Below are 72,089 nucleotides of genomic sequence, written 5' to 3' on the forward strand. Positions count from 1 at the left end.
AAGCTCAGTATCACTGATCACTAGAGAAATCCAAATCAAAACCACAGTAAGATACCACCTCACACCAGTCAGAATGGCCATTAATAAAAAGTCAAAAAATAACAGATGCTGGCAAGGTTATGGAGAAAAAAGAATGCTTATATACTATAGGTGGAAATGTAAATTAGTTCAACCATTGTGGAAATCAGTATGGTGATTCCTCAAAGAGCTGAAAAATAGAAATACCATTCAACACAGCAATCTCATTACTGGGTATAAACACAGAGGAATATAAATAATTCTACCATAAAGACACATGCACACAGATGTTTATTGCAGTGCTATTCCAAATAGTAAAGACATGGAATCAACCTAAATGCCCATCAATGACAGATTGGATAAATTGTGGTATATATATATATACACCATAGAATCCTATGCAGCCATAAAAAAGAATGAGACTATCTCTTTTGCAGGAACATGGATGGAGCTGGAGGCCATTATCCTTAGCAAACTAATGCAGGAACAGAAAACCAAATACATCATGTTCTCATAACTGCGAGCTAAATGATGAGAACTCATGACACAAAGAAGGGAACAACAGACATTCGGGTCTACTTGAGGGTGAAGGGTGGGAAGAAGGAGAGGAGCAGAAAAGATAACTATTGGGTACTGGGCTTAATACTTCAGTGATGAAATAATCTGTACAATAAACCCCCATGGCATGAGTTTACTTATGTAACAAACCTTCACATGTGCCCCTGAACCTAAAGTTAAAAAAAAAAACAAATTAACAAATTAACAAAAACTACAATTAAAATTAAAAAAGAAAACAATTGGTAAGTTTAATTTCATCAGAATTAAAGACTTTTTGCACTTCAAAGCACTGCTGAGAAAATGAAAAAAGACAAGCCACACAAAGTGAGAAAATATTTTCAAAACATATGTCTGATAAAAGGCTTTTTTCATTATGTATATGTGTGATATATATATATGCTTATATATATATGAGTATATGAGTATATATGTGTGTGTGTATATATATATATATATGCTCATATATATATGCGGAGGGAGCATGCTGGCTGGTGCACGGCCGTAGGGGCTCCCCCACTGGAGCTTGCCACCAGTCAGGCATGGTCAACTAGCTCAGAAGCTATGAGGCATACACCAGGGCACCTGAGACTGCTCTACAAGCAGGCACAGCCAGGCTGGGGCCTCAGGAGAGGCCAGACGATCGAGGGATGCTCAGGTCAAACCGGCCTCATCTAATGGGCAAGCCTGCCCTGCAGAGTTCAGGTCTGAAAGTTCCGCTAGGAATAACGTATCCTATGGGAGCCAGTCGAGCCTAGGCAGATAGCTGTCCCTGACGGTCCTCTGCTACAGACGCTCCCACACCAAATCCTCTGGTCTCCACATCAGCTGGCTTGCTGCCCCTACCACTTCTCTAGGCAGATCTCCCTGCCAACTTGAGTGCCTGTGGTGGTCAAGGGGTCTCTGCCTGCTGGGGTTCCAGAGGCCTGTGGCAAGAGTGGGTTGCTCCTTGCCACCCATTTCCCCAGAGCCGTTTGGGGTCAGGAACAAGTCACAGTGCACAGTAGCTCCATGTGGGGTTCCCAGCTTTCTCTCCTTTTGGTCCAGCTTCTGTGTCTTCCCTTTGTCCACTCTCAGTGCCTTCCCCTGAGGATCTATTAGGAGCACGCCAGTCATCTGGGTCAGTGGGAGCTGTTTCACCTGCCTGCATCTAGTTGGCCATCTTGCCCTCCCCAGACAAAAGTGGAACTTTTATATCTTTTTGGTAAAAATGCAAAATGGTACAGTCACTATGACAAGCACTTTGACAGTTTCTCACAAAGTAAAGCATGCACTTACCAATTCCACTCATAGATAGCGACCAAAAAGAAGTGAAAATATATATCCACATAAAAACTGAGAAATATGTAGTCAGTACATATCCACATATATGTACTTAAATGTTCATAGCAGCTTTATTCATAGTAGCCAGAAACAAAAACCAATACAAATGTCATCGGCTGGTTAAGAAAAATAACACATCCATAGATTGGAATATTACTCAGAAATAAGAAGGAAAAACTATTGATATACTCAACAACATCAATACATTTCTAAAGCGTTATGCTATGTTAAAGAAGTCATACACACAAGTGTACCTAAGGTTTAGGTCCATTTATGTAACATTGTGGAAAACGCAGAGCTATAAAGATAACAACTAAGTAGTTGCCAAGGATGGCAAGCCACCTAGGTGCAAAGGGGCCAAGGGAAATTTTCTGAGTGATGGGAATTTTCTATTTCATGGGGTGGTGGGTATAAAATGGTATACATTTTTCGAAACTCATCAAAGTCTACACTTAAATTTTTTTTTTTTTTTTTTTTTTTTTTTTTTTTTTTGAGACGGAGTCTCGGTCTGTCGCCCAGGCCGGACTGTGGACTGCAGTGGCACAATCTCGGCTCACTGCAAGCTCCGCTTCCCGGGTTCACGCCATTCTCCTGCCTCAGCCTCCCGAGTAGCTGGGACTACAGGCGCCCGCCACCGCGCCCGGCTAATTTTTTGTATTTTTAGTAGAGACGGGGTTTCACCTTGTTAGCCAGGATGGTCTCGATCTCCTGACCTCATGATCCACCCTCCTCGGCCTCCCAAAGTGCTGGGATTACAGGCGTGAGCCACCGCTCCCGGCCTTAAAATTTAATTGTATGTAGACTTTAACTCAATAAAGCTGATTTAAACATTAATCCAGGCTGAAATTCTATAAAATTATAAATCTAAACCAAAGCACTATTTATGCATAACAATTTCCATGAGTGTTCACCTTTTATGTATTTGGTGTGGTCCTCTTCAAGTAAAGATTATGTAAATGATTTCAATTAAAAGTGATTGACATTAAACATTTGCTTTATGAGAAAACATAGGCAGTTTCTAGTCCTCCATTATTTTTCACTTCTATAGGTATCCAAATAATGACAATTTTTTTTTCATGTTTTCAAACCAATTGGAACTCCTTTACAGATATGTGAGTAGAATCTAAGTAGAATCTTAGGTTCATTTGGTTTTTGAACTACAAGAAATCTTGGTCACCAACTAGTCCAAAGTTTTCCCTTTGTAGAAACTTAAAATCCAGAGAGGTTAAGGGTCATGTTCAGAGTAATATTGCTAATTACTCAAATAGCTCAGTCTAAAACCCAGTTCTGCGTGCTCCCTAGTTGACAATTTTTCATTGTAATCTTTCATAAAATATGACTATTTTTTGTCAATAACTTTAGTGGACTCCCCCTGCCCTCTGCTCATACATATGTTTTTAATTCAAGTGAAATCACATAACATAAAATTAACCATTTTTAAATGAGTGGACTCTTAAATCATTTTCATTTAGAAAAACTCTACCAGTAGTGAGTTTGTTTTGATCTTTTCTGCTCATGGTGCAGTGGCACAGTGAGTGAAGATTGTCTTATTCTTCCACAGATACCTAGTAAACATTTGCTTTTGTGGATGTGTCCTCCTAGTCTGGGACTTTCAGAACAAAATTACATTGTCCAGAATAGTGCTCTGTGCCTATTGCTCCTTCTGAGTAGTCTTTTGGGGTTAATATTCCATGTGGTGACCTTCCCTCACACCCTAGAATTTGGAATTATCTCATCTCCTTCTTGCAAAATATCTGCTTATTACCTCTGCTTCACATCAGTAAAGTTATAGATAACCAACCTATACCATGGTAAAGATATGGGAATAGCTAGAACACTTGGTTCCTGACTCTGCTCCCCTTAATCCCTCGCTTAATCTAAAGCTGTAAGCACCTTCTACCAGTGGTAAGAGATTTAAGATCTGTAGGTCTAGGCTAACTCTGAAAGATTGTTTAATGCTATGCACTCAGAAGGTCGTGCCTATGTGCAGGCTGAACATGTTACCTGCTCAATCTTTTTTATGTTCCCTGGATTTAGAAATAAGACTGCAATAGTTTACTCCTGGGATCTTCCTTTACAATCTCCAGAATTGAACGTGCTTGTTCTCTTTCATAGGAGTTGAAATGTTGATTTGGAGGTATGGGTGAATGCTTGCCATTTGACTATGCCCTCAAGCTGAATTGGAGGATCTTAGGAGATGAACATGTGACCTGTTGAACTGCTGGCAGTGGAAAACTAAAGTTATTCTTTCTCAGGAATAAAGGTCAGGAAGAGTCCTTACTCATTAATCCAACAAAAATCTGGAATTCACTTTAGGAAATTTAGAAAATTAGCCAAATGAAAAAAAAAGTGTGTATTTCTAATCTTTACATCCATGTAACTCTCATTTGTTCTAACTCACATTGAGCTATCAAATTTTGTGGCAGGCTATAAACTTGTTGAGTCATTAGCCTGTCTGGTTAATGGAGGAAAACTAAATTCCTGTTCCTGCATAATGACACTTATTCACTGTAGACATTTGCATCACTGGCAAACAATAAAACCTCATCCTTCATAATGAAGTTCTGGGCTGACAAAAAGGAAAATATAGTGTTGTGGGACAACTATGAATATAAAACAAGCTTAATAAAGAAATGGTGACAAATTATATTATGCAAAATGTAATGCAATAGAAAACGTTACTAATTCATTGGAAATGTCATAAATAAACGAAATAGTTTTTGACTGTCAAGGACTTGAAAAATATATTCCCTTAAAAATGAGGTGCAGAAGAGATGTCAATTTAATTGCCATCAAATTTTGACACGCTTGGAGATTCCTATATTCAGCTTATTTGCTAAATTTAGATACTTGCTCATGATGAAATGAAGAGAGGAGCACAATTAACCAGTTTGCTATTTTATTGTTGATCTGGCAGGAAAGCTGTTAGCATACTTAGGCTACAGGATTGCTGTTTTTGTTTTAGATCAATATTTGCATTATGTTATAATCAGTTTAGACAATTGTGCCTTTACGAAGTAGGCAAAATTTTAGATTTTGTATGTGAACATTGAAAAAAGACATTTGTCAAATCTATAATATTACTAACCCTAAGTTGTAGCTTCTGGAAAAACTGTAGCCAGCTCTTCTTAATCAGTTTGACTGAGACTCTGGCTTAGAGTTGAAGGGCTCACATGCTAGAAGGCAATTATTTTTCTTCTTCTCATAGTGTATTTGCCACAGAATTGTCTACTGTTGTCACCAGTTGATACCTTACAAGTTTCTTTATTCTGATTTTACTCAGAGAGCATGCTCTCTCTCAGACATGCAGCCATCTTGCATAGATTTTTTTTCCTTTTGCATTTTTGTCTTTGTTCTGAAGACTCTTATCTGGGGCCTGGAGGAGCAGCTCAAAAGTAGAGAGATGACTTCAACATCTATGACATTTTGAAAAGCATTTCTGTTTTACTACTGGATCATCAGGAAAGAAAATATTATTTAGCCCAGCCCTGAGCCTTGCACAGATTCTTGCTCATATCTGCCAAGTATGGGGCCCCTACCCAACCAGAGCAAGAGTAACCATTAAGTCTGTCTTTTTATACTGATCATCATGCAGAACTTAAAGAAGAAAGGACTCACCATTCAGCTTATGGTGCAATGCCTTTCTTCTCCCATGAAATCTCTATTTTAGTATGCTTTGTAATTAAACATGTGACTTATCCAGGATCTGTTCCTTACTGGGCTATGGTTGAGGGTTGAGATTGAATGCTCTGAGCATTCTACAGCAAAGATTCCACTGCTCATCAATCACAGCTTCCTTTCTTTCCTGTGGAGGCTTCTCAACATTGCCATAGATGCAGCTCCACCAATCCATTGGCATTGGCATGTAAGAGGCCACAAATTTGTCACTTGGCCCTAGAGAATAGGTTGTGGTTCTGTCATATATAATTTTTAATTCCCTGTGAAACCCTGGGTTGTCATTGATGTCTCTCATGTATATCATATATAGATAGATAGTATGTATGATATATATGAGATAAATATATGTATATATCATATTCATATATATGAATCATATGATATATGATATAATGATATATATGATCTAATGAAATATATATAATCCCATTTTGACTTTTCAAAAGTTGATACATATTTCCCAAAAAACAATTTAGAGTTTTTTTGTTGAATTTCCCACATTTGTTTTTAGCGCTTCTGAACATGTTTCTAAATTTATTCTTCACATTTCCATGTAATTTTCCTGTACCATTTGTTAGCGGTAGCTCAATCTTTATGCTGTTTTCCTTATAAAATCTCAGAAATGATTCTGGGTGAATTCATTATTAAAAATAATCGGTACATCAAGCTTTCCTGATTCTTTAATTATTATTTCAGCTATATATTTAATGCAAATAGTTAAAATGAAAACTTGTTTGGTAAAAGACACTATTAAGAGAATGAAGAGACAAACTACAGACTAAGAGAAAAATATTTGCAAAACACATAACTAATAAAGGGTTTTTATATCCAAAACATACAAAGTAGTCTTAAAACTTAACAATAAGGAAACAAAAAATTCTATTTAAAAAATGGGCAAAAGAGCTGAACAGACATCTAATTGTAGAAGATAGCAAATACACATCTGAAAATATGCTGAACATAATTATTCATTAGAGAAATGTAAATTAAAAGAACAAGGTACCACAGCACACCTATTAGAATGGCCAAAATCCAAAACACTTATAATATCAAATATGGGCAGGATGTAGAGCAACAGAAACTCTCATTCATTGCTGGTGGGAATGCAAAATGGTACAGCCACTTTGGAAGGCAGTTGGACGGTTTAGCTTCTCTTCCAAAGCTAAACATGATGGGTAGCATATGATTCAGCCGTTGCATTCCCAGGTATTTACCCAAATATGTTGAAAATTTATGTCCTCCCATATATCTGCACACAAATATTTATAGTAGTTTTAGTCACAATTACCAGAATGTGGAAGCAATCAAGATGCCCTTCATAGGTGATCAGAGAAACAAACCATGGTAAATCCATACAGTGGATTCTTATTCAGTGCTTAAAAGAACTAAATTATCAAACCCTAAAAAGGCATAGAGAAACTTTTAATGCGCATTACTGAGTGAAATAAGCCAATCTGAACATTCCATATACCACAAGATTTTAGCAAAATAATATTCTGGAAAAGGCAAAACTGCAGCAACAGTAAAAGAATCAATGGTTGCCAAGGTTTTTGGAAGAGGAAGAGAGGATTAAAGCAATGGAACACAGGGGACTTTTTAATGAAGTTAAAATGTTCCATATAAGAAAATTTGTAGGTAGACATTAAGATGAAGCTGGCAGAAATTTCTTTCATCTATAGGCTCTTATAGGTCCTTAGAAGTAAACAGCCCTGAAAAGTAAAAGAAGCTTTCTAGCTGAATGGTTCATTATGTATTGCGTTCTTTCACTGAATAGAAAATGTTAGCAGAAAAAAGAGTTTGTAAGCAGACAAACAATAATGGTAGTTATTTATAATGGTAGATACATGAAGTTATACATTTGTCAAAACCTATAGAACTGTAAAAAACAGAGAACTTATAAGTGATTAACTTTAGTTAATAATTACGGCTCACCAATTATAACAAGTGTCCCATACTAATACAAGATGTTAATAAAATGGAAACTGTGCATAGGTGAGTGGCGAGAGGTGGTGTACAAGAACTCTGTGTGCTTTCTGCTCAATTTTTCTGTAAACCTAAAACTCCTCTAAAAAAGCCTATTAAAAATGATGATAACCCGAAATAATTATTATATTAATTTCTCTTGATTCTGTGATTATTATTCCAGCTATTTCTCTCCGGTGTTCTCTTTTATTTTTATTTACCTAGTACATTTTGACTTATTTTTAAGCTGTAAATTTGTATTCACAAAACCATATATTTTTAGTGTTCCTAAATATTGTGTGGATATCCTGTATTCTAGGCTCTAAGAACTTTCATCCTAATTACTTGTAGTTTCACATATGCAGTACACAACTGTGACAATATGACTTAGATACATAAAATATTTATAAAGGATATGGAATCAGAACATATCAAGCAACTGTAATTGACTTCACCCTTTAGTTTCATATCAGATTGCGAATTGTCCTAAGAGATTGAAGCAAAGTGATGTGTAATCATGAGTGATTGATTGGAAATCATTAAGTATGGAATGGCATGCTAGGGAGCTGCCATCCCAACAAAACTAGTCTGTGAGTTGAGCTGATGGCAATGGTTAGCTCTGTTTCTAGTGTACAAAGTCTGACCCTCAAAGAGCTCATGAAAATTATGATTCCACATACTGTGAAGTAAGTGGCATAATCATTGCCTGTTGGATAACCATAGCTAACATTTGAGTACTTACACATCAGGCGCTGACAGAGGGCACAGCATGGATCAATCATTTAATCTTCACAATAGTCCTATGAGGCAGATGCTCATATTCCCACTTTACAGAAGACAAATCTGAGTCATGCAGATTAAGTTATTTGCCCAAACTTTCAGAACTAAATAAAGGGTAGAACACCAATTTGAATTTGGGCAGACTGACTCTGATGTGCGTGCTCTTCTCTACTGCTCTTCCAAATAATAGAAAGTATGGCCCCAGAGGGTTAAGCTTTAGATGCCTAAATTACATAGCCTAGTTTGTCTTTTAACTTTGGACTTTTAATCTTCAAAGCACTTCGTTTAATGTTTCTATGTTTCTCCATAAAAGGCCCAATTTAAGAGGAGCACTTACATGACTGTACTCCTGAAAGAAAAGCAAGATCACAAGATACTGCTGAGAAAAGCCAGCAAGATTGTGGGGTAGCTAAACAAACACGTGGGAATCATGACTATAAAAAAAACACCAAAAAAACTACTTATTTATTGGTCAAAGCTACTGTTTTGGTTAATACTTCAAAAATGATTTCTGGTGAATTTTAGTTTTTCAAATGTATTCTTTGCAAACTGCTATATATTCTGAAGTTTTACTAGATTCCTAGTTATATATCAGACAAATATATCTGGCAGAAACCTTTTCATAAGACGGAAGAGATTGAAATTCTTTTTCATGATAAATTGAAAGAACTGAAAAACAACCTGGAACAAATACTGCAACTTTTTTTTTATTGTTTAAAGTTCACAGAATTCTAAATGTAATCAATCTTCTTACCACTCTTGCAGCATACAAAACACACACTGAAATGTGGAGGTGGCCATTCTAAAAAAGGCTGGAAGATCCTATGAAATAAATGAATAGCACAGTCTTTGTGCAGTTATTTTCACTTTCTTGTCTTAAAATGTGTAACGGGGGTAAAGTTATATGTATCAACTCCCTGCAATTTACTTGAGTTGAGTTATAAGTATTTTAAATGGCAAGAGAGATGCAAAACTGTAAAGATACCAAGCCATTTTACAGAAGATGGCCATTACCATAAATTTTAAAACTTATGAACACATACTCTTAAGAATGATTTTGGAACTAAAAATGACAAGAATTTTTCTCCTCTTTTGTGAGTGAATGGATAAGAACATTTTGAATATTAAAGAAAAGAAGTGTTTAGAAGGCTAAATGAGAGGGAAGTGAGATTATAGCAAGTTGGTGATTAGAGAATAGACAGCCTACTCTAAGGCTTTTTCTCCACCTACCACAAAAGATCTATTCTAGACTTATGTTGGCTATAATTTTTTATTAAGTTAATCATCCTTGGTGTTCATAGTACAAGACACTATATTAATGCACCTAATATAATGTGCACTCATAATGAATGCTCTGTAAATTTATCTGGGGAGAAACTGAAAAGTTGCTTTGGGGATGAAAGCATATAGAAGGCTTATTAGAAAGAAGAAGAAGAAGGCTTATTATTTGTCTCCTAATTATATGTTGTTTGGAACAATAAGACAGTATTTTTAAAAACTGCATATTCAGAAAAAAACTAGGCTGCTAAAAAAGTGTAGAGTTTGACCCAGATGACTCATTAGTTATAAAGCTGAATCCATAATGGGTAGCAAGTTTAGACAGATTTAAAGTGGTTTAATCCTGAGGGTAAATTGGAAAAGAAAACCAAGAAAATAGAGGCTGCACAAAATAAGTCAAACTGGGCCGGGCATGGTGGCTCACGCCTGTAATCCCAGCAATTTAGGAGGCCGAGGCAGGCGGATCACCTGAGGTCAGGAGTTTGAGACCAGCTTGGTCAACATGGTGAAACCCCATCTCTACTAAAAATACAAAAAATTAGCTGGACATGGTGGCATGCACCTGTAATCCCAGCTGCTTGGTAGGCTGAGGCAGGAGAATCGCTTGAACCCAGGAGGCAGTGGTTGCAGTGAGCCGAGATCGTGCCATTACACTCCGGCCTGGGAGGCAGAGCGAGATTTGGTCTCAAAAAAAAATAAAATAAAATAAGTAAAACTGCTCCCAAAATATAATATTTTAAAATATCTGTTTGCTGTTACTAAAATTAAATGAGTATGCTGAAAAAACACATTTCGTATTGTTATTACCTATAAAATTATACAGCATTATATATAACATTTATTGTGTATATATGGTTAAATTTTCAGTGGACTCATGAATGAAATTAAAGACAGATGTGTACACAAGTTAAAGTATGGAAAAATGGTACCTGGAAAAATGTTAAACACAATTATAGCTCAGTTATGTTAAGCCTATACTGTATTTGCACAATATCTATATTTCGATTACTCCAAAGTGCTTTTTAACTGAATAGCATGATCCACTTTACTCATGCATAACTGGAAACTGGAACACCTGTGACTTGGCCCAATTTACATGGAAAGTGATTGAAATTTTCCTGGTCGAATGAATTGTTATAGTCAAAATTTACTTCTGGCAGCTGCTTGTTCTCTCTCCCTGGGGGTATAGGAGTCACAAGAAAGATTTCTGAGCCATTGCTAAGCCTCCCACAACTTACTTACTCACTGCAAATCTAAGTTCTCTATAATAGCCCACATTTTGGCTCAACAGATGTCAACTCCTTTTGCCTTTCACAGCCTGAATTTTCTGGCCTTTCACATAACATGTCAAAATACCAGAATTTGCTGTCATTTACTGTTTGAATGCTGACAACGCGTCCATTCAAAGCAGATGGGCAGCATAGCTCCTGCTAATGGAATGACCATCTAAATGGAAGATGCCTGGAAAAAGTAGAGCCCTCACTGCTGGAGGTGGTTGGCTTCTGGTTTCACTATTTCCAGCTTTAAACTACTTTTCGTCTTTCTTCAAGGAGGAGTAGAGGCAGTTTTGTGCTCTACCAAGCAATCGTGTGCACTAAACAGTGAAAAATATTAAATACGTGAACTCAAATGCCTTGCAATGTAAATGTCATCTGAATGGGCTGAAGTGGAAGAAGAAAGCAAGTTGTTTAGTGAGACAAGCAGTAATAAGAAAAACAAACCAGCTCTCTTTTGTCTTCTTTCTCTTTATTGTTTTGTTTTCACTAAATACATTTATTAACTCACGTACAATACTCTGGACTATTTTACTATTACTTTTACCTACTTAAAAAACTGAAAGAATCAAATTGTACAGTTCTACCTGTTTTGACAGGAATGTAAGCTTTCTGCACAGCTCTCTGGGAGATCCTAAAGTACCAATATTATCCTGTATGATATGGTATCTTATAAAATAGTTACTGGAACAACTCTCTGACTGCTAACAATATTCACGGTCTATCCTATGTAAAAAATCCTTATAAAATCAGGAAAAGAAAGCACCAGCAATTTTTGCTGTGGTGTTCAGCCCCTGGGGATTTGGAATGCCTAAGTTGACTGTCACTTTTACTTTTTTCCCTTCCAAAATGTATTCTTGTTGGGGTCTGTTGTGACATGTGCAATATCACCTTAATCTCTACATCACCACTTCTAGCATGAAGACTTTGCTCTTCAAAGAGAAATAACTACATTGCTATTGAAAACAAAATTACATTAGTTCAGAAGACTGAGCCCTGTGAGCCTGCCCTGGTGTATATCAACTTTGAGGAAAAATCAGATATTGGTCATTTGATTTGGAATAAGATGGTTTTGGTAGAAAAAGACAATTTTAGGATATGCCAGGAAAAATATGCTACTTGTTGTTATTTTCTTTAATAATAGAACAAGTTCTACTAAAAAATATAAAACCTTATAGCTTCAGGTATTTTTTTTATTATTTTATTTATTATTTTTATTTTTTTGAGATGGAGTCTTACTCTGTCACCCAGACTGGAGCACAGTGGCACAATCTTGGCTCATTGCAACCTTCACCTCCCGGGTTCAAGCGATTCTCCTGCTTCAGCCTCCCAAGTAACTTGGATAACAAGCAGGCACCGCCATGTTTGGCTAATTTTTATAGTTTTAGTAGAGACAGGGTTTCACCCTGTTGGCCAGGCTGGTCTTGAACTCCTAACCTCAAGTGATCCAACTGCCTTAGCCTCTCAAAGTGCAGCTTTATGTATTTTAAGGAAACATTCTAAATATTCTGATGTGTTGATATGCAGCTATGATCATATCAGAGAATAGATTGGAAGGTACACATTAACTGAATGAGCATCAACATATATGAGGGGTTAGTGTTGTATTTCCCTTTGTTTTCTCATGCCTCCACATAATGTCTGATTTATAATAGATTTTTATTAAATCTATTTAATAATTAATTCATATTGGATCTTTACTCAGTGATTGAAAATATTGAGCTTCTCACCATATCTTTGTGTGTCCTGACTCATCTCTTTGTGGATGCTTTTCCTGATTTTCCCAAGTTTCTGCGTGGAAAATTTCCATTTAGGAATCCATTTATACTCTTTTAGTTATTAAAAAATGTACAATTAAATTATTATTGACTATAGTCACCCTGTTGTGCTATCAAATACCAGATCTTATTCATTCTTTCTATATTTTTGGACCCATTAACCATCTCCATGTCCCCACATCCCCACTCTTGATTAATTCTAGAACCACTAGGATTCATTTAAGACTCCATATTTGACCATGAACCACACCATGTGCTGGGAAATCATTTGGGGTTGTAGCTATTTGTGATATGTATAACATAATAAGAAATAGAAATACTTTTTCAAGCACCAAAGAATAGGAAGTTTCTATCTCCTACGGCCTGTGTCCCTCAGGTAAAAAGGGAAAACGACTCATGGCTTCACATGCAGTAATGAATGCTTTCTGCAAATGGGCTAAGTGCCACCGTTAGTCTACCAAAAAGGCAGGTGCGTCTTCAGCAATCTAGAATGATTGTCTTTATGTTGGGTTCTCTGTGGTATTAATCAATTTTCTCTAAAATTCTAATCTCTCCAAATTTGTCAAAATCAGCTGTTTTGAAGTTAAAAAAGAAACTGAAAATGTTCTCCTTATTCCAATAGTAAATCTATGCTGCAAGACATAATTTATTAATGTATCACATTAACACTTCATAATATATTCATGTTTGCAAGCAGGATGTTTAATCATATAAATTCCTGTCTATTCAAGTTCTGTTTACAGTGAAACAAAAATGAGAACAGCAATCACAATGAGCTTATGCAATGCCATTAATATAATGATTTTGGTTATTATATTATTTATTATTTATTGAGTTCTGGATGTTCTGATAATTAAAGTATGATATACAAAAATAGCAAAACTTCAGCTAATACTCTAAACACTTCATTCTCCAGTGTTGACGCTCCTCAGGATTAAGGTCTATTTTGATAATTTATTGAGGAAAAATAGTGAGTCTGCATCAGATTTGGTGGTGATGGTAGGAAAAAAACCCTGGAAATTATTTTCCTTATTGCCCTAGCCCCCACCCTATTCCCTATTTTAAATTTTTCTCTCAAGGCCAGATCCAGGTTTTGTAGGACCTTAAGTTCATATGATTTTGAGATCCTTCTTGAAGAAGAATACTCTGTCTATCTGCTGAGGCTTCCATAACAAAATATCACAGACTGGGTGGCTTAAACAACATAATTTTTTTCTCACAGTTCTGGAGGCTGGAAGTCCAAGATCAAGGTAGGATTGGTGTCTGGCGAGGCTTGTCTTCCTGGCTTGTAGATGGCCACCTTCTCTCTGTGTCCTCACGTGGTCTTTTCTCTGTGCATGTGCTCTTTGGTATCCCTCCCTTTTCTTTGAAACCAGTCGTGGCAGATCAGAGGGCCATACGTATGATCTTATTTCACCCTAATCACCTTCTTGTGTGATTGGGGCTTAGGGCTTGAGCCTATGGATTTTAGAGGGAAGAGGGGACACAATTCAGTCCATAATAAATACAAACTCCTGAACACAAAAGTGGATTCACGAAAATAAAAGTGAATATTTGTTCAAAATAAGAAAAGAAATTGTAACGAATTGCTGGAGGCTTGGAGTTTTAATGCCATTCTGCTGAGTTCTCTTTAGGAAGTTGCGTTAGTCTGTCTTGTGTTGTTATAAAGAAGTACCTGAGGCTGGGTAATTTATAAAGAAAATAGGTTTATTTTGGCTTATGGCTTTGTAGACTGTCTAAAAAATGCAGCCTCAACATCTGTTTCTGTGGCAAGAAGGGTAGCAAGAGCGAGAAGAGGGAGGTCCCAGATTCTTTTAAAAAACGAGATCTTGCCTGAACTAATTACTAAGGGGAGGGCACCAAGTCATTCAACAAGGATCTGCCTCCATGATCTACATGATCTAAACACTTCTCACTAGGCCCCACCTCTAACACTGGGGATCACATTTCAACATGGCCTATAGAGAGGACAAGCATCTATACCATTTTAGTAGTTTTCCAGAAATACTTATTTAGAAATGCTACCTGAATGTGACCCGTCCTCCTCCTCTCCTGGAAACTCCACAAGCTGCAGCCAGAGGGACTAGTGCTAATGGGAGCCCTGAGGCTGAAGCTGTTTGCTTCTTTGGTATATCCAATTCTGCATGTTAGAGATGAGCTAATCTCTGACTTCAGTTTAGGGGAAATAAAGAGAGGAAAGAAAGAAAACATAAGGGGAAAGGAATTTGGGAAACTGGGACTGGGGGCTTGTATCTGCTCCTTAGTTAGTACCATTTTCTCTAGCTCCTCCTACCTCATCACTGAAGTTCTGACTCTGACCCTAGTGGTGAATCTAAAAAGGGCACAGCTGCCATTTCCATGTTATCACAAATAAAGAGAATGGCGGTTAAGTTAGTTGGTACAGGATTCACGGTTTATTTTTATTTACTTTCATCTGTGACCAAAGATTTCTATTTGGTGCCAGAACTCTTCAAAGCAGCCAGAATTGCGCGTAATGCCAGATACTGTTGTCACTAGAACCAGGTAAAACTTGGACAACCCTGAAGGAATTGGCTAACTGACAGGTTTTTATTAGAGCCACAATAATGAATGATACCACTGTGCTAAATAAGTCACATTCTTCCACTTTTTCTTATAATTATCTTCTGACTTTTATGTATTTCTTACCTCAGCTACATCTGAGGAGCTACTATTTTGCACAAAATTTTTGGTTAATTTACTTTGATTATTTTCTTTCACTAAATTGACCAGTTGTTGCATGGACATTATCAAACTGTTAAGTGGTTTTGCTGTCCAGCCTTAATATATTTGGTTTCATTCAATATGAATTCTTTTTGATGTAAGAGGTCAGAACCCAATTCCAGCTGGCTTATGCAGAAAGTACATTGGCTTCTGGAATCTAAGGAGAGATTGGAGGACACTCAGGCATTTCCCTTATCCTCAAGGGAAAAGGTGGAGCTAAAGTGGGGCACACACATTGCCAACCCAAGAGACTTTTGATGCTTGTTATTTCCACTGATCTCTATACCCATCCTGAGAAACAATTGTTTAAATGACTAGAATATTGGATCTTAAGACTACAACTGAGAGAGAAAAAGAGAAAGAGAGAGAAAGAGGTATATCCTGATGATTTTTATGTTTCAAAGATACTGGTAAAGCATGTGGCCCACTTTAAGTCTTGTGCCTGTCTGTAGACCAATCGATTGTGATACTAGGGGTTGGGACACTAAGATTATTCTATCCTTTATGGGTTGTCAACTCTTGATGAAACAACTGTGTTTAGGGTGGCAGTTTCATGCAAGAATATGATAGAAAGGTGGCCGGGTGTGTGTGGCAGTATCATGGAGAGAGGAAGATAAATCATGAAAATAATAGTGAGGATGCTGGACAGATGATCATATAAATGTCTACCTCACTTTTTTCATTGATATTATAACAATATTTCACCTTTCCTTTTCAGTTTGAACTTAATTTCCTAGTACTTTTTTCCCATATTACTTCAGATAAATGTATGTTAGGTTAAAAGTGTTTTTTCAGACAACTTAAGATTTTAGTAAAAAGATATTTTTAAGGAATAAGAAGTTTCTTTGGCTGGTAAAGAGTAATTAATATTACATTTATTAAAATGATGACCATGTAACTTTCAAGTTATCTTATCCCATTCTACAAGTCTGCTCTCTTAGCTGTGTTGGTTTCAGTTTTTGGAATGGCTTGATGAATAAAAGAGAATGTGAAATAAATGCTTTATTTCCCATTACTAAAAAGAAGAATTTCTGTATGACTTTCTTATTATTACATCCTTGAATTCCAGAGAAAAAAATGGCAACTTATTATAGAATCTTTTACAATTTGAAATTTAATTTTTGTGTTTATGTAGGACACATTTACAAAGCATACTGATAATATCAGGTAAATTTAGACATGTCAGCATTGCCTTTATCTGGTAAAATGCTCACATTTCCCATCAACTTTACTCAGACACTGATTTCTAACATGTATTAAGACTAAACATGCATAAACAATCATGTCAATTTGGGGGTTAATTTTAAGTTGCATAATATATTCAAGAATCTCATAGAAAGAAGCAATAGGTCAGTTGAGAACTGGAATAGCCTAACTTTCCAGGAAAAATGTATGTTTTCCTTTGGTGGATGAATATTCATCAACAATTGGCCACTTCTTTCTTTCTTTCTCTGTTTCATTAAAAAAAAAAAACAATTAAAAAAATAGACTTAAAGGGTACGAGCACAGCTCTGTTACATGGATATATTGCATATTATAGTCTTGGCTTTTAGTGTAGCCAGTACCCAAACAGTGCACAGTATACCCAACAGGTAATTTTCCAACCCTCACCTGCTTTGCCACCCTCCCACCTTTTGGAGTCTCCAGTGTCTGTTATTCCACTCTGTATGTCCATGTGTACCCATTGTTTAGCTCCCACTTATAAGTGAGTACATGCTGTACTTGAATTTGCTTCTGAGTTATTTCACTTAGGATAATGGCCTCCAGTTCCATCTATGTTGCTGGAAAAGACATGATTTCATTCTTCGTTATGACTGAGTGTGTGTCTGTGTGTGTGTGTTTGTGTGTGTGTATAGTTCCAATCATCCATTGACGGACACTTAGGTTGATTCTATGACTTTGCTGTTGTGAATAGTGCTGTAATAAACATGCAAATGCAGATGTCTTTTTATATAATGTTTTATTTTCCTTTGGGTAAATAACCAGTAGTAAGATTGCCAGTTTGAATGGCAGTTCTATTTTTAGCTATTTGAGACATGTCCGTACTATTTTTCATAAAGTTTGTACTAATTTACATTTCTACTAACAATGCATAAGCATTTCCTTTTCTATGCATCTTGCAAATGTCTGTCTTTAGACTTTTTGGTAATAGCCATTTTGACTAGTGTGATATGATATCTCATTGTGATTGTAATTTGCATTTCCCTAATGATTAGTGATGTTGAGCACTTTATCATATGTTGGCCAGTTTACATCTGCTTTTGAGAAATGTCTGTTCATGATTTTGTCTACATTTTGATGGGGTTATTTGTTGCTTTTTTTTTTTTCTTGTTGAGTTGTTTGAGTTCCTTGTAGATTCTGGATATTAGTACTTTGTCAAGTGCATAGTTGCTAATATTTTCTCCCATTCTGCAGGTTGTCTGTTTACTCTTGTTGATTATTTCTTTTGCTGTTCAGAAGCTTTTAAGTCCCATTTGTTTATTTTAGTTTTTGTTGCATTTGCTTTTGAGGTTTTAGTCATAAATTCTTTGCTTAGGCCAATGACCAGTAGAGTTTTTCCTAAGTTTTCTTCCAGGACTTTTATATTTTCAGTTCTTACATTTAAGTTTTTAACCCATCTTGGCTAAATTTTTGTATGGTGAGAGATACGGGTCCACCTTTATTCTTCTTTTACTAGATATGATTTAGATATCATATTCATGCCAGTGAGGTGAGGTGTAAATTAGGGGCTCCAAATGTCAAATGGCACCAAAGGTAATAAGTCAATATAATAGATATAACTCTTGCTAGTGAAAGATTATAGTCTCAAGCCATAGAATGGTGGTAAATTCTCATCCAGAAGACAAGTAATTTTTCAATATTTAGGAAGCTAGTTTCTTGGAAATCGCTGTTCCTGATTTTGCAATATTACCAGGTGTAACTATAGAAAACCTTTAGACAGATATTGTGATAAAGGAAATATTAGACTTTTCAATGCAATGTTTCCCAGATTTATTTTTTCTCATTTTCTCCAATTAATTTAATTGTTCTTTGCCTAACATCTCAGTTTAATAATAAAATTCATTCAAGGCTATGAGTTTTCCTCTAAATGAATCTTTGATGGAATTCCCTAAATTTGATACATAGTTCTCATTATTATTGGCTTCTAAGTATTCTGTAATTACAATTCAGATACTTTTCCTCAAAAGTTAAGATTCTTACCTGTTTGTATTTTGTTTTCCCCCCAGATGATTGGATCTATTGAATCCTAGATTGTGAATTCTTTCTCAGACTTTCTGTGAACTCTGATTTTTCCAGGTTGTAGGTTGTTCTCTTTCTTGAGAATTTTAGTGAGGAGTTTCGAGAAGTTCTAATAAGATTGGGATAAAGAAATTCTACTTAGCAGAGGCTATTCTGAACTGTAAATTCTTATAGACTGGCAAAAGTAATAATGCAGGGAGGATAAAGAACATTAAATCAAATGCTCAAATTTCTTTCTTTTTTCAACCACTATTTTAGATTCAGGGGGTACATGTGTAGGTTTGTTACCTGGGTATTTTGCATGATGCTGAGGTTTGGGGTATGATTGATCCTGTCACCCAGGTACTAAGCACAATACCCAACTGCTAGTTCTTCAACCCTTGCCCCCCTTCCTTCCTCCCCACTCTAGTAGTCCCCAGTGTCTATTGTTGCCATCTTTATGTCCATTAATACCCAATGGGTAGCTTCCACTTGTGAGAATATATGGTATTTGATTTTATGTTCCTGTGTTAATTTGCTTGGAATAATGGTCTTCAACTGCATCCATGCTACTTCAAAGGACATGATTTCGTTCTTTTTATGGCTGCATAGTATTCCTTGGTGTACATCTACCACTAAATGCTAAAATTATGATATCTTCACCTGGTGTAACCACAGTTGCCACTAATCAATTTGTCATCTTAGCTTCCTAATCTGTAAAATAGGAAGAGTAGAGTTCATGATCTCAAAGTTTCACTTATGTTAAAATAAATTATCTGTTTACATATAGTGTATTATAAATTATAGGATCACATTTTTCAGACAAGGGTGACATGCTTTGGCTCTGTGTCCCCACGCAACTATTATGTTAAATTGTGTTTCCAAGTGTTGAAGGTGGGGGCTGGTAGGAGGTGATTAAATCATGGGGTGGTTTCTAATGGTTTAGCACCATTCCCCTAGTGCTGTCTCATGATTGAGTTCTCATGATATCTAGTTGTTTAAAAGTGTGTAGCACCTCCCCCGGCTCTCTCTCTTCCTCCCGTTCCTGCCATGTAAGATATGCTGGCTTCCTCTTTGCCTTCCGCCACGATTGTAAGTTTCCTGAGGCCTCCCCAGCCATGCCTCCTGTACAACCTGCAGAACTGTGAGTCAATTAAACCTCTTTTCTTTATAAATTACCCGGTGTCAGGTAGTTCTTTATAGCAGTGTGAGAATGGACTAATAAAATAGACAACACTGATAGCAAGGCAAAAATATGTAACTTATTTATTCCCAACTCATACTCAGCAAGACGACCTCAGGCAGCCAACTTACTGGCCAGGAAATCTTTCCACTTTTGAGATAAGATTTTTTAAACTTGTTAACTTATTTGTTTTTATGACACAGAGGAGAACAGCATGATTCTTTCAAAATCTTGACATACTGTTATATAAGCAGCCATCCATCCTGATGACCTCTAATAGACAACAGTGTGCGTGGTATCTCTGCTTATCTTGAGAAGGGAAGGGACTAGTTATTAGTGTAATGTTGCAGAAAAGATAGTTTTTTGTCACTTTAAACAGAAAGCATCAACAATGTGATTTTTAAAATTATTGAACATTTGAAGTTTTGTACAGTTTATGTTTAGGGGCAGAAATTCTTCTAAATAAATATATACTAAGAAATAATTTTAACATTTAAATAGAGTCAGGTAAATACTCATTTCCAATCTCACTTACAAAGTATATTTTACTTTGGGTTGGGTCAAGGCTTAGAACAAGTTTTCATCAAAGTGTTCTTGAAGTCTTCTAAAAAGTTGATGTCACTAGCTTTTCCTGTTATAATTATTACAGAGCAACTATCATTTCAAATCTGAAGTTGTTTTTTATTACAAATAACAACCTTCTAACAAATTCAGGTGTTTTTCAAGTTTTTTTTTCAAATGAGTTAGTTAATCCTTTCTCTATATTTTTCAGATTTCAGTCAAGTGTAAACTTTTCATTTTCCTGAGAATTATAAGATACACATTTTTTTAATTTTTAATTTTTGTGGGTACATAGAAGCTGTATGTATTTATGTAGTACAAGAGATATTTTGGTACAGGCATATAATGAGTAATAATCACATCATCGAAAATGCAGTATCCATCCCCTCAAGCATTTATTCTTTGCATTACAAACAATACAATGATACTCTTTTCGTTATTTCAAAATGTACAATTAAATTATTTTAACTATAGTAACCCCTTTGTGCTATCAAATGCTAGGTCTTCCTCATTCTTTATAACTATTTTTTTGGTACCCATTAACCATCCCTACCTCTCTCCCACCCAACCACTACCTTTCCCAGTCTCTGGTAACCATCCTTCTACTCTGTATCTCCATGAGTTCAATTGTTTTGATTTCTAAATCCCACAAATAAATGAGAGTATACAATGTTTGTCTTTCTGAGCTTAGCTTATTTTCTTTAACGTAAAGACCTCCAGTACCATCCATTTTGTTGCAAATGACAGGATCTCATTATTTTTTATGGCTGAATAGTACTCCATTGTATATAAGTACCATGTTTTCTTTATCCACTCATCTGCTGATGGACACTTAGTATGCTTCCAAATCTTGACTACTGTGAATAATGCTGCAACAAAAAGGGGAGTGCAGAAATCTCTTTGACATACTGATTTTCTTTCTTTTGGGTATATACCCAGTAGTGAGATTGCTGGATTATTTAGTTTTTTTGAGGAACCTCCAATATGTTCTCCATGGTGGTTGTACTAATTTACATTCTTACCAACAGCATACAAGGATTCCCTTTTCTCCGCATCCTTGCCAGCATTTTTTATGCCTTTCTTTTGAATGTAAGCCATTTTAACTAAGGTGAGATATCTCATTGTAGTTTTGATTTTCACTTCTCTAATGGTCTATGATCTTTAGCACTTGTTTATATACATGCTTGCCAGTCATATGTCTTCTTTTGAGAAATGTCTGTTCAAATCTTTTGCCCATTTTTTGATCAGATTGTTAAGATTTTTTCCCCTATACAACTGTCTGTGCTTCTTATATATTCTGGTTATTATCCCTTGTCAGATGGGTAGTTGCAAATATTTTCTCCCATTCTATGGCTTGTCTCTTCATTTAGGTGATTGCCACCTTTGCTGTGCCGAAGTTTTTAACTTGATGTGATCCCCTTTGTTCATTTTTGATTTGGTTGTCTGTGCTTATGGAGTATTACTCAAGAAATGTTTGGTGAGACCAATGTCCTGGAGAATTCCTTCAAAGTTTTCTTGTAGTAGTTTCATAGCTTGAGGTCTTAGATTTAAGTCTTTTATCTATCTTGATTGAATTTTGTATATGGCAAGAGATAGAAGTCTAATCTCATTTTTCTGTATATGAGTATCTAATTTTCCCAGCATCATTTGAAGAGACTGTCTTTTCCCCAGTGTTGCCACTTGGCACATTTGTCAAAAATGAGTTCACTATAGGTGTGTGTATTTGTTTCTGCATGTTCTATTTTGTTCCATTGGTTTATGTGTCTGTTTTTTATACCAGTACCATGCTGTTTTGGTTACTACAACTCTGTAGTATAATTCGAAGTCAGGTATTGTGATTACCCCAGGGTTTTTTTTTTTTTTTTTACTCAGGATACCTTCCTGGGTATTTTGTGGTTGTATATAATTTTTTTTTTCTATTTCTGAGAAGAATGTCATTGGTATTTTGATAGGGATGCAATTGAATCTGTAGATTGCTTTGAGCAATAAAGATTCTTTCTATCCATTAACATGTAATATCTTTCTATTTTTTGGTGGTCTCTTCAGTTGCTTTCATCAGTATTTTATAGTTTTCATTAGTGTTTTATAGTTTTCATTGTAACTGTCTTCTACTTCTTTGATTAACTTAATTCCAGGTATGTAATTTCATTTGTGGCTATTGCAAATGGGGCATTATTTTATTTCTTTTACAGATTGTTCAATGTTGGCAAATAGAAATGTAACTGATTTTCACAGGTTGATTTTGCATCCTGCAACTTTACTGAATTTATTAGTTTTAATAGTTTTTCTATGGGGTCTTCAAGTTTCTCCAAATATAAGATCATATCATCTGCAACCAGGATACTTTGACTTCTTCCATTTGAATGTGGATGCCCTTTATTTCTTTCTCTCGTCTACTTGCTCTTGTTAGAACTTCCAGTACTATGTTGAATAACCATGGTAAAAGTGGGCATCCTTATCATGTTTCAGATCCTAGAGAAAAGGATTTCAGATTTTCCCCATTCAGTATACTAGCTGAGGGTCTGTCATACATGCCTTTTATTATGCTAAGGAATGTTTCTTCTATTCCCAGTTTTTTCAGGGCTTTTATTTTGGAAAAATGTTGAACTTTATCAAATGCTTTTTCAGCAGCAAATGAAATGATCATATAGATTTTGTCCTTCATTAGGCTGATATGATGTATCACATTGATTGATGGATTGATGTAGCACCATCCTTGCAACACTGGGGTAAATCTCACTTGTTCGTGATGATTAATGTTTTTAATGTATTGTTGAATTTTGTTTGTCAGTATTTTGTTGAGAATTTTTGTATCAATATTCATTAGAGATATTGACCTGTACTTTTCTATTTTAGATGTGTCTTTATCTGGTCTTGGTATCAGGGTAATATCGGTCTTGTAGAATGAATTTGGAAGTATTCCGGTTTCCTCTGTTTTGGGGAATAGTTTGAGTATCATTGGCATTAGTTCTTTAAATGTTTGGGAGAATTCAGCAGTGAAGCTGTCATTTCCCAGGATTTTCTGTATTGAAAGATTTTTTTATTACAGCTTTGATCTCATTACTTGTTATTGGTCTGTTCAGGTTTTGGATTTCTTTATGGTTCAATCTTGATAGGTTGTATGTGTCTAGGAATGTACGCATTTATTCTAGTTTTTCCAGTTTATTGGCATATAGTTACTCACAGTAGCAACTAAGGATCTTTTGAGTTGGAACTAAGTAAGGAGCTATGGATCTTTCTGCCGTGTCAGTTGTACTGTCTCCTTTTTTATCTCTGATTTTATTTTGTTGGGTCTTCTCTTTTTTTTTCTTAGTCTGGCTAAAAGCTTATCAATTTTGTTTATCTTTTCAAAAAACTAAATTTTTGTTTTATTGATCTTTTGTGTTGTTTTCTTCATTTCAAATTCATTTATTTTTGCCCTGATCTTTATTATTTTTCGTTTACTAATTTTATTAGTAAATTAATAATTTTGTCTTGCTTTTCTAGTTCTTTAAGATGCATCATTAGGTTGTTTGGAGTTTTTCATCTTTTTTGATGTAGGTGCTTATAGCTGTAAATATCCCTCTTTGTACTGCTTCTGCTGTATCCCATAGGTTTTGGTATATTGTGTTTCCATTATCATTTGTTTCAAGAAAATTTTCAATTTCCTTTTTAATTTCTTCATTGACCTATTGGTCTTTCAGGAGCATATTGTTTCCCTTCCATGTGTTTGTATACTTTCCAAAATTCCTCGTTTTTATTTTTATTTTTATTCCATTGTGGTGAGAGAAAGAGCATATTATTTCAATTTCTTTGAATGTTTTAAGACTTGTTTTTTTTGGCCTGACATATGGTCTATCCTTGAGAATGATCCATGTACTGAGGAGAAGAATGTGTATTGTGCAGTCATTGGATGAAATGTTCTGTAAATATCTATCAGGTCCATCTGTTCTACAGTGCTGATAAAGTCTAATGTTTCTTTGTTGATTTTTGGCCTGGAAAGCTCTGTCTAATGCTGAAAGTGGGGCGTTGAAATCTGCAGCTATTATTGTATTGATTTCTATCTTTTTCTTTACCTGTAATATTTACTTTATCTATCTGGGTGCTCCAGTGTTGGGTGCCTCTATATTTATAATCATTATATCCTGTTGCTGGATTGACCCTTTTATGATGGTAGAATGACTTTTTAAGTCTCTTCTTACAGTTTTTGTCTTATAATCTATTTTGTCTGATATCTAGCTACTCCTGCTCTTTATTTTAGATTCCACTGGCATGGAATATCTTTTTCCATCCCTTTATTTTCAGTCTATGTTTATCTTCATAGGTGAAGTGTGTTTCTTGTAGACAACAGGTCATTGCATCATTTTTTAATCCATTCAGCCTTTCTCTATTTTCTGATTGGAGAGTTCAGTCCATTTATTGTCAATATGATTATTAATAAGTAGAGACTTACTCTTGCCATTTTGCTATTTGTTTTTTGGTTGTTTGTGCCCTTCTCTTCCTTTTTTCCTTTCTGTCTTCCTTTTAGTGAATGTGATTTTCTCTGTTGATATAATTTAATTTCTTGGTTTTCATTTTTTGTGTATCTTGTGTGTTTTTCAATTTGAAGGTACCATGAGGCTTGCAAATACTATCTGATAACCAATTATTTTAAGCTGACGTCAACTTAACATTGATTGTATTAACAACCAAACACAGGATAAGACAGCTAATGAAAACTCTATACAGTAATGTTGTTTTTCTTTATAGATTACTGTACTGTCTATGTCTTGAAAAATTGTTGTAGTTATCATATTTGATCAGTTCATTATTTAGTTTTTCTACTTAAAAATAAGTGTAGTAGACACACCACAATTACAGTCATATAATATTCTGTGTTTTTCTGGGTGCTTACTATTACCAGTGGGTTTTGTTCCTTTAGATGATTTCTTCTCTCTCATTAACATCTGTTTCTTTTAGATTGAATAGCTCCTTTTAGGATTTCTTGTAGGAAAGGTCTGGTGTTGATAAAATTCCTCAGCTTTTTTTTGTCTGGGGAGATCTTTTTCTCCTTCATGCTTTAAGGATATTTTCACTGGATGTACTATCTAGGGTGAAAGTTTTTTCTTGCAGTACTTTACCTATATCATGCCACTCTCTCTAAGATTTCTACTGAAAAGTCTACTGCTAGATGTACTGGAGCTCATTGTATGTTATGTGCTTATTTTCTCTTGCTACTGCTAGGATCCTTTCTTTATTCTTGACTTTTAGGAGTTTGGTTATTAGATGCCTTAATGTAGTCTTCTTTGGGTTAAATCTGCTTGGTGTTGTATAACCTTCTTGCACTTGAATGTTAGTATCTATCTTTCTCAACGTTTGGGGAATTCTCTGACATCATTTCTTTGAATAAATTTTCTACCCCTGTCTCTTTCTCTACCTCTACTTTAAGGCCAATAACTCTTAGATTTACCCTTTTGAGGTGATTTTCTATATCTTGTAGATAGGCTTGATTGTTTTTTATTCTTTTTTCTTTGGTCTCCTCTGACTGTGCATTTTCAAATACCTGTCTTCAAGATCCCTATTTTTTTCTTCTGCTATTAAGAGACTCTGATATATTCTTCAGTATGCCAATTGCATTTTTCAACTCTAGAATTTCTATTTTATCCTTTCTGTTATTTCAATTTCTTTGTTAAATTTATCTGATAGAATTCTGAATTCCTTCTTGTGTTATCTTGAGTTTCTTTGAGTTTCCTTAAAATAGTTATGTTGAATTCTCTGAAAGGTCTCATATTGCTGTTTCTCCTGAATTGGTCCCTTATGCCTTATTTAGTTTGTTTGGCGATGTCATGTTTTCCTGAATAATCTTGATGCTAGTAAATATTTGTGAGTGTCTGGGCATTGAAGAATTAGAGGTTTATTGTAGTCATTGTGTCCATCCTTCTTGAGGAGGCATTGCAGGTATTTGAAGGGACTTTGGCCCCAAGCCCAACACCACCGTGATTTTTGCAGACTCATGGAGATACTTTCTTGGTGGTCTTGGATATGATCTGGAAGAATCTCTGGATTACCAGGCAGAATCTCTTGTTATTTTCCCTTACTTTCTCCCAAAGAAACGGAGTCTCTCTCTTTGTGCTGAGCCATCTGGAATTGCGGGTGTGGTGATGCAAGTACCCCTGTGGCCACAACCACTGGGACTGTGCTGGGTCAGACCTAAAGCCAGCACAGCACTGAGTCTCACCCAAAGCCCACTGTAACCACCACCTGCCTCCGACCTATGTTCACTCAAGACCCTTGGGCTCTATGATCAACAGATGGTGAAGCTAGCCAGGTTTCTGCCCTTCACTTCAAGGCAGTGAGTTCCCTCAGGCCCCAGGAGAGTCAAGAGATTCTTTCTGGGAGCCAGGGATTGGAGTCAAAAACATTAGCAATTTGCCTGCTGTTCTATTCTACTGCAGCTAAGCTGGCACTCAAACCACAACAAAAAATTATTTCTGCTCTTCCCTCCCCTTTGCACATGCAGAGAAACCTCTCCCTGTGGCCACCACCACAACTGATCCATGAGGGGGTTGACCAGGCCACCATTGATGTACATGTGAAGCCCATGGGCTCTTTTGTCAGCTTGTGGAGAGTGCTGCCAGGCCTGGGACTCGCCTTTCATCATAGTGGGCTCCCCTCTGGCCCTGGGCAGGTCCAGAAATGCTGTCCAAGAACCTAGGGCTGGTCTTGGGGACCCCAAGAGCCTCCTTCTTGCTCTGCCTTACTGTGGCCAAGCTGGTACCTAAGGTGCAAGGCAAAGACTCTTTACTTTTCCATGTGCTTTTCTCAAACAGAAGGAGTCTTTCACCACAGCCACCACAGTTAGAAATATGCTGAGTCACCCCTGAATTCAACACATCTCACAGCTCAAGGCCCATGGCATATGACCTGGATATCACTACTGGTTGTTCAGAGCCCAAGTGCTTTTTAGTCAGCAGTTGATAAATGCTACCAGGACTGGGAATCCTTCCCTTTAAGGCATTGTGTTGCCTTTTGGCCAAAAGTGTGTGTAGAAATGTTGTCCATGAGCTAGGGCCTGGAGTAGGGGCCTCATGACTCTCCCAGTGCTGTAAACTATTGTGGCTGAACTGATATCCAAGATACAAAACCAAGTCCTCTTTACACTTCGCACTCCTCTTTTTAAGCAGAAGGACATAATTTTTTTCATTGTCCCAAGCTGTGCAGCCTGAGGTGGTGAGAGGAATGGTAATCCCTTGGCTCCTCTCTCCCTAGATCATGTGCCACTCTAGTCCTTTGTTTCTGAGCCCAGTCCAGCACTAGCTGTTGCCTAGGAATTGCAATCTTTGTGTCCTAGACTGCCTTTCAAGTTTACCTAGGACCCCAGAGCATTTTGGCCCATGGTAACAAGGTTTGACAAGAAACTCAAATTCCCACCACAGGGATGGGCTATTTTCCTCTGGCTGGGGCTGGTCCACATGGAGCCCAGTGCTCCATGTGTGAGCACTGGCTGAGCCCAGCATGGCTTTTCTCTCTGCTATGACAGGGCAACATTGAGCTCAATGTAAAGTCCCCCAGTTGCTGTGCTCTCCCTCCCCAAAGTGCACAGATTCTCTCTCTCCTAGTGGCATAGCCTTTGCTGTGGGATTGGAGAGGGGTGACATCCATGATTCAAGACTGTCTCTGACCCTCTTCAATGCATCTTTCAGCAATATGAAAGAAAGGTATTATCTGTGGTTCCTCACCTGAAATTTGGTTCTTGTGACATGCGTTACTGTGTGTAGATGGTTGCAAAAATTCAGTGTTCCTGAGTGGGGGCACTAATGGTATAGTCTTTTATTCTGCCATCTTGCTCCACCCCCTGTATTCATCTTTAAGTCAAGGAAAGTCACAGAAAACACATTTCTAAAGATATTTTGGTAAAATTATGCAAATTTTGAAAGAAAAAAGAGGCAAACCACTGACCTTGTGTTTAATTAGAAAAATCAGACAAGATTATAAGGTGAAAAATCTACATTAGTCGAGTTTAGGAGGTTCTGGGCCCAAAATCAAAATTTAAACTGGACTGTACATTGTTCGCCTAGAACAACATTTTCAAAATTTTTGTGGTAGGAAAGAATCTCACAGTATTTGTCCAGCCTAGTGTGTACAGGTCACCATGAAGGCTTATATATATATATATATGTGTGTGTGTGTATATATATCATATACATATATATAAAACAACTGAATCTCCTGTATTCTTGACTGTAGCAACTGCCTCTATCTGAATAAGAACTAAAGAGAAGAAAAACAGATCACTCAGCATTTTTTAAATAAACCTTATGCATAATTAATGGCCCATGTCATACTCAAAAGGTATACACTCCTCAATTCATGTACAAAAGTCATTAGCAGCCAGGTCAATAGAAAATTGACAAAACAAACAAGTAGCAGGCATCAGGATCATTGTGCAAAGTGATTTGGACTTACCCAAACTGTAGAGTTCATAGAGTGGAACCACTCTTTCCAATATTCAAACATTTTCCTGTGCAGTTAAAAATCCTTGTGTTTAGACAAGGATGCCCTCTCTCACCACTAGTATTCAACATAGTATTAGAAGTTCTGGCCAGGGCAATCAGGCAAGAGAATGAAATAAAGGGTATTCAATTAGGAAAAGAGGTAGTCAAAATTGTCTCTCTTTGCAGATGACATGATTGTGTATTTAGAAAACCCCATCGTCTCAGCCCAAAATATCCTTAAGCTGATAAGCAACTTCAGCAAAGTCTCAGGATACAAAATCAATGCGCAAAAATCACAAGCATTCCTATACTCCAATAACAGGCAAACAGAGAGCCAAATCATGAGTGAACTCCCATTCACAATTGCTACAAAAAGAATAAAATACCTAGGAATACAACTTACAAGGGATGTGAAGGACCTCTTCAAGGAGAACTATGAAACACCGCTCAACGAAATAAAAAAGGACACAAACAAATGGAAGAACATTCCATGCTCATGGATAGGAAGAATCAATATCGTGAAAATGGCCATACTGCCCAAAGTAATTTATAGATTCAATATTCTCCCCATCAAACTATCATTGAATTTATTCACAGAATTGGAAAAAAATACTTTAAATTTCATATGGAAATAAAAAAGAGCCTGTATAGCCAAGACAATCCCAAGCAAAAAGAACAAAGCTGGAGGCATCATGCTACCTGACTTCAAACTATACTACAAAGCTACAGTAAGCAAAACAGCATGGTACTTGTACCAAAACACATATATAGACCAATGGAACAGAGTAGAGAGGTCAGAAATAACACCACACACCTACAATCATCTGATCTTTGACAAACCTGACAAAAACAAGCAATGGGGAAAGGATTCCTTATTTAATAAATGTTGTTGGGAAAACTGGCTAGCCATATGCAGAAAGCTGAAACTGGATCCCTTCCTTCACCTTATACAAAAGTTAACTCAAGATGGATTAAAGACTTAAATGTTAGACCTAAAACCATAAAAACCCTAGAAGAAAACCTAGGCAATACCATTCAGGACATAGGCATGGGCAAAAACTTCATGACTAAAATACCAAAAGCAATGGTAACAAAAGCCAAAGTTGACAAATGGGATCTAATTAAACTAAAGAGCTTCTGCACAGCAAAAGAAACTATCATCAGAATGAACAGGCAACCTGCAGAATGGGAGAAAATTTTTGCAATCTATCCATCTGACAAAGGGCTAATATCCAGAATCTACAAGGAACTTAAACAAATTTACAAGAAAACAAACACAAACAACCCCATCAAAAAGTGGGCAAAGGGTATGAACAGGCACTTTTCAAAAGAAGACATTTATGCAGCCAACAAACATACGAAAAGAAAGCTCATTGTGACTGGTCATTAGAGAAATGCAAATCAAAACCACAGTGAGATACCGTCTCACACCAGTTAGAATGGCGATGATTAAAAAGTCAGGAAACAACAGATGCTGGAGAGGATGTGGAGAAATAGGAACGTTTTTACACTGTTGGTGGTAGTGTAAATTAGTTCAACCATTGTGGAAGACAGAGTGGCTATTCCTCAAGGATCTATAGCTAGAAATACCATTTGACCCAGCAATCCCATTACTGTGTATACATCCAAAGGATTATAAATCATTATACTATAAAGACACACGCACACATATGTTTATTGCGGCACTCTTCACAATAGTAAAGACTTGGAACCAACCCAAATGCCCATAAATGATAGACTGGATAAAGAAAATATGGCACATATGCACCATGGAATACCAAGCAGCCATTGAAAAGGATGAGTTCATGTCCTTTGAAAGGACATGGATGAAGCTGGTAACCATAATTCTCAGCAAACTAACACAAGAACCGAAAACCAAACACCACATGTTCTCACTTATAAGTGGGAGTTGCACGATGAGAACACATGGCCATTGGGGGGTGGGCATCACACACTGGGGCTTGTCAGGGGGTCAGGGGCTGGGGGAGGGATAGCGTTAGGACAAATTCCTAATGTATATGATGGGTTGATGGGTGCAGCAAACCACCATGGCACATGTGTACCTATGTAACAAACCTGCATGTTCTGCACATGTACTGCAGAACTTAAAAGTATAGTAATAATAAGAATACAGAGAACAAAAAGAAAAAGAAAATGAAATCTTTGTGTTTGAACATTGGAGGAAAGCACCTAGCCCTTGGAAATCATAAATGGTAGATGGAACACCTAGAGATCACATTTTCATTAGTTCCCCTCTATGGTTTCACTATCCAACCCTAATATTTGATATATATTTTTTCATTTATTATGTTGTTTGCTTATTTGCTGTGGTTAGGCTATGATAATATGGAGCTCACCAAAGAGGTGAGTTATTAAGTATTGACTGTGTGCAGAGGATGGAACACTATTCCTACTGCAAGCCATCCTTATGATGCTGAAGCAAGGGACTGATCCTTTCCCCACTGTTATATGAGATAACAGAGCATCTGAGAAGTGAAGTGATTTGCCTAGGGTCAAAAGGCTATATCATGGTTAAAATGAAATCAAAACCTTTCTTTTTAAGAAAAAAAATTCTCTTAGAAATATAGATTTTCCAATCTAAGTCCAAAAGTCCTAATCTAAAGTATTAGACAAGTAAGGACAAAGTGCAAGTCATTTTTTTAAGGCACAACTTAAAAGCCACCTCCTTCATATAACCAAGCCTGCTTAGTTTCTCTCCATCTATTGTACTTTGTAACTTTGGTGAAGGTGTTTAGCAGATTACTTTTGTGCCTAGATTTAATCTGTTATATGTAACACATTAACACCTTCATTTAGTCATTCCCCAAAAGCTCAGAGCACAGGGGCCAGGTTATTGAAATGATATCAATAATTATTACAAATAGTAGAGTTCTCTTTGAATTCCAAGTAAGTTTATAGTTTTGTTGACAGTCAAAACAAAACAAGCAAGCAAACAAACAAACAAAAAAACCAGACCCCATGAAGAGTATACTAATCTCTCATTTCTATTTCAGCTTCTGTAATAGGATCAATAATCTAAATTAATGGGAAGTGACGTGAAGCTTCATATTACATGTGTGAATCCACTTGCCTCTAAAAATACACTATTTTGGATCCAAACAGCATGCTCTATTCTTTGAGCAAGTAAATAATCAAGATGACTAATATAGTGCAAAAGATAAATTTGACATCCTTCTCTTTAAACTTTTTGAGGAGTATTTTATTAATGTGAACTATAGTAGATTGAAAAAGCACTTGTAGTATGATTGCTCACTGGCAGACAAACCAAACTTTCATATGAGAGGTCAGGTAGAATAAGAGATTTCTATACACCCTTTCGGTGACTGAGCAATTGGAGTATGAGTTACTTAAAACTATTTTTCTGCATTTTCATCTGTTTGTCACAAATATTTATGGAAATCTGACTACGTGAAGGAACCATTTTGAGAGAGAATACTATCTTGCAAATAAACATTCCACTGTGTGGGCCATCCTCAAATTTTGCATTGACTCTTCTTTCTCCCACTTTTAAAGGTACTGGGGCTCTAGCCATCAGTTTAGTTTTTTTTCTTGTTGTGTGTCTCCTTAGTAGAATCATTATTCTGTATTTTAACATGCTCAAAGTATTCCCATCTTCACACCCATGTACACACACACACAAGCACACATAGACACACATATGCAGGCACACACATAAAATCTCCACTTTGATTCCAAAATCCTCTTCCAGTTCCTCTTGCTGCTTCCTCAAAACTATCTTCCTGAAAAACTTGTTTATGTTCTCCCACCATTAGCAGTTCCTCATCTTCCACTCATTCCTCATTCCATTCCAATCTACCTTCCACCCACAGGATTCCAACCAAACAGATTTTACTATAGCCACCGAAGTTCTCCATTAATCCAAATCCAATGAACATGGTAAATTCTCATTTTGCTTGACTTCTCAGTGGAATTTGACATTGCTGACTACTCTCTCCTTCAAAAACTCTTTCTGTGGTTTCTTTTCTTAACCCTCCCATACCTTTGTCTATGTAACCCTTGCAAATTTGTCTTTTTTTAATCTGATATTTAAATGTCAAGTATTTTAAGCCTTAGTCTTATACCTTGTCTTTTATTTTCTATCTTGACAATCTTATGCCATTTTCAATTGTTTTCTGTATGTTATTATTTATTGACATACATTAAACTGCACATATTTAAAGTGTATGTTTTGATCAGTTTTGATGTATGTACACAACTGTGAAACCATCAACAAAATCAAGATAGTGAACATATCCAACACTACCAACAGTTTCTCATGCCACATGGTAATAATCTCTTCCCATTGCACCTAACTCCACCTCTCCCAGGCAAGCACTGATCTGCTTTCTGTCACTACCGATTAGTCTGTGTTTTAAAGAGTTTTATATAGACAGAAGCATAGAGCAAGTATGATGATTCCTTTAGCCTGGTTTGCTTGAGATTCACCCAGGCTGTAGTGTGACATCACTTTTTATTGCTAAGTAGTATTCTATTAATATTATTTGGATATACTAGAATTGATGTAAGCATTGTCTGATGATAGACATTTGGATTGTTTTCAAAATCCTGGCTATTACAAATGAAGCATCTATGAGTATTTTTAAAATTTTATGTGAACATAAGCTTTCTTTTCTCTTGGGTTAATTTGTATAGATGGAATAGCTGGATCATATAGTAGGTGTAACTTACTTTCCTTCTTACAAAACTGCCAAACTATTTTCTTAAGTGATTGTCTCTTTTACATTACCAGAATATGTTAGAATTCTAGTTCTTTTGTGTCCTCACTAACACTTGGTATGGTCAGCCTTTTAATTTAGCCATTCTAATCAGTGTGTATCTCACATGCTTTTAATTTGCATTTGCCTGATGACTGAAGACAATGAATGCCTTTTCGTGTTTATTTGCTATCTATATATCTCTTATGGTGAATTGTCAGTTCAAATATTTAGAGTATTTATGAGAATTAGATTGTGTGTTTTCTGAAGTTTTGAGAGTTTCTTCTTCAACTATCCTGGATACAAGTCATTTATCAGATATATATATAGTATATATATATGGTTTATATTTATCAGATATATATCATTTATCAGATATATAGTCATTTATCAGATATATAGTCATTTATCAGATATTTATAGTATATATATGGTTTATATTTGTCAGATATATATCATTTATCAGATATATCTGATAAATGACTTGTATCCTGGATAGCTGAAGAAGAAACTCTCAAAACTTAAGAAAACACACAATCTAATTCTCATAAATACTCTAAATATTTGAATTGACAGTTCACCATAAAAGAGATATAGATAGCAAATAAACACAAGAAAAGGTATTCAATGTCTTCGGTCATCAGGGAAATGCAAATTAAAAGCATTTGAGATACACACTGATTGGAATGGCTAAATTAAAAGGCTGACCATACCAAGTGTTAGTGAGGACACAAAGGAACTAGGATAGATAGATAGATAGTTAGGCCTACAGGCATGTCACCACACCCAGCTGATCTTTTAATTTTTTGTAGAGATGGGGACCTTGGTCTATTGCCCAGGCTGTTCTTGAGCTCCTGACTTAAGCGATCTTCCTGCCTTGGCCACCCAAAAATGCTGGAATAACAGGCATGAGGCACTGTGCCCAGCTTTCAGATTTATTCTTTGAAAATATTTTCTCTAAGTGTATGGCTTGCTTTTTCAGTTTCTAAGATTGTCTTTTGAGGAACAGATGTTCTTAATTTTGGGAAAAAAATGTTTTCCTTTAATAGACTGTATTTTTGGTATTGTAAATAATAACTCTTTGCCTAGCTAAAAGTCATAAAGATTTTCTTCTTGTTTTCTTCTAGGAGTTGTGTAGTTTTAGACTGACTGTTAGGTCTGTGATCTATTTTGAACTAATTTTTTATTATTGTATCACGAACAAATTGAATTTTTTTCATATGCATATCCAATTGTTCCAGTACCATTTACTGAAAAGATGCCTTTCTCCCCTATTTGCCTCTGCAATTTTGTGAAAAAAAAAAAAAAAAAAAAAAAAATCAGTTGACTTTATATGTGTGATTTAATTATGAATTTTTGTTTTTTCCTTGATATATTTATCTATTTTGATACTAATACCATATTGTGTGATGGTAGTTGTATAATAAATCTTAAAATAAGGCCAAAGAAGCTTTCCAAATTATTTGTTCTTTTACAAAGTTGTTTTAGCTTTTTTAGGTCCTTGGTGTTTTCAAATGAATGTAAGAATCATTTTGCAAACTTCTACAAAGAAGTCAGCTGGGATTTTTTATTGAGGTTGCTTTGAATCTGTGTTTCAATTTGGGGGTTATTGATTTTAACAACACTGAGTCTTGGTCAAGGAACAAGATATATCTCCCCATTTATACAGATCTCTTTAAATTTCTCTCAAAAATACTTCGTTCTTGTTAGTGTACAAATTTTGCCAATTTTTGTCAGAATTTTCCCTAAATAACTCAAACTTTTATTGCTATTGTAACTGATATTGTTCTTTGTAATTCAATTTCCAACTGTTCATTGCTAGTACATAGAAATATAATTAAATTATGTATATTGACCCTGTATCCTTCAATTCTTAGTTTTAGTACCCTTTTTTTCTCAATCTGTTGGATTTTATACATAGAAAATCGTTTAGTCTGTGAATAAAGTAGCTTTACTTCTACTTTTCCAATATACCTATCTTTTATTTATTTTCCTTACCTTATTGCCCTACGCATGTCTTCCAATACCATGTTGAATAAAAGAAGGGAGGGAAAAAATGTTTGTCTTATTCTTGATTTTGGGGAAAGCATTCAGTCTCTCACGATTAAAATGTAACGTTAGCTGTAGGATCTTTGTAAATGCCTTTTATCAAGTTGCAGACGTCCTTTTATTCCTAGTTTGCTATTCCTTCTTTATCTTTTTCTGTGTCTATTGATATGTCCTTAATTTTTACACTTTTCTTTAGATCATAAATTACACTTACTGATTTTTGAACAAATGTTCAAAACAACCTAGGAACAAAACAAACTAGGAACAACCTACTTTATCCTAGGAACAAAACAACCTTTGTTCCTAGGATAAACTCCACTCAGTTATTATGTATTATCATTTTTATAGATATGTTGTTGGTTTGATTATCTTTTGTTAGCATGTTTGCATCTAAGCTCATGAGTGATATTTGTCTGTGGTTTTCTTCTCTTAGAGTGTGTTTGTCTGGTTTTCTCACGAGAGTAATGGTCACATAGAATGAGATGAAAAATATTCTAGTCTATGGCCATAACACCCTGAACGCGCCCGATCTCGTCTGATCTCAGAAGCTAAGCAGGGTCGGGCCTGGATAATACTTGGATGGAAAAATATTCCCATCTCTTCAATTCTGGAACTTATATTTTCTTATCTTCCTTTCTCTCCCTCCCTTCCTTCCTCCCTCCCTCCCTCCCTTCCTTCCTTCCTTTCTCTCTCTTTCTTTCCCCTTCCTTCCTTCCTTCCTTCCTGCTTGCTTGCCTGCCTGCCTGCCTGCCTGCCTTCCTTCCTGCCTGCCTGCCTGCCTGCCTGCCTGCCTGCCTGCCTGCCTGCCTGCCTTCCTTCCTTCCTTCCTTCCTTCCTTCCTTCCTTCCTTCCTTCCTTCCTTCTCTCTCTCTCTCTCTCTCTCTCTTTCTTTCTTTCTTTCTTTCTTTCTTTCTTTCTTTCTTTCTTTCTTTCTTTCTTTCTTTCTTTCTTTTTTTCTTTCTTTCTTCCAACGGAGTCCCGCTCTGTTGTCAGGCTGGAGTGCAGTGGCACGATCTCGGCTCACTGCAACCTGTTTCTCCTGGGTTCAAGCGATTCTCCTGCCTCAGCCTCCCGAGTAACTGGGACTACAGGCACACACCACCACGCCCAGCTAATTTTTGTATTTTTAGTAGAGACAGGGATTCACCATGTTGGCCAGGATGGTCTCAATCTCTTGACCTCATGATCTGCCCATCTCAGCTTCCCAAATTTCTGGAATTACAGGCATGAACCACCATGCCCGGCCGGAACTTATATTTTCTAGAAGAATTTGTGTGCAATTGATACTACTATTTCTTAAATGATTGGTATAATTCACTAGTAAAGACTTCAGGGCCTGGAATTTATTTCTGAGTAGTGTTTAATGACAAATTCAATTTATTTTATAAATACGGGTCTATTCATGCTCTGTTTTCTTGAGGGAGCTTGGAAGTTTTATTTCATTTTATTTTATTATTATTATACTTTAAGTTTTAGGATACATGTGCACAATGTGCAGGTTTGTTACATATGTATACGTGTGCCATATTGGTGTGCTGCACCCATTAACTCGTCATCTAGCATTAGGTATATCTCCAAATGCTATCCCTCCTCCCTGGCCCCCGCCGACAACAGTCCCCGGAGTGTGATGTTCCCCTTCCCGTGTCCATGTGTTCTCATTGTTCAATTCCCACCTATGAGTGAGAACATGCAGTGTTTGGTTTTTTGTCCTTGTGATAGTTTGCTGAGAATGATGGTTTCCAGTTTCATCCATGTCCCTATAAAGGACATGAATTCATCCTTTTTATGGCTGCATAGTATTCCATGGTGTATATGTGCCACATTTTCTTAATCCAGTCTATTGTTGTTGGACATTTGGGTTGGTTCCAGGTCTTTGCTATTGTGAACAGTGCCGCAATAAACATACGTGTGCATGTGTCTCTGTAGCAGCATGATTTATAATCCTTTGGGCATATACCCAGTAATGGGATGGCTGGGTCAAATGGTATTTCTAGTTCTAGATCCCTGAGGAATCACCACAGCGACTTCCACAATGGTTGAACTAGTTTACAGTCCCACCAACAGTGTAAAAGTGTTCCTATTTCTCCACATCCTCTACAGCACCTGTTGTCTCCTGACTTTTTAATGATTGCCATTCTAACTGGTGTGAGATGGTATCTCATTGTGCTTTTCATTTGCATTTCTCTGATGGCCAGTGATGATGAGCATTTTTTCATGTTTTTTGGCTGCATAAATGTCTTCTTTTGAGAAGTGTCTATTCATATCCTTTGCCCGCTTTTTGATGGGGTTGTTTTTTTCTTGTAAATTTGTTTGTGTTCATTGTAGATTCTGGATATTAGCCCTTTGTCAGATGAGTAGGTTGCGAAAATTTTCTCCCATTTTGTAGGTTGCCTGTTCACTCTGATGGTAGTTTCTTTTGCTGTGCAGAAGCTCTTTAGTTTAATTAGATCCCATTTGTCAATTTTGGCTTTTGTTGCCATTGCTTTTGGTGTTTTAGACATGAAGTCCTTGCCCATGCCTATGTCCTGAATAGTATTGCCTAGGTTTTCTTCTAGGGTTTTTATGGTTTTAGGTCTAACATTTAAGTCTTTAATCCATCTTGAATTAATTTTTGTATAAGGTGTAAGGAAGGGATCCAGTTTCAGCTTTCTACATATGGCTAGCCAGTTTTCCCAGCACCATTTATTAAATAGGGAATCCTTTCCCCATTGCTTGTTTTTGTCAGGTTTGTCAAAGATCAGGTGGTTGTAGATATGCGGCATTATTTCTGAGGGCTCTATTCTGTTCCATTGGTCTATATCTCTGTTTTGGTACCAGTACCATGCTGTTTTGGTTACTGTAGCCTTGTAGTATAGTTTGAAGTCAGGTAGTGTGATGCCTCCAGCTTTGTTCTTTTGGCTTAGGATTGACTTGGCGATGCAGGCTCTTTTTTGGTTCCATATGAAATTTAAAGTAGTTTTTTCCAATTCTGTGAATAAAGTCATTCATAGCTTGATGAAGATATCATTGAATCTATAGATTATCTTGGGCAGTATGGCCATTTTCACGATATTGATTCTTCCTACCCATGAGCATGGAAAATCCTTCCATTTGTTTGTATCCTCTTTTATTTCATTGAGCAGTGGTTTGTAGTTCTCCTTGAAGAGGTCCTTCACATCCCTTCTAAGTTGGATTCCTAAGTATTTTATCCTCTTTGAAGCAATTGTGAATGGGAGTTCACTCATGATTTGGCTCTCTGTTTGTCTGCTATTGGTATATAAGAATGCTTGTGATTTTTGCACATTGATTTTGTATCCTGAGACTTTGCTGAAGTTGCTTATCAGCTTAAGGAGATTTTGGGCTGAGACAATGGGGTTGTCTAGATATACAATCATGTCATCTGCAAAGAGAGACAATTTGACTTCCTCTTTTCCTAATTGAATACCCTTTATTTCCTTCTCCTGCCTAATTGCCCTGGCCAGAACTTCCAACACTATGTTGAATAGGAGTGGTGAGAGAGGGCATCCCTGTCTTGTGCCAGTTTTCAAAGGGAATGCTTCCAGTTTTTGCCCATTCAGTATGATATTGGCTGTGGGTTTGTCATAGATAGCTCTTATTATTTTGAGATACGTCCCATCAATACCTAAATTATTGAGAGTTTTTAGCATGAAGCATTGTTGAATTTTGTCAAAGGCCTTTTCTGCATCTATTGAGATAATCATGTGGTTTTTATCTTTGATTCTGTTTATATGCTGGATTACATTTATTGATTTGTGTCTGTTGAACCAGCCTTGCATCCCAGGGATAAAGCCCACTTGATCATGGTGGATAAGCTTTTTGATGTGCTGCTGGATTTGGTTTGCCAGTATTTTATTGAGGATTATTGCATCAATGTTCATCAAGGATGTTGGTCTAAAATTCTCTTTTTTGGTTGTATCTCTGCCAGGCTTTGGTATCAGGACGATGCTGGCCTCATAAAATGAGTTAGGGAGGATTCCCTCTTTTTCTATTCATTGGAATAGTTTCAGAAGGAATGGTACCAGCTCCTCCGTGTACCTCTGGTGGAATTCAGCTGTGAATCCATCTGGTCCTGAACTTTTTTTGGTGGGCAAGCTATTGATTATTTCAGAGCCTGTTATTGGTCTATTCAGAGATTCAACTTCTTCCTGGTTTAGTCTTGGGAGGGTGTATGTATCAAGGAATTTATCCATTTCTTCTAGATTTTCTAGTTTATTTGTGTATTTGTGTAGGGGTGTTTGTAGTATTCTCTGATGGTAGTTTGTATTTCTGTGGGATCAGTGGTGATATCCCCTTTATCATTTTTTATTGCGTCTTTTCGATTCTTCTCTCTTTTCTTCTTTATTAGTCTTGTTAGTGGTCTATCAATTTTGTGGATCTTTTCAAAAAACCAGCTCCTGGATTCATTAATTTTTTGAAGGGTTTTTATGTCTCTAATTCCTTCAGTTCTGCTCTGATTTTAGTTATTTCTTGCCTTCTGCTAGCTTTTGAATGTGTTTGCTCTTGTTTTTCTAGTTCTTTTACTTGTGATGTTAGGGTGTCAATTTTGGATCTTTCCTGCTTTCTCTTGTGGGCATTTAGTGCTGTAAATTTCCCTCTACACACTGCTTTGAATGTGTCCCAGAGATTCTGGTATGTTGTGTCTTTGTTCTCGTTGGTTTCAAAGAACAGCTTTATTTCTGCCTTAATTTCATTATGTACCCAGTAGTCATTCAGGAGCAGGTTGTTCAGTTTCCATGTAGTTGAGCAGTTTTGAGTGAGTTTCTTAATCCTGAGTTCTAGTTTGATTGCACTGTGGTCTGAGAGACAATTTGTTATAATTTCTGTTCTTTTACATTTGCTGAGGAGTGCTTTACTTCCAGTTATGTGGTCAATTTTGGAATAGGTGTTGTATGGTGCTGAAAAAAATGTATGTTCTGTTGATTTGGGATGGAGAGTTCTGTAGATGTCTATTAGGTCCACTTGTTGCAGAGCTGAGTTCAATTCCTGGGTATCCTTGTTAACTTTCTGTCTCGTTGATCTGTCTAATGTTGACAGTGGGGTGTTAAAGTCTCTCATTATTATTGTGTGGGAGTCTAAGTCACTAAGGACTTGCTTTATGAATCTGGGTGCTCCTCTATTCGGTGCATATATATTTAGGATAGTTAGCTCTTCTTGTTGAATTGATCCCTTTACCATTATGTAATGGCCTTCTTTGTCTCTTTTGATCTTTGTTGGTTTAAAGTCTGTTTTCTCAGAGACTAGGATTGCAACCCCTGCCTTTTTTTGTTTTCCATTTGCTTGGTAGATCTTCTCCATCCCTTTATTTTGAGCCTATGTGTGTCTCCGCATGTGAAATGGGTTTCCTGAATAGAGCACACTGATGGGTCTTGACTCTTTATCCAATTTGCCAGTCTGTGTCTTTTAATTGGAGCATTTAGCCCATTTATATTTAAAGTTCATATTGTTATGTGTGAATTCGGTCCTGTCATTATGATGTTAGCTGGTTATTTTGCTCATTAGTTGATGCAATTTCTTCCTAGCCTTGATGGTCTTTACATTTTGGCATGTTTTTTCAGGGGCTGGTACCAGTTGTTCCTTTCCATGTTTAGTGCTTCCTTCAGGAGCTCTTTTAGGGCAGGCCTGGTGGTGACAAAATCTCTCAGCATTTGCTTGTCTGTAAAGGATTTTATTTCTCCTTCACTGTGAAGCTTAGTTTGGCTGGATATGAACTTCTGGGTTGAAAATTCTTTCCTTTAAGAATGTTGAATATTGGCCCCCACTCTCTTCTGGCTTGTAGAGTTTCTGCTGAGAGATCTGCTGTTAGTCTGATAGGCTTCCCTTTGTGGGTAACCCGACATTTCTCTCTGACTGCCCTTAACATTTTTTCCTTCATTTCAACTTTGGTGAATCTGACACTTATGTGTCTTGGAGTTGCTCTTCTCAAGGAGTATTTCTGTGGCATTCTCTGTATTTCCTGAATCTGAATGTTGGCCTGCCTTGCTAGATTGGGGAAGTTCTCCTGGATAATATCCTGCAGAGTGTTTTCCAACTTGGTTCCATTCTCCCTGTCACTTTCAGGTACACCAATCAGATGTAGATTTGGTCTTTTCACATAGTTCCATATTTCTTGGAGGCTTTGTTCAGTTCTTTTTATTCTTTTTTCTGTAAACTTCCCTTCTCACTTCATTTCATTCATTTCATCTTCCATTACTGATACCCTTTCTTCCAGTTGATTGCATTGGCTCCTGAGGCTTCTGCATTCTTCACATAGTTCTCGAGCCTTGGCTTTCAGGTCCATCAGCTCCTTTAAGGACTTCTCTGCATTGATTATTCTAGGTATCCATTCGTCTAATTTTTTTTCAAAGTTTTTAACTTCTTTGCCATTGGTTTGAATTTCCTTCTGTAGCTTGGAGTAGTTTGATCATCTGAAGCCTTCTTCTCTCAACTCGTCAAAGTCATTCTCCATCCAGCTTTGTTCTGTTGCTGGTGAGGAGCTGCGTTCCTTTGAAGGAGGAGAGGCACTCTGGTTTTTAGAGTTTCCAGTTTTTCTGCTCTGTTTTTTCCCCATCTTTGTGGTTTTATCTACTTTTGGTCTTTGATGATGGTGATGTACAGATGGGTTTTTGGTGTGGATGTCCTTTCTGTTTGTTAGCTTTCCTTCTAACAGACAGGACCCTCAGCTGCAGGTCTGTTGGAGTTTGCTAGAGGTCCACTCCAGACCCTGTTTGCCTGGGTATCAGCAGTGGTGGCTGCAGAACAGCAGTGGCTGTAGAACAGCCTATATTGGTGAACCACAAATGCTGCTGCCTGATGGTTCCTCTGGAAGTTTTGTCTCAGAGGAGTACCTGGCCATGTGTGGTGTCAGTCTGCCCCTACTGGGGGGTGCCTCCCAGTTAGGCTGCTTGGGGGTCAGGGACCCACTTGAGGAGGCAGTCTGCCTTTTCTCAGATCTCCAGCTGTGTGCTGGGAGAACCACTGCTCTCTTCAAAGCTGTCAGACAGGGACATTTAAGTCTGCAGAGGTTACTGCTGTCTTTTTGTTTGTCTGTGCCCTGCCCCCAGAGTTGGAGCCTACAGAGGCAGGAAGGCCTCCTTGAGCCGTGGTGGGCTCCACCCATTTTGAGCTTCCTGGCTGCTTTGTTTACCTAATCAAGCCTGGGCAATGGCAGGCACGCCTCCCCCAGCCTTGCTGCTGCCTTGCAGTTTGATCTCAGACTGCTGTGCTAGCAATCAGCAAGACTGTGGGCGTAGGACCCTCTGAGCCAGGTGTGGGATATAACCTCCTGGTGTGCCATTTTTTGAGCCCGTCGGAAAAGCTCAGTATTAGGGCGGGAGTGACCTGATTTTCCAGGTGCTGTCTGTCACCCCATTCTTTGACTAGGAAAGGGAACTCCCTGACCCCTTGTGCTTCCTGAGTGAGTCAATGCCTCACCCTGCTTTGGCTTGTGCAATGTCCGCTGCACCCACTGTCCTGCGCCCACTGTCTGGTACTCCCTAGTGAGATGAACCCAGTACCTCAGATGGAAATGCAGAAATCACCCGTCTTCTGCGTTGATCACGCTGGGAGCTGTAGACTGGAGCTGTTCCTATTAGGCCATCTTAGCTCCATCTCTGGAAGTTTTTATCTTACAAGGAGTTTTTCATTTTATCTAAGTCATCAAATTGTTCATAATACCCTCTGATCACCCTTTTACTATGTGGAGAATCTGTAGTGATGTCCCCATATTTATTTATAATATTATTACTTTGTGTCTTCACTTTGTCTTTTATGATCAGTCTGGCCAGAAAATTGTCAATATTGTTTATCTTTTAGCAGGAGCAGGTTTTTCTTTCAGTTATTTTCTCATTGTTTTCCTGTTCTGCATTTTATTAATTTGCAATTATATTTTAAACATTTTGCTTATTTTGGGTGAATTTGTCCTTCAGATTTACATTTTTATAGTGGAAATTAAGTGCATTGATTTGAAACCTTTCTTCATTTTGCACATAGGCATTCAGTCCTTTTAATTTCCCCAATTACTAGTTTAGAAGCATTCCAGAATTTTGATGAATTATGCTTTCTGTTTTATTTAGGCTAGGATATTTTCTAATTTCTATTTTGATTTATCCTTTGACCCATGAGTTTTTGAAAGTGTATTATTTAGTTTCCAACTTTTGGAGAGTTTCTAATAACCTTTCTGTTACTGATTTTTACTTCAATTCCATTGCATCAGAAAGCATAGTTCGTATGATTTGAAGTATTTTAAATTTACTGAGACAATTTGATTTGCTGAAAAATATTTCATAGTTGTCAGTGCACAAATCTTGCCAACTTTTGGTAAATGTCTCATAGGCTTTTGAAAATGTTGTGCTTTCTGCTACTTGCAGATTAAATGCTCTATAAATATCAGTTAAATTAGTTTGGTTGGTAGTCATCAACTCTTCTGTGCTTGCTGATTTTTTGTGTAATTGAGTTATCAATTATTAAGAGAGGGGTATTAAAATCTCCAAATTTAATTGTGCAATTGCCCATTTCTCCTTTAAGTTTTACCAGTTTTCATTTCTTGTATTTTGAATCTCTCTTATAAAATACATAAATCCTTAAGGTTATTATGTGTGCTTAATGACTTGGTTCTGTTATTATAAAATGATGTTTATTATCCTGAGTTATATTCTTTACTCTGAAATCTAATTAGCCTGATATTAATATAGCTACTCCACCTTTATTTTAGTTAATTTTAGTGTGATACAATTTGTATGCTTTTTTTTTATCCTATTTGCCTTATTTTTCTTTTTTTCTTTTTTTTATTATACTTTTAAGTTTTAGGGTACATGTGCACAACATGCAGGTTAGTTACATATGCATACTTGTGCCATGTTGGTGTGCTGCACCCATTAACTCGTCATTTAACATTAGGTATCTGGCACAAGACAGGGATGCCCTCTCTCACCACTCCTATTCAACATAGCGTTGGAAGTTCTGGCCAGGGCAATCAGGCAGGAGAAGGAAATAAAGGGTATTCAATTAGGAAAAGAGGAAGTCAGATTGTCCCTGTTTGCAGATGACATGATTGTATATCTAGAAAACCCCATTGTCTCAACCAAAAATCTCCTTAAGCTGATAAGCAACTTCAGCAAAGTCTCAGGATACAAAATCAATGTGCAAAAATCACAAGCATTCTTATACACCAATAACAGACAAACAGAGAGCCAAATCATGACTGTACTCCCATTCACAATTGCTTCAAAGGGAATAAAATACCTATGAATCCAACTTACAAGGGATGTGAAGGACCTCTTCAAGGAGAACTACAAACCACTGCTCAATGAAATAAAAGAGGATACAAACAAATGGAAGAACATTCCATGCTCATGGGTAGGAAGAATCAATATCGTGAAAATGGCCATACTGCCATACTGCCCAAGGCAATTGATAGATTCAGTGCCATCCCCATCAAGCTACCAATGACTTTCTTCACAGAATTGGAAAAAACTACTTTAAAGTTCATATGGAACCAAAAAAGAGCCCACATTGCCAAGACTATCCTAAGCCAAAAGAACAAAGCTGGAGGCATCACACTACCTGACTTCAAACTATACTACAAGGCTACAGTAACCAAAACAGCATGGTACTGGTACCAAAACAGAGATATAGACCAATGGAACAGAACAGAGCCCTCAGAAATAATGCCGCATATCTACAACCACCTGATCTTTGACAAACCTGACAAAAACAAGCAATGGGGAAAGGATTCCCTATTTAATAAATGGTGCTGGGAAAACTGGCTAGCCATATGTAGAAAGCTGAAACTGGATCCCTTCCTTACACCTTATACAAAAATTAATTCAAGATGGATTAAAGACTTAAATGTTAGACCTAAAACCATAAAAACCCTAGAAGAAAACCTAGGCAATACCATTCAGGACATAGGCATGGGCAAGGACTTCATGTCTAAAACACCAAAAGCAATGGCAACAAAAGCCAAAATTGACAAATGGGATCTAGTTAAACTAAAGAGCTTCTGCACAGCAAAAGAAACTACCATCAGAGTGAACAGGCTACCTACAGAATGGGAGACAAAGGGCTAATATCCAGAATCTACAATGAACACAAACAAATTTACAAGAAAAAGAAACAACCCCATTAACAAGTGGGCGAACGATATGAATAGACACTTCTCAAAAGAAGACATTTATGCAGCCAACAGACACATGAAAAAATGCTCATCATCACTGGCCATCAGAGAAATGTAAATCAAAACCACAATGAGATACCATCTCACACCAGTTAGAATGACGATCATTAAAAAGTCAGGAGACAACAGGTGCTGTAGAGGATGTGGAGAAATAGGAACACTTTTACACTGTTGGTGGGACTGTAAACTAGTTCAGCCATTGTGGAAGTCAGTGTGGCGATTCCTCAGGGATCTAGAACTAGAAATACCATTTGACCCAGCCATCCCATTACTGGGTATATGCCCAAAGAATTATAAATCATGCTGCTATAAAGACACATGCACACGTATGTTTATTGCAGCACTATTCACAATAGCAAAGACTTGGAACCAAGCCAAATGTCCAACAATGATAGACTGGATTAAGAAAATGTGGCACATACACACCATGGAATACTATGCAGCATAAAAAATGATGAATTCATGTCCTTTGTAGGGACATGGATGAAGTTGGAAACCATCATTCTCAGCAAACTATTGCAAGGACAAAAAACCAAACACCACATGTGCTCACTCGTAGGTGGGAATTGAACAATGAGAACACATGGACACAGGAAGGGGGACATCACACACCAGGGCCTGTTGTGCGGTGGGGGGAGGGGAGAGGGATAGCATTAGGAGATATACCTAATTTTAAATGATTTATTTTTCAATTGCATTTTTTATAGGCAACATATAGTTGTTTCTTTATGATCAACCAGTCTCTGCCTTTTAAATGGGTGTGTTTAGACCATTTACATTAAATGTGACTATGAGCACAAATTTAATTCTCTCATCTTGTCCTTTGTTATCTATTTTTCTTATCTCTTCTTTATTCCTCTTTATTTCTTTTTCCACTTGATTTAGATAATTTTTGTATTTCATTATTTGTTTTTATCCTTTCTACTGGCTCATTAGCTTTTTTGTTTTAGTAGTTGTTGTAAAGTTTAGAGTATACAACTTAGTGTACCCTCAAGTGCTGGCATACACTACTATACTTCTATTTCCCTCTTGCTGATTTTTTTGTTATTTTTATTCACTTTTTAAAAATTACATTTTGTTTAAAACATCTATTATCCTGTAGAAATACTAAATATGAAAAAAGATCTTACATATATACCAATGTAGTTACCATCTCTGATGTTCTTTATTCCATTGTGTATATTGATTTTTAAATAATTTTTCTGCCTAAAAAAATTTATTAACTTTTTTTTTTGCAATGGAGATCTGCTGGCAATAAATTCTTTTAACTTTTGTGTATCTGCTATCATTTGCCCTCTTTTTTGGAAGTTTTTTTGTGTGTGTGTTTATAAAACTCTATATTAAGAAATTTATTTTCTCTTAGTATTTTAAGGATTTTACTCTACTGTTTTTTGCTTTATTGTTTCCAGTGAGAAATTTCTTGTCATCTTTATCTTTGTTCCATTATATGCAATATTGTTTTTTCTTCTGCTTTCAAGATTTTCTTTCTATCACTGTTTTTGAATTTGTTGATTAAGATGTATCATGGTATAGCATTCTTATTTCTTGTCTGTGAAATTTGTTAGGTTTTTTCATCAGTGACTTATAATGTTTATCCATTTGGAAACATTATGACCATCATTAAAAAAATATTTCTTCCCTGCCCTCTCCTTTAGTATTGCAATTACACATATATTATGATGCTTAAACTTGTTCCATAGATCACTGGTGCTTTCTTCATTTATGTTAACTCTCTTTTCTTTTTGTGTTTTATTTTGGAAAATCCTAAGCTATACCCTCAAGTTCAATAATCGTTTATTTTGCCAAGTCTAATTGGCCCTTAATTCTATCCAGTGTATTTTCCATGTTACACATTATAATTTTCATATCTGAAAGTACAATTAGCACCTTCTTAAAATCTCCCATGTCTCTACTTAACTTTTTGAACATGTGGAATAAAATAATAATAATTGTTTTAATGTTCTTGCCTGCTAATTCTAACATCTGTGCCAATTCTGAATCAGTTTCAATCAAGTGATATTTTTCTTTTCATTATGGATTGTATTTTTTTTTCTTTGCATGCCTGGCAATCTTTAATAAAATGACAGAGTTTGCAAATTTTACCTCGTTGGGTGCTGAACATTGTATCCTTATAAATATTATTGAGCATCATTCTGGGATGCAAACAAATTACATGAGGACACTTGGATAAATTTATGTGTTGATTTTAGGATTTGTTAAGTAGGGCCATAGCAGCGTTTTGTATAAGACTAATTATCCCTCAGTAACTATTGAGGGATAAAAACCCCATGAAGGTTTTTGTGAGTACTCTACCCAATGCTCTGTAAATGATGAGTTTTCTCCAGACTTGCTTGTTGGAAAAGATAGTATTTTCAGCCTCTCTAAAACTCTGCCATGTGAAGCCTATTTACATTAGTTTCTTTAGACTTTTTGGTTCTGTGCACTCAACTCAGAGTTTGTTGGGCTTTATCTCAGTTCCTTCTACATGCATTGTAGCTGTAAACTCCTTCAAGATAATAAACTAGTACAATGTTATGGCTCACATTGTTTCATTTCCTGTCTCTCAGCTCTGTCTTTTGTTACTCGATATCCAGTGTCTTAAAAACCATTGCTTTATCTTGTCTGCTTTGTTTGTTTGTGTATTTGTTTCAAGCTGGAGTGTATTCTAATCTTTGGTATTCCATTTTGTCTGGAAGCACAAATTGCCATTTATATGTTATAATTCCTGAATTTAAGTATTCAGCTAGGAATGTAAGCTCATTCTAATCTTATATATCCAATTGCTTATTTTATATCTCTTTGATTGCTGCTAGTTATCTCAAACTTATTTTGGAAATGAAGCTTTTGATGTACTGATGTTTCTCCAACTCTTCTTTTGCCAGGTTTCCCATCTCAGTAGAAACAATACAAAAAATCAGAATGCCCCAGTTTCTATATTAGTTCCAACATGTGCTCACCATGCAGGCTTCAGCAGATGACTTCACCTTTTCATTATTTAGTTTCATTGTCCACTAAACAGAGGTGAACTAATGAAGCCAGTATCTAAATCATAGATTTGTTGTGTTTCTTGTTGTGGTTGTATTTTTAAATGGATTAGCACATTTTAAGGGAGTGATGTAGCTTAGTTTCTCAGTAACTGTTAGCCACTGACTTTCTTTATGTACCTTGAAACTCTAAATCCTGTCTTAGAGCGCCTAATGTTCTGTATAACTACACAGCTCCTCTCCCAGCACTTTGACTGACTAATTTAATATTGTTGTAAAGGTCTAACTGAAATATCATCTCCTCAGGGAGACTTTAGAAAGAACACTGAAAGAAATTTCCAAAGAAATTCATACAAGCTATTTTCTAGTAAGATGCAATGGTTATGTGGCTCCTAGTAATCACAATTTTTAAACATCTTATGTATCTATTTTTTTGTTTTTTTTTATATGTCTTACTCATCAAAATGTGAGCTCCTTGAGTATACGAACCTTGTTAATTCTATATCTCAATTTTTTCAGGCATATAGTAGGTATTTTATCAATATTTGTTGATTTAAACTATACATTGAATTTTTGTTTCTCTTTTTCATACATTGCCCCAGTATTTATACTGTACTCTCCTCTAATCCTGATGCTTATTTCCCCTTCCACTTCTATTTCCTCAGGCCCACTTTTGTTCTCTCTCTTTGTCTCTCTCTCTCCTTCTTTCTTTTCCTAATGATAAATCATTGTCTTTTATATTTGTAGAGCTTACACCTTTGAAGAAAATTATGAAGCTACTCTGCCAGCACAATATAAATTGTAGGTTCCATGGACAAATATCAGATTTGTTTTATCCACTACCAATACCCCAAATTGTAAGCTGACATGAAACTCATCATCAGAGTGGCCAAGATTGATTTTCAATTTTCATTTGAGTGGTCTTTGGTTCAAATTGGTAAAGAATGATGTGCTATTAGTTAAAAGTAATTTTAGAAAGAAAATAGTTACCAGGGAGTCTAGCAAACTAATGTGGATTAGTCAAACTGATAATAGTGAAGGTTCATAATTATATTTACCACGCTTGCTACAATTATACTTATGTCTATTGACTTTCTTAGTTCATATGGAAAACTAGTTAGATGTAGAGATTCCCTGTCTTTAGCGTTTCATCTCTAATTTATTTTTAGTCAGTTCATAAAATGAAAAAGATGATAATTGAGACAGCAACCTTTATAAGAAGTTTGAATACTGAGAATATTCAATTTATTTTGTAGAAAAAAATAGATGCTTTGGTCAAATATTATATTTCTGTTTATCATAGAAGTTTGAGAAAAAGCTTTCATTATTGGTAACAGATGTTTACCTACTTATTTTATTATTATGATTATACTTTAAGTTCTGGTATACATGTACAGAATGTGCAGGCTTGTTACATAGTTATACATGAGCCATGGTGGTTTGCTGCACCCATCAACACATCATCTAAGTTTTAAGCCCCGCATGCATTAGGTATTTTTCCTAATGCTATCCCTCCCCATGCCCCCTACCTCCCAACAGGCCCTGGTGTGTGATGTTCCCCTCCCTGTGTCCATGTGTTCTCTTTGTTCACATCCCACTTACGAGTAGGAACATGTGGTGTTTGATTTTCTATTCCTGTATTAGTTTACTGGGAATGATGGCTTTCAGTTTTATCCATATCCCTGCAAAGGATATGAACTCATTCTTTTTTATGGCTGCATAGTATTCTATGGTGTATATGTGCCACATTTTCTTTATGCTGCCTGTCATTGATGGACATTTGGGTTAGTTCCAGGCCTTTGCTGTTGTAAATAGTTCTCCAAGGTTGAAACAAAGGAAAAATCTTAAGGGCAGCCAGAGCAAAAGGTCAGTCTACCTACCTACTTACTGATTTACCTTTATGTAGATGAGTGTAATTTGACTTTTTCTTTTTAAATTTTATGTTAGGCCCTAGCTAAAGAACCTTTGATTTTCAATTGATGTACTATGTGGGCAGAAAACATCAGAAAGAATGTCTTTTTTTTTTTTTTGGTAAATAAATTAACAATACTAATGGATAAGGTGACTAAAAAACACTGAAATGAGAGCTTTGTTGTCCATGAAAGCCCTTTGATTCATCAACTGCCTTGTAACTCATCTGCTACTCTTCATTCCGGTGTTCCACACTGAGCACAATGGAGTAGGGCTGCTATTTACCCCAGAATTGCAAATGTACAACTTTACTTTTAAAAGGTTTCCAATAATTATTGGTTCAATAAAACTTAAATATAGCTTGTGATGGAGAAATATAGGAGATAGGTAGACTTAAAGGTCTGGATAAATAAAGGATCTGGTTTGATTTGGTACCACAATCCAAGGAGGACTTGTTCTGCTTTGCTTTTGCTGGTTGAGAGCAGCCCTGACATCCATGGTAGTAACTCAGATCTAAGGCCATCATTGGATCTGTGGTGGTCTAAGTAAATGGCCATACATTTTTAGACATTCTTCTCACAGAGAGGTGGTGTCTACATCCTTTCCCCATGAATCTTAGCATACTTTTGACTCACTGTAACAACAAAATCCAGTAGCAGTGACACTGAATGAATTTTGCTTTTTGTTTGTTTGTTTGTTGTTTGTTTTTTTGAGACAAAGTTTCACTGTTGTCACCCAGGCTGGAGTGCAATGGCGCAATCTTGGCTCACTGCAACCTTCGCCTCCCAAGTTCAAGTGATTCTTCTGCTTCAGCCTCCTGAGTAGCTGCGATTACAGGCACCTGCCACCATGCCTGGCTTATTTTTTGTATTTTTAGTAGAGATGGGGTTTCACCATGTTGTCCAGGCTGATCTTGAACTCTTGACATCAGGTGATCCACCTGCGTTGGCCTTCCAATGACACTGAATGAATTTTGAAGCTGGGTCAGAAAGAGTGAAATATTTTCTCACTGTTCTCTGGTACACTCACTTTGGAAGTCTTGGGATGCCAGGTAAGGATCTGAATACCTTGAGGCCACCATTGCTGTAGGAAAGTGCAAGTCAAATGGTCACATAAAAGTGTTCTAACTGACAGCCCTAGCAGAAATCCTAAAAGAAACTTGTATCCACTGATATGACACGTGAATGAAGAACCCCTTAGACATTCCTAACCATCAAGTCACCCCAGGCATTGCTGCTTCCAACTTAGGTCTTCCAACTTGGGCCTCTCAGGAAACAGAGATGAATCCTCCCCACTGTGTCGTGCTCCAGTTCCTGATCCACAATATTCATGAGCAAAATAAAATGGCTTTTTAAAGCTACTGACTTCTGGAGTAGAGTGCTATGCCTTAAGACTAACTGGAACATACTGTTTTTCTGTTGTTGTTGTTTTTTTTTTGTTTTTTTTTGAGACTGAGTCTCGCTCTATTGCCCAGACTGGAGTGCAGTGGCATGATCTTGGCTCACTGCAACCTCCACTTCCCTGGTTCAAGCTATTCTTCTGCCTCAGCCTCCAGAGTAGCTGGGACTACAGACATGCACCATCATGCCTAATTTTTGTATTTTTAGTACAGACGGGGTTTTACCATATTGGCCAGGCTGGTCTCGAACTCCTGACCTCGTGATCCACCTGCCTTGGCTTCCCAAAGTGCTGGGATTACAGGCGTGAGCCACAGACTCTTATTCGTCCTTTTCCTGAGAGTGGAAACTAGCCTAACACTCGGCTACCATAGCTGAGATGGTGCCATTAATAGGGTTATCTTTGTATAATCACCACCTGTCTAGCTGACTCCCAAATATTAACACTTGTCAGGATTTCCCAAGTTGGAAGTCTCCGAAATAAATGAGTTTGTCCATATCAGGACATAGTAACACAGGTAATTGTCTCAGTGTATAAAACAAATAAATAAAGTCTATTTTGACACTTCAAATTTTAACCTAGTAATTTATGATTTAAGTTTTAACGATATGTTTTAACTTATTTTCTAAAGATTGCTTTGACTGTAATCTATGATCTATGAGCATGAGTGAAAAGAGAAGCACAGGATGGGGCTTCTCACGTGAATAAGGACTGACGATCCTTTGATGACCATCAGTAACTATTATCCAGTGAGCCACTCCAAGTGTCAGGCTTGCAGTCCTAGCAAAATCCACAGATCAAAGAGCATCATTCCATGATTCGTGGCCATATGCCAGGTTGTTCTGCTGAGTGATTCCCTAGCTACCTATGGATAGGCCAGATTTCTGGTGTATCAGGCAAAATTTTAAAGCATTTATTTTAGTCTTACTGCTTCAGGTTAGCTTGATTTCATGACTAATGTGCAGCAGATATTGAGGGCTGCCCAAATGTAATACATGTTCAAAAGAGCTGCATTTGCAATAGACATCTTTAAAATATCAGAAGTCTAGCTATCATTCCAAGTTCTGTTTTTTATTCCCCAGAGAAACAGTATGTGAAGGTAGGTCTAATATCATGAATGGGCTCAGGCCTGAGAGTTTCCTAGAGTGACCATTTCCTCCATATAGAACACTATGATTGAAAGCTATAGATTAATCTGGCAGTTAGTAAGAAATTCTACAAATATTAAAACAGTAGTTTAAACAAATTTTCTCTCCTCCCCAACAGTTGCCCAAGATTACGTTATAAGAAGGTGAAAGACCTAGAATTTGAACTCAGTAGTCTGATTAGTAAGATTAACATCATTTTCCTTGTATTGGGTTGTATATTTACAATTGGGTTATAAAATAAATTTATCCTGTAAAATATTAAAAGTCCAAATGGGTTCTTAACAGTCAAAGAGGTGAAAGTCACCATGACAGATATCACCATAATATAAAAAATTCAGAATTTCTGAATTTCTAGGAAGCTCTGAAGACCAGGATTAGGTTTAGAATACAATAGATTCATGTGGAAGGTGAGTTAAAAATCAGGCGCGGTGGGTCATGCCTGTAATCCCAGCACTTTGGGAGGCCGAGGCGAGCGGATCACGAAGTCAGGAGTTCGAGACCAGCCTGACCAACATGGTGAAACCCTGTCTCTGATAAAAATACAAAAAAAAAAAAAATAGCCAGGTGTGGTGGCACATGCCTGTAATCCCAGCTACTCAGAAGGCTGAGGCAGAAGAATAGCTTGAACCTGGGAGGCGGAGGTTGCAGTGAGCTGAGACCATGCCACTGCAGTCCAGCCTGGGTGACAGAGCAAGACTCTGTCTCAAAAAAAAAAAAAAAATCATTGTCTATTAAAATTTGAGCATAGTTGTCAAGAGAATGATTCAAGGCCAAGGGAATGTTGTGTTCCTTAAACTTGGGGGCCTGTAAATCACAGGAGGAGAAAATAGAGGTTTAACTCCATGGAAACATTTAGAAAAGCCATTCTGGACTTAGGTGCCAAAAGAAATGCTCTTAATTAAGCTGTATGCATAATGAGTACAGATATTTAATTCCTATGATGAAAAACAAGTGCCTGAATCATACCACCTTCTAAACGTCAGTAAGTATCATTGTAACTTTCATGAAAGCTAGAGCAAAATTCATTACATGGTGAATATTATCTTTATTTGAAGATTTTGGTCAGGCTAAAACAAATGTCTATCAATAGTCAGAGAAAAAAATTATTTGGTAATGTCTTGTGCGGTAATTACTGCTTGAATTAGTGAATTGAAAATGGGATTCCACTGGGGTCTCTATAAACTGTATTTGTCACCCAAAAGATATTGTCACTTCTTTCCATTTAGAAAAATAATTTGCTATTTTTAACTGCTTTGCAGTGCCATCAATTTGGAATAATCTGATTTCCTCTGTTATATTTTGCTTTTATGTCATGAAAGTTATAAAGAGAATTTACTGTCTTTTTTTATTAAAACTCCAGCTCTGGTTCCGGCCATTGTATTTCCTAATTATGCTGGGAGGATGGCTTCTTATCAAGGTAGTTTACTTATGAGTAATGTTCTTTGTGTGGCTTCTGCAGTGGACAAGTTAGATTGCTTCTGACATCAGCTAGCAGTAAATTAGCTTCCAATTTGGCTGTGTTCTAAAAGACTGAAAGATTTACTTTGTCAACATCCATGCATTCAGATGAAAATAACTTCTTTAGTTTGATTTTGCTTTTTATCTGAGGCACAGAGCTGTTTCTAGAGCTTCTAATTGTCTTATACCTCCTATTTAAGGAGAAAAACTATACTTTTCCATACCTTCATGTTGTGAAATGTTTTGTTTTGTATGGTGTTTTGTTTTATTTATTTAAACTGATACTGATTGATATTGTTCTTTTAATGATAGTTTATATTTGGCTAAGAAGCCTGAAGATGGCCAGGTGCTTAATCAAGAATTCTGCAAAAGTAAATTCTAGAATCTCAGGTGAAATGATGTAAGTGAAAAACACCAGATTCCAAGTAGGTACTAAAAGATGAGAGTCGGATAATACAGTGGTAGAAAGAAAAATAACCATTTCCTTATGGGTACTATGACCCAGAGAAACACTTTTGATGAAATTATTCATGCTAGAATGCAACTTATTAGGATGTTTCAATGACATGAGTGGTATTTTTTAAAAGCATATATGTTAAGAATAAAATTCCCTGATGTGGAGTAAGGAAATGTTAGGTCTTATTTTAAACTGAGCTTCTTAACTTCCTAAAAATTAATTGAAAACAAAACCATAACATTTTTACTTGTAAGTATAGTAATTATAAAAGATGGATTTATTAAGGCAGGACAATCATTTAGAATAATAACTGCTGCCAATACCTCTTTGTGATTTTTAGTGAATTAGTTTTTTTGTAATCAGTTGGAAACACTAATATGAAATAAGTTGGGGTGTTAAATTTGTTTCTGTGGCCTTTATTAAGAAGATCTTGGCAAGCATTGCTAGTAAGTCAGTAAGAATTTCAGCTAATGTAAGGGAGAATACAAAGTAACAATCTCAACTCATTTTAAATAACATTGAAATCATGTTGACTTTATTTCTAAGTACACTCCTTCCATTTTGGGCATTAGTGTTTCTCAACACTATGCTTGTACTTGAATTTCTCAGAACTTCTTTTTAGTTGCACATCTAGCACATGTTTACTTAGGGGAACACAACTGGTTCAAGGTAAAACAAAGTTATCTAAGGGTTTCTCAAAGGATGTCTTAAAAGGCATAATATCTTGACAAAAAAATACTGAAATTAACTACTTTATGGTAGAAGACATGTTTCCTCCGTTTAAAAGATAGTGTTCTGCCAAACCAAATGGTTTGTTTTCATTAATGCAAAAGCTAAACAATCTGTCTCTCTGGATTCCCACCCCTGTTTTTGTGTGTTCTGTCACTATCAGCATTAGCCCCAGCGCAGAGTTAAGAGTTCATCACTGGGCAGTGGAAGCCAAGTAGCAAGTAGGAGTGAGGAGGATACCCAGCTGAAAGAGAAGAAATGTAGCTTAGAATGTAGCTCAGACCAGGAAGGTTGGGCCATATGGTGGGCAAAGCAAAAGAGGGCCTGTAGTTGGAGACAAAGTCAAAATGATAGTGGGCAAATATAATCCAGGGAAGTCTCAATCCAAAAGACCATGCTGGCAGACAGCTTCCAAAATGTAGTGTAGGTTTAAAGGGAGTATGGGAAGTGAACCACATTGTCCAAGAAATCCAATGATGGCTGGAGGTTAGGGAGAACGAGAAGAGAGTCCAGCAGCTGAGAAATGGGCTAGCAAGTAAAGGTAAATGGTAAGTCACAGTCAATGACTTCTGCACAGCAAAAGAAACTATTATCAGAATGAACAGACAACCTACAGAATGGGAGAAATATTTTGCAATGTATCCATCTAACAAAGGTCTAATATCCAGAATCCACAAGGGGACTTAAATTTACAACAAAAAAACAACCCCATTAAAAAGTGGGCAAAGGACATGAACAGACACTTATCAAAAGAAGACATTTATGTGGCCAACAAACATGAAAAAAGGTCAACATCACTGATCATTAGAGAAATGCAAAACAAAACCACAATGAGATACCATCTCACACCAGTCAGAATGGTGATTATTAAAAAGTCAAGAAACAACAGATGCTGGTGAGGCTGTGGAGAAATAAGAATGTTTTTACATTGTTGTTGGGAATGTAAATTAGTTCAACCATTGTGGAAGACAGTGTGGTGATTCCTCAAAGACCTAGAATCAGAAATACCATTTGACCCAGCAATCTCATTACTGGGTATATACACAAAGGAATATAAATCATTCTGTTATAAAGACACATGCACGCGTATGTTGATTGCAGCACTATTCACAATAGCAAAGACATGGAATCAATCCAAATACCCATCAATGATAGGCTAGATAAAGAAAATGTGATACATATACACATTGGAATACTATGCAGCCATAAAAAAGAACAATATCATGCCCTTTGCAGGGACATGGATAGAGATGGAAGCCATTATCCTCAGCAAATTAACACAGGAACAGAAAACCAAACACTGCATGTTCTCACTTATAAGTGGGAGCTGAACAATGAGAACACATGGACACAGGGACGGGAACAATACACACTGGGTCTGTTTCAGGGGTGAGTGAGAGAGAACATCAGGATAGCTAATGCATGTAGGGCTTAAAACCTAGGTGATGGGTTGATAGGTGCAGCAAACCACCATGGAACATGTTTACCTATGTAACAAACCTGCATGTCCTGCACATGTATCCAGAACTGAAAATTAAATTAAATTTAAAAAAAGAACAAATGCTCTTTATTGATCATTTACTGTGTGTCAAACACTGAGCTAAACCATCTACACATATTCTCATTCAATCTTCAGAATTGTTCTAGAAAGTAAGTTGTACTATTCCCAGTATAGAAACAAACAAGACAAAGCTCAGGGAAGTTAGTTAGTAATTTACTCTTGTCCACATAGCCAATAAATAGCAGGGTGAACAATGAAATCCAGACTTTGTAACTACTAAGCTTTTATCTAGCATCTGTGCAACTGGGCAGAGGCCATCAGGGTATTTCCAAACATCATATATTGGAAAGCTGGAAACATTGATGAATGGCCCTTGACCTCTTGTTCTTAGATGGGATGGAGGGAAGGAGTGAGTTGGAGAGGGCCATGGCAGGGGCAGTGGGAGCATGATAATCATAAGTATAACCTGAGAGGAAGCAGCAGGGCAAGTCTTGAAACTCAACCATCTCCCAGAGTTGGGGACATGCTGTTTCCTGCACTGTTTCATTTCTTCATGAAGGTTTTCTTTTTTCAAGCCAAATTCCATATTATCTACTTTTTTAAACCAGCTATTCTATCTTTAGTTGTAATTCAGCTTCCCAATAATGTTTTTGCTTTGTTTCTAAGGGATTATTGATGGAATGTCAAGACTGAGTATTACTGTTGTTTCTGATTACTGTGAATAGCGGGTGTGTCCCACTTCCTTTCAGAGGGGCTCTGACAGTTGCCTTAGGTCCATGACATCGTCTTGGGTATTTTCTACAATCGCTTTCTAAATTCTAAAGTTTGGATGTCTAACTTTCCAGATTTTACAAAACATATTAAAAATCTATACTAGCCAAATGAAAGATTTTGGTTACATTTGAGTGGTTAGTAAACATTAGCTTTCCTTTACTATTTAACCTCAGATTAGAATTTCAGAGACTGGAATTTACTAACTTTAATGTAACATTAACAATTTCCACAGTTCATAAAGCACTACAGGAAAAAATATATCAGGTAACTAGCCAAGCACGGGGCATAAAGTTTGCTATAAATATTAAAGGTACATTTGTCATAAATCACTAGATTTAGATCATAAAGTATCCTTCTACATAAAGTATACATAAACTACTGTATTATTATGTTACACACGTACTATAGCAGAATAGTAGCAAACTAAGTTTAGAAAAGCTTGCCACTACCTTTTCATTCCAGTTATCAAGAATCAAATGTCAGCCTTTAACTATTGCTTAAAACACCACCAAGAAAGAATAACATCCTAAGTACAGATTTAGTTTTATGATGCACACACACACACACACACACACACACACACACACATCTGTTACAGAGTGTCTTCTAGGACATGATGAATATAGAAGTCTGAATCTATTCTTTGTGCTGATTATATCATTTTACCCAAGAAATCAACATTGCCATTTTTGAACAAAAGACAGAAAACCTAAATTACTTAGGTTGCAATTAAGACTTCTATTTTTATTAGAGCTTTGTAATAGATTCAAGAAGAAATTTGTGAATTTGCAGAGCATAATTTTCTTATATGTGGACAAACTCTGGTTAAAATATTAGAAACCATTGTATAAAACCATAAATTTTAAACAAAAATAAGATATGATTTGCTGTCAGAGAGAAATTAATCTGTATACCAAAAAAGACTGTGAGTTTGTAACTGTCTGTAAATGCACTAGTTACAAAATAGCAAATAGAACAAATGACTTGTTTAATATTGTTTAACTGCTAGGAATGTTTATAAAATGTCCAACAAAAATATCTGGTATAATTATTATATTTATTAGAACTCTAAAGCTGAAAAATCTAATGACTTGATATTCTCTAAAAACTAGTATGAATCAAACACTTGTTATTTTCCAATAATGTAGATTAACCGAGGCCTAAATTTGTGTCAAAGGAGAATATGAAAACTTAAAGCATCAATATCCAAGCAGTTTTCTTTTCTTAATGAGTACAAAAGCAGAGGTAAGAGTTGAGGGTGGAGGAAATATGAGGCTCCAAATCCACATTCCTGTTACTTTTGGTTTAGCCAGTCAGAAAAATAACTTTAAGTATATTCCAACAGAGGGAAAAGGTGGGAAAATAAGCAGGTGCAGCTACATGCAGCCTCAGAAATAAACATACACTCTATGCGATGCACACTTGAATTTTTACTTACTATCTAAAATGGCTGAATTGAAAGGGAAGTACACATACCTCTTATCCTTTTCTCCCCTCTAAACTCAAAAACTTTTTAAAATTTTTTCATTTTTGTGGGGACATAGTAAGTGTATATATTTATGGGGTTCATGAGATATTTTGGAACAGGCATGCAATGCGCAATAATCACATCATGAAAAATTGGGTATTTATGCTCTCAAGAATTTATCCTTTGTGTTGCAAACAATGCAATTCTACTCTTTTAGTTATTTTAAACTGTACCATTAGATTATTATTGACTATAGCCCCTTGTACTCTTGCACTACCCATCCCAGCCTCTGGTAATCATCCTTATATTCTCTATCTCCATGAACTCAGTTGTTTTTATGCTTAGATCCCATATGTAAGGGAGAACATGTTCTGTTTGTCTTTCTGTGCTTAGCTTATTTCCCTTAGCATAATGACCTCCGTTCCCATCCATGATGTTGTAAATGACAGAATCTCATTCTTTTTTTATGGCTGAATAGTACCCCATTATGTATAAGACCATATTTTCTATATCCATTCATCTGTTGATAGACATTTAGGTTGCTTCCAAATCTTGGCTATTGTGAAGAGTGCTACAATAAGTATGGGAGTGCAGGTATCTCTTAGGTATACTGATTTCCTTTCTTTGGGGTATATGCCTAGCAGTGAGATTGCTAGATTGTATGGTAGCTCTATTTTTAGTTCTTTGCAGAATCTCCAAACTGTTCTCCTTAGTGGTTGTAGTAATTTACATTCTCACCAACAGTGTATGAGGGTTCCCTTTTCTCCACATCCTCACCAGCATTTTCTATTGCCTGTCTTTTGGATTAAAGCCATTTTAACTGGGGTGAGATGTTATCTCATTATAGTTTTAATTTGCATTTCTCTGATGAGGAATAATGTGGAACTTTTTTTTATATGTTTGTTTGACATTCGTATGTCTTTTGAGAAATGTCTAACCAAGTACTTAACTATTTTTTAATTAGATTATTGAATTTTTTCCTTTAGAGTTGTTTGAGCTCCTTATATATTCTGGTTATTAATCCCTTGTCAGTTGGGTAGTTTGCAAATATTTTCTGCCATTCTGTGAGTTGTCTCTTCACTTTGTTGATTGCTTCCTTTGCTGTGCAGAAGCTTTTAAACTTGATGTCATCCAATTTGTCTCTTTTGTGCTTTGATTGTCTGTGCTTGTGGGATATTACTCAAGAAATTTTGCCCAGGCCAACGTCCTGGAGAATTTCCCAAAAGCTTTCTTGTAATGGTTTCACAGTTTGAGGTCTGAGAGTTAAGTCTTTAATCCATTTTGATTTAATTTTGTATATGACAAGAGATAGGGGTCTAGTTTCATTCTCCTGTATATGAATATCCAGTTTTCCCAGCACCATTTATTGAAGAGACTGTGTTTTCCCCACTGTATGTTTTTGGCACATTTGTCAAAAATGAGTTCACTGTAGATGTGTAGATTTTTTTCTGAGTTGTCTACTCTCTTTCATGCTGCTTTGGTTACCGTAGCTCTGAGGTATAATTTGAAGTCAGGTAATATGACACCTCCAGATTTTTTTCTGTCTACTCAGGATGGCTTTCGTTATTCTGGGTCTTCTGTGGTTCCATATAAATGTTAGGATTATTGTTTTTGTTTCTGTGAAGAATGACATTAGTATTTTGATAGGGATTGCACTGAATCTGTAGATTGCTTTGGGTGGTATGGACATTTTAACAATATTGATACTTCCAGTCCATGAACATGGAATATCTTTCCATTTTGTATCCTCTTTAATTTCTTTCATCAATGTTTTATAGTTTTCATTGTAGAGATCTTTCACTTATTTGATTAATTCCTGGGTATTTAATTTTATGTGTGGCTGTTATAAATGGGATTACCTTTTTTATTTCTTTTTCAGATTGTTCACTATTGGCCTGTAGAATTGCAGCTGACTTTTGTATGTTGATTTTGTATACTGCAACTTTACTGAATGTGTTTGTTTATCTAAAAGATTTTTTTCTTTCGTGGAGTCTCATGTTTTTTCAAATATAAGATCATATCATCTGCAAACAAGAATAATTTGACTTCTTCCTTTGCAACTGGATGGTTTTACTTTCTTTCTCTTGTCTGATTGCTATAGCTAGGACTTCCAGCACTATGCTGAATAACAGTGGTGAAAGTGGGCATCCTTGTCATGTTTCAGATCTTAAAGGCCTTCAGTTTTTCTCTATTCAGTATGATACTATCTGTTGGTCTGTCATATAGCTTTTATTATGTTGAGATATGTTCCTTCTCTACCTAGTTTTTTAAGAGTTTTTATCATAAAGGGATGTTGAATTTTATCAAATGTTTTTCAGCATCCATTGAAATGATGATACAGGACGGGCTCAATGGCTCACACCTGTAATCCCAGCACTTTGGGAGGCTGAGTTGGGTGAATCACTTGAGGTCAGGAGTTTGAAACCAGCCTGGCCATCATGGTGAAACCCCGTCTCTACTGAAAAAAAATACACAAAAAATTAACCAGGCATGGTGGCGTGTACGTGTAATCCCAGCTACTTGGGAGGCTGAGGCAGGAGAATCACTTGAATCTGGGAGGCGGAGGTTGCAGTGAGCTGAGATCACGGCACTGCGCTCCAGCCTGGGCAGTAGAATGAGACTCCATCTCAAAAAAAAAAAGATACAGTTTTTGTTCTTCATTCTGTTGATATGATGTATCACATTGATTGATTGATCTATGTTGAACCATCCTTGTATCTTTGGGGTAAATCCCACTTATTTATGATGAATGATCATTTTTATGTATTGCTTAATTCAGTTTGCCAGTATTTTGTTGATTTTGCATCTATATTTGTCAGAGATATTGACCTGTAGTTTTTGTTTTGTTTTGTTTTGTTTTGATGTGTCTTTGTCTGGTTTTGGTCTCAGGGTAATGCTGGTTTTGTAGAATGAGTTTGGAAGTATTCCCACTTCCTCTACTTTTCAGAAAAGTTCAAATAGGATTGGTGTTATTTCTTTAAATGTTTAATAAAATTCAGCAGTGAAGCCATCGGGTGCAAGCCTTTTCTTTACTGGAATATTTTTTATTAAGGTTTCAGTCTTATTACTTGTTATTGGTCTGTTCAGGTTCAATCTTGATAGGTTGTATGTGTCTAGGAATGCATCCATTTCTTCTAGTTTTTTCAATTTATTGACATGTAGTTGCCCATGGCAGCCACTACTGATCCTTTGAATTTCTGCAGTACCAGTTTTACTGTGTCATTTTCATCTCTGATTTTATTTATTTGGGTCTTCTCTTTTTTTCTTAGTTTTGCTAAATGTTTGTCAATTTTGTTCATCTTTTACAAAATACAAATTTTTGTTTCATTGATCTTTTGTATTGTTTTCATTTCAAATTTATTGATTTCCTCTCTAATCTTTATTCATTTATTTTGCTTCTACTAATTTTAGGTTTGGTTTGTTCTTACTTTTCTAATTCTTTAAGATGCATTCTTTTGTTATTTATTTGAAGTTTTTCATCTTTTTTGATGTGGGCATTTAGAGCTGGAAATAGCCCTCTTAGTCCTGCTTTTGCTATATCCCATAGGTTTTGCTATGTTGTGTTTCTATTATCATTTGTTTCAAAAAATTTTCAACTTCCTTATTAATTTCTTTATTGACCAACCCTTCAGAGGAGTGGGCTCCCCTCTGGCCCAGAGCAGGTTCAGAAATGCTGTCCAAGAGCCTGGGGTTGAACTAAGAGAGCTCAAGCATCTGTTTCTTGCTCTACCACACTGTGTACAAGCTGGTACATAAGCTGTAAGACAAAGACTCTTTACTTTTCCCTGTGCTTTTCTCAAACAGGAGTCTTTCACTATAGCCACCACAGCTAGGAATGTGCTGGGTCACCCCTGAATTCAGCACATCTCAGAGCCTGAGGCCCATGGCATATGATCTGGGTGTCACTGCTGGTTATTCAGGGCCCAAATGCCCTTTAGTCAGTAGATGATGAATCCTGCCAAGACTAGGTTTTTCCCTTCAATGCAGTGTGTTCCTTTTTGGCTCAGAGTGTGTCTAGAAATGTTGTCCATGAGCTAAGGCCTGGAATGGGTCCTCATGACACTGCCTGGTGCCCTATCCTACAGTGGCTGAGCTGGTGTCCAGGATGCAAAACCAAGTCCTCTTTGTTCTTCACTCTCCTGTCCTTAAGCAGAAGGAAAGAGTCACTTCTGCTTGTGTCTCTCTAGATCATGTACCACCATAGTCCTTTGGCTCTGAGCTCAGCCAGGCACTAGGAGTCATCCAGGAATTGCAGTCTTTGTGTCCTAGACTGCCTTTCAAGTTTATCTAGGACCCCAGATCAATTTGGCTCACACTGGATAGGCTTGGCAAGAAACTCAAGTTCTGATCGCTGGAGTGGGCTATTTCTCTCTGGCTAAGGCTGGTCCAATGCTCCCTCTGTGCATAGGCACTGTCTGAGCCAAGTAAGGCTTTATTCTCCACTATGACAGGGCAGCCCTAAGTTCAATGTAAAGTCCCCCAGTTGCTATGCTCTCTCTCCCCGAAGTGCACAGATTCTTTCTCTGTGCTGCGCAACCTCTGCTGGGGGTTCGGGGAGGAGTGGTGTTGGTGATTCAAGACTGTCTCTCCTACCCTTCTCAAAGCCTCTTTCTATGATATGAAGTTAAAACCAGGTACTGTGACTGCTCATGTGATTTTTGGTTCTTTTGATAATGCTATTCTGTGTGCAGATGGTTGTTAAAATTTGTTGCTCCAACAGAGGGAATAAGCAGTGTAAGCACCCCTCACTTAAACTCAACTTTAATGATATGCACTTTCCTAATATGCAATTAACCAAAATAGGGTTAAGAAAAATATACATATGTAGGCTTTATAATATGGTCTTTCAAAATATAAGGTGGAAATAAGGTGGGCGTAATTTAATATGGTGCTATAATGTTTGTTCTTTAATATGGCTTCATGGTTGACTAAGCAAGTTATTACTCTGTTTGGAAAATTAAAATTTTTCTGGCTGGCCATGGTGGCTCACGCCTATAATTCCAGCACTTTGGGAGGCCGAGGCAGGCTGAGCACCTGAGGTAAGGAGATTCAGACCAGCCTGGCCAACATGGAGAAAGTCTCTACTAAAAGCACAAAAATTAGCTGGGAGTGGTGGCTCATGCCTGTAATCCCAGCTACTTGGGAGGCTGAGGCAGGAGAGTCACTTGAACCCCAGAGGCAGAGGCTGCAGTGAGCTGAGATCATGCCACTGAACTCCAACCTGGGAGACTGAGCAAGGCTCTGTCTCCAGAAAAAAAGACAAACAAAAAACAAACAAACAAAAAAAACAAAGAAAAGAAAAATTTTCTCAAGTAGATCATTTGTGCCTTGGGATCTAGTGCTTAGGATAACCACTCCCTAGGTAGAAGATTCTGGAATCAACTTGACTTTCTACCTCATTAGTTGCTATTATTAGCACAACGTTGGAAATACTAGGAGCTATATTTTCTGGATGTGAGATAATCAGGTTTACATAAAGCTTTATTATAGTTGTCCTTTAGTGTCAAACGATGGCCTTTAGATATGAATCTATATTACTATAGAGAAAATATAGAAAATGAATTTTTGCCTTCTAGCACGAAAGTAGCCCAGTGAGCAAATAAATAGGAAACAAATCTTCACATCATTTCAACATATATTATTTAAATATCAAAGTATTCTTAATAAATTTTCCTTAGCTGGAAGAACTAAACATTCACTTGGCTCATAGGTTTAATATAAGCTTGGAAAATCTTTGGGAAAGCAGATGTTTACCTTCTTTTTAGCCATTATTATTTGTCACAAATACCTCATTTTCTAAAAAAAATCCAATATCACTATTTCACTGAAGAATATACTGTGGCTGCATTTAGTTCAGATTATTTTATTATTTTCAGGTAAGATACTTTGCAAAAGACTTGCTCAGAAATCTGAAAATTTTCATTAAAAGTAAAGAATATATTTTTCATACATGCTAACTGTCCCCCCTTTAAAGAAACTATCCCCATATATTTTGCATAGGCCATTAAATAAAACCAATCATATCCTACCCATGTTATATCTAAATCTCTTTTTTTTCTTTGAGACGGAGTCTTGCTCTGTTGCCAGGCTGGAGTGCAGTGGCGCGATCTTGGCTTACTGCAACCTCCACCTCCTGGGTTCAAGGAATTCTCCTGCCTCAGCCTCCCGAGTAGCTAGAACTATAGACGCGCGCCACCACGCCCAACTAATTTTTGTATTTTTATTGTAGACGGGGTTTCACCACGTTGGCCAGGATGGCCTTGATCTCCTGACTTCGTGATCTGCCAGCCTAGGCTTCCCAGAGTGCTGGGATTACAGGTGTGGGCAACCGTGTCCAGCCTAAATCTCTATTTTTTAAAGTTAAAAGAAGAATAAATTTGAACATATATTTTACTTATTCACCATTGAACAGTTATTTTTGTCCATTAATTTTCGTTTTATATATTTATTTTATTTTATTTTATTTTTTTGAGACAGAGTCTCGTGCTGTCACCCAGGCTGGAGTGCAGTGGCATGATCTCAGCTCACTGCAGGCTCCGCCTCCTGGATTCACGCCATTCTCCTGCCTCAGCCTCCCGAGTAGCTGGGACTACAGGGGCCCGCCACCATGCCCGGCTAGTTTTTTGTATTTTTTTAGTAGAGACGGGGTTTCACAGTGTTAGCCACGATGGTCTCGATCTCCTGGCCTCGTGATCTGCCTGCTTCAGCCTCCCAAAGTGCTGGGATTACAGATGTGAGCCACAGCGCCCCGCCTTTTTCATATATATTTTTTAATCTTGGAAATTATTTCCAACATAGTAAACCAAGAAACATGCCAAACAATTATATTTTTTAAAATTCTAAAACTAAAAAATATACATATTTTTAAAAATTTCTAAAGAAAAAGATTACTTGAAACCACTTATTGAAAGATCCTACAATATGTTCTCGAAAAATCAACACAATGGCTGTGGTAGGCAGCCTCTAAAATGGCTCTCTATAATCGTCACCTTCAGGTATTCATGTCCTTGTCTGTTTCCCTCCTCCTGTGTGTGGGCTGGATCTAGTGAGTCACTTCCAATGGGTAGAAGACAGCTTTCAAGATTAGGTTACTTTCATCTTGTGCTTTCTCTCTCTCCTTCTCTTTCCCCTCCTCTCTCTGTGGGGGAAACAAGCTGCCATGTTATATACACTCCTGACAAGTACAGGCTATTTCTGCAAGGAACTGATGTCTTCAGCCAAGAGCCAGTGAGGAACTGAGACCATACTATGTGACTTAAGAATATCACATTGTCGCTGGGCACCGTGGCTCATGCCTGTAATCCCAGCACTTTGAGAGGCCAAGGCGGGCGGATCACAAGGTCAGGAGATTGAGACCATCCTGGCTAACACAGTGAAATCCCGTCTCTACTAAAACAAAACAAAACAAAACAAAACAAACAAACAAACAAAAACAAACACACAACCCCAAAAATTAGCCGGGCATGGTGGCGGGCCCCTGTAGTCCCAGCTACTCGGGAGGCTGAGGCAGGAGAATGGTGTGAACCTGGGAGGCAGAGTTTGCAGTGAGTAGAGATCGTGCCACTGCACTCCACCCTGGGTGACAGAGTGAGACTCTGTCTCAAAAAAAAAAAAAAAAAAAAAAATGACTATCAGATTGTCATCACATTTTTAAAGCAATACCTTGTGATGAATAAGAAATGGAATATGTGATCCAAGAATTTTATATCAAGATATCAGGGAATGGTTTTCTCATGAGCCTTTACTAAGGAATCTACTAGTGAATTACTTTCAGATAACCAGAATGATGAGTAAAATATTGACATAAGGACTCATGCTGAAGATTCACATTTTACTGTACAATAGTGTTCTACTCTAACCTACCATTTATACAAGGGGTTCCTAGAGTCCATACTTAATTCAGAAACTCTGTCTAGGTAATGATCTCCTGGGGACATTCAACTAATTATGTTGATATTTTTGCCTTACACAAGTATGTTTGGATTTATTACTGAGTTTTCAAAACTAAGAATTAAAATATTAAGAAAATCAAGTGAAAAAGTTAAAAAAATGAAGACATGATACTTCAGTGAAGATGGAAAAGTTTCCTAATTAATAGGACATTCAGGAGGTTCTTCAGGAGAATCTTGCTTCAGTAGTGGGGAAAATTCTCTCAAGACTGAGACTGTTCTGGTCTCACCTAACAAATCTTAACATTAAGACCCAACAGGTTTAAATGGTTTCCAGGTATCATAACAGTATCTCAAAACAAAGTTCTGGAGTACTTATAGAAATGCAAAATTATCTGCATCCAAGAAGATAAAACATACAAGTTTTGTCTCTCAATCAAAGATTATCAGGCATGCAGAGAAGTAGAAAAATATGACCCATAATGAAGGAACCCCCAAGGAAAGGGGTCTACTTGGACCAGGGTTTTGCACTAGATTAAGGAATAAAGTATTTTTATTGTCAAAATCATGAATTATTTAAATTATATATTTTTTATACAAATTTTAGACAATTTTTAAACAAATTTTGCAGGTATTCAAACAAATGTGTTCCAGTGAAGCAGCACGTTTGGTAATGATTCGTTAGACAGGATTCTTACTGGAATCATTTGAGGAAGTGATATTATGACACAGGCAGAAATGTAGCCTAATTATTTAGAATAATTTTTTTCATAAAGACAGTAAATAAAAGAGAATAAAATAATAATATTGAGAACCTACAATGTGGTAGGTACTTTGGGCACATCAAGTTCAGTAACAAACTTTAAAATGTGTTATTATCTCAACTTTACAAAGAAACTGAAGTTCAAAGCAATAAATGTTCTTTTTGAAGATCACACAGGTAGGAGGATGGGACAGCATTTGAATTTGGATTGGTCTGACATTTAGTCTTCAGGTTTCTACTACACTATAGCGTTCTGCAAAGAAGCTGTTGCTCCATAGCATAGGTTTTCCTTCAAGGGGGACAGTCCACTCAAGCTAGTGTAAAAAGAAGTGATGAACTGCTTTAAAAATACAGAAAGAGACATGTTATGGCCACTTGATACTTTGTAATTCTTAGTCAATCATGAAGAAAAGCATTAATTGGATAATATGAACAGTAGGAATTTGTCCCAGGAAACTTTGATAGATGGATTTAAACCAATGAAGCCAAAGATTTACAAATTAAATAAGAAGCACAAATCTAGTATGCTTAATGTTTTATACATTTGCTCTATATCTGATATTGAGTTATTTATGCTTAAATAAATGAACTATATAACATGAAAAATGTAATAAACGACATTATATTAATTGATAGGGAAATAACCTAAGTCATGTGGATTTGGCTGTGAGATTAGAATTGAACAGAATTTTTTTTTCCCAGCACTTTGAAGCTGTTTATTTATAGAATTATGGCCTCCACAGTGTCAGATGCAAAATCTGGGATCATTTGAACCCTATGTAATTATGTTATTCTTTTTCTGGCTGCTTTCAAGATTTTCTCTTTTTCTCTGGCTTTCAGCAGTTAAGACCATGATGTATCTAAACATAGCATCTTAATTTATCATGTTTGAGGGTCACTGAGCTTCTTCAATCTGTATGTTTATGCCTTTTACCCGATTTTGGAAAATTTTGGCTAATTCTTCAAATACTTTTTCTCTCACATTCTTTCGTCTCATTCTGTGATTCCATTTATACATATGTTACGTCTTTTGATATTGTCTTAGAATTATCTGAGGCTCTGCTGATTTTTTCCAATCTTTTTAATATTTTTTGTCCATTCTTCAGATTGGACTATTTCTTTTTTTTTCTTTTTCTTTTTTTTTTAGTACTTTAAGTTCTGTGATACATGTGCAGAATGTGCAGGTTTGTTACATAGGTATGCACGTGCCATGGTGGTTTGCTGCACCCATCAACCCATCATCTACATTAGGTATTTCTCCTAATACTCTCCCTCCTCTAGCTCTCCACCTCCCGACAGGCCCCAGTGTGTGATGTGTGATGTGTGATGTGTCCATGTGTTCTCATTGTTCAACTCCCACTTATGAGTGAGAACATACAGTGTTTGGTTTTCTGTTCTTGTGTTAGTTTGCTGAGAATTATGGTTTCCAGCTTCATCCATATCTCTGCCAAGGACATGAACTCATCCTTTTTTAATGGCTGCATAGCATTCCATGGTGTATATGTGCCACATTTTCTTTATTCAGTCTATCATTGATGGGCATTTGGGTTGGTTCCAAGTCTTTGCTATTGTGAACAGTGCTACAGTAAACAACGTGTGCATGTGTCTTTATAGCAGAATGATTTATAATCCCTTGGGTATATATCCAGTAATGGGATTACTGGATCAAATAGTATTTCTGGTTCTAGATCTTTGAGGATTCACCACACTGTCATCCACAATGGCCGAACTAATTTGCACTCCCACCAACAGTGTAAAAGCATTCCTATTTCTCCACATCCTCTCCAGCATCTGTTGTTTCCTGACTTTTTAATGGTTGCCATTCTAATTGGCAAGAGATGGTATCTCATTGTGGTTTTGATTTGCATTTTTCTAATGACCAGTGATGATGAGCTTTGTTTCATATGTTTGTTGGCCATATAAATGTCTTCTTTTGCAAAGTGTTTGTTCATATCCTTTGCCCACTTTTTGATGGGGTTTTTTTTTCTTGTAAATTTGTTTAAGTTCCTTTTAGATTCTGGATATTAGCCCTTTGTCAGATGGATAGATTGCAAAATTTTTCTCCTGTTCACTCTGATGATAGTTTCTTTTGTTGTGCAGAAGCTCTTTAGTTTAATTAGATCCCAATTGTCAACTTTGGCTTGTGTTGCCATTGCTTTTGGTGTTTTAGTCATGAAGTCTTTGCTCATGCCTATGTCCTGAATGGTATTGCCTAGGTTTTCTTCTAGGGCTTTTATAGTTTTAGGTCTCACATTTAAGTCTTTAATCCATCTTGAGTTAATTTTTGTATAAGGTGTAAGGAAGGGGTCCAGTTTCAGTTTTCTGCATATGGCTAGCCAGTTTTTCCAACACCATTTAATAAATAAGGAATCCTTTCCCCATTGCTTGTTTTTGTCAGGTTTGTCAAAGATCAGATGGTTGTAGATGTGTGGTGTTATTTCTGAGGCCTCTGTTCTCTTCCATTGGTCTATATATCTCTTTTGATATCAGTACCGTGCTGTTTTGGTTACTGTAGCCTTGTAGCATAGTTTGAAGTCAGGTAGTGTGATGCCTCCAGCTTTGTTCTTTTTGCTTAGGATTTTCTTGGCTATACGGGCTCTTTTTTGGTTCCATATGAAATTTAAAGTATTTTTTTCCAATTCTGTGAAGAAAGTCAATGGTAGCTTGATGGGGATAGCATTGAATCTATAAATTACTTTGGGCAGTATGGCCATTTTCACAAAATTGATTTTTCCTATCCATGAGCATGGAATATTTTTCTGTTTGTTTGTGTCCTGTCTTATTTCCTTGCACAGTAGTTTGTAGTTCTCCTTGAAGAAGTCCTTCACATCCCTTGTTGGCTATATTCCTAGGTATTTTATTCTCTTAGTAGCAATTGGGAATGTGAGTTCACTCATGATTTGGCTCCCTGTTTGTCTATTACTGGTGTATAGGAATGCTTGTGATTTTTGCACATTGCTTCTGTATCCTGAGACTTTCCTGAAGTTGCTTATCAGCTTAAAGAGATTTTGGGTGGAAACTATGCTGTTTTCTAAATACAAAGTCATGTCGTCTGCAAATAAAGACAATTTGACTTTCTCTCTTCCTGTTTGAATACTCTTTATTTCTTTCTCTTGCCTGATTGCCCAGAGCAGAACTTCCAATACTATGTTGAATAGGAGTGGTGAGAGAGGGAATCCTTGACGTGTGCCAGTTTTCAAAGGTAATGCTTCCAGCTTTTGCCCATTCAGTATGATATTGGCTGTGTGTTTGTCATAGATAGTTCTTATTATTTTGAGATATGTTCCAACAATACCTAGTTTATTGAGAGTTTTTAGCATGATGGGGTGTTGACTTTTATCGAACGACTTTTCTGCATCTATTGAGATAATCATGTGGTTTTTGTGATTGGTTCTCTTTATGTGATGGATTACATTTATTGATTTGTGTATGTTGAACCAACCTTGCATCCCATGGATGAAGCTGACTTGATCGTGGTGGATAAGCTTTTTGATGTGCTGCTGGATTCAGTTTGCCCATATTTTATAGAGGATTTTCACACTGATATTCATCAGGGATATTGGCCTGAAATTTTGTTGTTGTTGTTGTGTCTCTGCCAGGTTTTGGTATCAGGATGATGCTGGCCTCATAAAATGAGTTAGGAGGAGTCCCTCTTTTTCTATTGTTTGGAATAATTTCAGAAGGAATGGTACCAGCTCCTCTTTGTACCTCTGGCAGAATTCAGCTGTGAATCCGTCTGGTCCTGGGCTTTTTTTGGTTGGTAGGCTGTTAGTTACTGCCTCAATTTCAGAACTTGTTATTGGTCTATTCAGGGATTCAATTTGTTCCTGGTTTAGTCTTGGGAGGGTGTATGTGTCCAGGAATTTA

The 72,089-nt window shown here is 36.7% G+C and overlaps 1 pseudogene, besides 2 other annotated features; it reads left to right on the forward strand.

Annotated features, from left to right (window-relative positions):
• On the forward strand, positions 36,087-36,212 carry RNA5SP267 (RNA, 5S ribosomal pseudogene 267; annotated as a pseudogene).
• Positions 42,184-42,685: an enhancer, noted in NCBI's record as "H3K4me1 hESC enhancer chr8:60374541-60375042 (GRCh37/hg19 assembly coordinates)". NCBI's record gives its function as "activates a minimal SCP1, AML or CMV promoter by ChIP-STARR-seq in naive H9 embryonic stem cells {active_cell/tissue: H9 hESC(naive)}" and the evidence as "EXISTENCE:reporter gene assay evidence [ECO:0000049][PMID:30033119]".
• Positions 42,686-43,185: an enhancer, noted in NCBI's record as "H3K4me1 hESC enhancer chr8:60375043-60375542 (GRCh37/hg19 assembly coordinates)". NCBI's record gives its function as "activates a minimal SCP1, AML or CMV promoter by ChIP-STARR-seq in naive H9 embryonic stem cells {active_cell/tissue: H9 hESC(naive)}" and the evidence as "EXISTENCE:reporter gene assay evidence [ECO:0000049][PMID:30033119]".

Source organism: Homo sapiens, chromosome 8 (assembly GCF_000001405.40).
Source record: "Homo sapiens chromosome 8, GRCh38.p14 Primary Assembly".
Lineage (NCBI taxonomy): Eukaryota > Metazoa > Chordata > Mammalia > Primates > Hominidae > Homo > Homo sapiens.